This window comes from Chrysochloris asiatica, unplaced genomic scaffold, assembly GCF_000296735.1.
Source record: "Chrysochloris asiatica unplaced genomic scaffold, ChrAsi1.0 scaffold00262, whole genome shotgun sequence".
In the NCBI taxonomy this organism is placed as follows: Eukaryota; Metazoa; Chordata; class Mammalia; order Afrosoricida; family Chrysochloridae; genus Chrysochloris; species Chrysochloris asiatica.
The window spans coordinates 1,232,229-1,301,658 of NW_006408780.1; the positions used below are offsets into that span (position 1 = coordinate 1,232,229).

The window sequence follows — 69,430 nt, forward strand, 5'->3', positions numbered from 1 at the left end:
AAATGAGGATCCTCTCTGATCTCTGGGACCCATCTCCGCCCCAAACCTGGTTCAGAGTGTGTGAAGATCTGTGTTGCCTTGCCACCGCTAGGTGTGAGCACTGCAATGCCTGGGGGTGACACATCCCTGTTCTTTGGAGAAGGACTCTGTGCTCCCGCCCCTGATGGTGGCTGGTTCTCAGAGCAGCGGGGACCAAGGAGCACTGCCCTGGAGCTCAGAAAGGGCCCCATGGGGCTGTGAGTGCCCTGGTGCTGTCTACTGGAGGTGAAAACAACAGTTTTGGAGGGAGAGGTTGGACCGGGAACAGGGCCAGGCTGACATGGTGCTTGAATAGACAGCCCAGCCTCCAGCTGCCCTTATGCTCTGCATGGGAGGCCCCTAGTGGGCCTCCTGTTGCAGCCGGTTCCATTTCTAGAACATTCCAGAAGGTGCTTGGTAAGCATCAGTGCAGAGCTTGTTAGTTGTTTTATTGTTTATTCGTTTATTTTAATGTTTATTGTGAATTATGTGATAGTTTACATGGGAAGACATTAGCTTTACATTGATCCCGCCGTATATTGTTTCATTGCCATGGTTACAATCCCCTCCATGCATCATCCACCAACCAAAGGGTATACTCCGCAAGCCTGCTCCCTGTCGTCCACACACCACCCCTCTCTCTCTCCAGGTCCAAAGTCTCCAGCCGCTCCATCTCCCCATGTCATTGTTAGCTGTTTTAGATGCCATTGAGTCACTTCCCACTCATAGTGACCCTGTGTACAGTACAGTGAAACCCTGCCTGGTCCTACACCATCCTCACAGCTGCTACAATGCTTGAGCCCATTGCTGCTGCCACGGTACCAATCCATCTCATTGGGAGTCTCCCTCTTTTTTGCTGACTCTCCACTTTACCAAGCATGATGTCCTTCTCCAGGAACTGACCCCTCCTGATCATATGTTCAAATGATCATATGATCATATGACAGACAAAGTCTGGCCATCTTTGCCTCAACAAACATTTGTTTGTTGTTTTGGCAGTCCATGGTACCTTTAATATTCTTCTCCAACACTATAACTCAAATATATTGATTGATCTATTGGTCTTCTTTATTCACTGTGTAACTTTCACATGCCTATGATGCTATCGAAAATATCATGGCTTGGGTCAGGCGCAACTTAGTCCTCAAACTGACATCTTTGCTCTTCAACCCTTTAAAGAGGTCTCGTGCAGCAGATTTGCCTAATGCAATACATCATTTGATTTCTTGACTGCTGCTTCCATGTGTGTTGTTGGTGGATTGCTAAAAGTGGGAACCAACAAGACTGCACCTAACAACATCAGACCTGCCCCTGGCTTTCAGCTCTGTATGCTGTGAGTGCAGACTGCCCTTCCTTGTATTGAAGATGGCAGGAGTGACTGGTAAACTCAGAATTTAGCTGGGACTGTTCAACAACTGATAGCGTAGTGGTTACGAGTCTGGCTGCCAACCTCAACGTCAGCAGTTTGAAACTACCAGCGGCTCTGCGGGAGAAAGATGAGGCATTCTGCTCCTGTAGAGATTTGCAGCCTTGGAAACCCTGTGCAGGGTCACTATGAGTCGGAACCGACTCCACGGTCCTTAACAACAACAACAGGTTCCTCAAGAGCATAACTAAGTGTTCGGGAACACTCATTCTTTGCCATAGCTTGTTGAAAGTCTTTGCATCATCAGTAAAGCACAGGTAAACATCTTTCTGGTATTCTCCGCTTTTAGCCAATATTCATCTTTTTTTGTTTGTTTTTTTGCCAATATTCATTTTATGCCAGCATGATACGTTGTTGTTAGGTGCCATTGAGTTGGTACTGACTCATAGGACCTTATGATATACCTCTTTGCAATCCTCTTCTGAATCCAGCTTGAACCTCTGGCAGTTCCGTATCAATGTACTGTTGCAGACATTTTGAATTATCTTTAGGAAAATTTTATTTGCATGTGACATTAATGATTTCCGCATTCTGTTGGGTTATCTCTCTTTGGAATGGGCACAAATATAGCATAATGTCCTTCTCTCGGGACTGATTCCTCCTGATAGTATGTCCAAAGTATGAGGGACGAAATATGGCCATCCTTGCCTCCAAAGAGCATTCTGGCTTTATCTATTTCAACACAGACCTGTTTGTTCTTCTGGCAGTACATGGTACTTTCAGTATTCTTCTCCAACACCAAAACTCAAAATGCATCAGTTTGTCTAGGGTCTTCTTCCTGCAGGACAACAAAAAAGAATGCAGCGCATCTGGGCCCACCGCGCCTGCGCCTTGGCTTTCGAGGCCACCCCCGGTGTTGGGCGGGACTTGCAGTCCTCAAGAGTGAGAGAATCCGGCCCTCCCGGCCGCTCGGTGCACACCGGGAGCTGTAGTCCGTGGGAAGGAGCGGTCCCGGGCGTCCCGGGCGCCAGGTGCATGCCGGGAGCTGTAGTCCGCGGGCGCGGGCCCGCCCGTCACCTGGCTGGCGGCGAGCTCCCGATGTGCCCAATGGGAGCAGTGGCCGGCCGCCCCGCCCCGCGCCCGCCGGACGTCGGTGTTGGGACATGGCTGCCGCCGGTGCCGGGTCCTTGAGCTGAGCGTCCGCCGTCGGGAACTAACCGCCGCCGCCTGCCATCCACGTGGGCCAAGGCTTGCCCGCTCGCCGGGCGCCGAGGCGCCGCCGGCACGGCGAGGAGCCGCGGTTGCGGAGAGGAGGCCGCAAGCCGGCAGCGGACGCGGCGCCGGGACGCATGGCGTCCATCTTACTGAGGAGCTGCCGCGGCTGGGGGCCCGCCCGCCTCCCGTCGCCTTGTGCCGCCGCGCCCAGGGGTAAGCGGACGTGCACGCTGCTAAGGGTGCGGCGCCTGGGCCTGTTGGGCATCGAACCTGAGTCCCCGGGCGAGTCGGGGCCCGGTGCCACGGGCGAAACGGGTCAGCGGCCTGTGCTCGGAAGCCGGGTCCCTGGGTGTCGGGGTCACACCGGGGAAGGAACCTCAGATGGCCCCGCTACTGCCGGGAGGAGCCATCCGCCAGTCCCCGCCGCAGCACCGGGCCCACCGCTTCCCAGGCGCAGCAGCTAAGCGCAGGGGCCGGACATGCTGCCAGGGCAACGCCAGGCGACCTGGGTCGACCCGGGCTCCCAGTGCCCGATGGCTGCAGGGAAGTCCCTGCTGAGCCTGGCGACCCCTGAGTCCTGGTGCTAGTCAGCACTGCCGCTTGGCTAGGGGTGGTGTTGCCGTCACTGTCTCCATTCAAGCTGTGTGTGACCTTAATGTTTCGGGTCGCCGCTAGGCTTAGGAAAGTTTTGGAAAGATCCGGCACGCTGATTCCATTCTCTTTGCCAAGTCTCGATGGAACCTGTCACAACGTGCCCTTTGACCGTGTTCAGGGATCCTAAGGTGGAACTGTCCCGGTGGCATGGCAGCAGATCTGTGAGGTTGCAGGAGGGCCTCAAGACCCTATAGTACCCGTGCATCATTGTGGAGTTAGGGGGCACCCACCTGGGCTTCCAGATACTGTGGGCAGGAGATGAGCCAGGTGTAGATCTTGTGTGTTTCTGACTCTAGAAACTGCAGGAAAGCTGAGCGTGTATATGCACGTCCTTGAGTGTCTAACTATCGAAGCTTTGAGAATCCTGACTTTCAGAAGCTATGAGACTGCAGGGCAGTAGGATATGAGCTGGACTTGATGGTCAGTGGACAGTGGTGTGGATGGCAACTTGGCAACTAGGATTGTACTGTAGCAGAGGGGCCCCAGGCTAGCTGTGCGTGACCTCTAACAAGTGCCTAAATAATCTGGATCACCCCTAACTAACTCATAGGCTCTTAGGGATTAACACACAAGGATCTGTGTCTCTCTGTGTGTGAATTATTTCTTTGAGAAGCATCAATATGAGGCGGAGGTAAAGATGTCCCAAATGTCTAACTTTTCCAAATTGCTGTACCACTCTATCATCTCTACTATCAATTCCTTCTCCCCTCAGGACTCTCCCTGCCATCTTTGGGTTCTGTAAATCCCTGCAATATCTCATAGAACCCACACACTGTCAGAGAAATGGATCACACAGTTGTTAGGTACCGTGGATGCTGGCAAGCCTCAAATCTGTGGGTCAGGCATCAGTCTGGAGAGTTCTTTTGACTTCTCCTGGTCGCAGGGGCTGATGAACTGAAATCAGCCGGTCATGCTGCTGGCTCACCAGGCTTGGGAAGTTGGCAAATCAGGTCAGACAATAGGCAGTTGGCTCAAGTTCCAAGAATTTTGGAGGTCAGGTGATGACAAGCCAGAGGCAGGATCCAGAGCAAGAGAGAAAACTTTGCCAGAGCATTCCTGTATTTTGGAATAAACCACACCCTCAAGGAAACTAAGGGTGGTGATTTGAGTTACACCCTCTGTTAAGGCTGTGACTCAAGCTACATCCCACCCTAATCCTGACTCATTAATATAACGGACAATTCATTCCCAAATGGGTCCATAATCACCAGCATAGAGGCAATTCACAAAATGGAAGACAATTATATTTTTATATAACTGCCTTATTACGTAATTACATGTAACTACTAAACCACTGAAAATCATGGCCCAGTCCAGTTAGCCAGCATGGGTTCCATGTGGCATTTGCATTAGCCACAAGCGGTTCAGTCCTTTTGGTGAGCCACATGCACCTCCCTGGCATTATCCCACTTGATCATTGTGTGGGAGTCATAAAGACTGGCCAGAAGGCCCATGTCGAGTCCTTCACGGTACGGCTCTCTTTAAATTAATAACGTTTCTGGGTTTGTTTCCACATTTGCCTATTTATTAAGAGTGAGATGAGGATCAGGATCATATTTGTCCTATAAAGTTGAGAGCCTGAAGTAAGATCATATAAAAGAGGTGTTTTCCAGTTTGTAAAGCCACTTTAAGAAACCCCATTCTTGTCACTTTCGACCCCAATGGCAGGTTGGTAGTTGAGAGCTTTGGAGCTGTGGGCAGCGATAGTTGGAGTGAACAGCCTGGATCTAGATCTACTACAGCTTCCAACCTTTCTATCTGCTCTTAGAGTGTGCGCTCACTGTTTTCCTGAAACGTTACTGATGGTAATATAAATGCTCTTGCCTTTCCCATTTCCATAGCATATTATGCTTTAAGAATTGTCTGGTTTGTGTGTGTGTGTGTGTGAGAGAGAGAGAGAGAGAGAGAGTGTTTTCTTCATTCTTTTACTTTTACTATGATTTGAGACAGCTAAGTTTACTGAGCAAATTGGTTTTTCCATTCCACAATCTTAACACATTTTGCTACATTGCTTATAGACTCACAACATAACAACCCTCATCCCACCTCCTCCCTGTTTACCGCTCTATTCATCATTCCTTCCTATCTCTTCCTGCCCTCTGAACTTTATCCCTGAGCAAACGCTGTACTTTGAGTCTTGTATGGTCGATTGCTCTAAGGAGTGTGTACCTGCCTGGTGTGATTGTTCACCTTATAAGCCTGTCTGTTGTTGGGCTGAAAGTTGAGCCAAGTGGGTAAGTTGTCTTCTAGACTTGGACTGACTGAGGGCCACAGTCATGGAGTTCCACCAGTCTCTATCTCTCAGACCAGGAACTACTGTTACATCGCATGGACTATCTGAGGGAGCAAGAGTTGGTCATATAGCCAGTTTGCAGTAGAACCAAAAGAAAGTTCAGAACCAACCTTTGGCCAGCTTCTCCTGGTGATGGGCTTTGGAGAGATTCCTGACAGCTCGGAAATGAGCACCCACACCCCAGTCGAGTGCTTATAGGTCCTTTCCTGGAGCAGGGAGCTTTGGTGGTCATCAGATAATGTAGGACCCCCTTGTTTCTGTTGTTAAGTGGTTCCAACTCATAGTGACCCTGTATAGGGTTTCTCAAGCTTTAAATCTTTGCGGGAGATGAAAGCCTCTTCTTTGGTAGGCTCAAACCTTGGACCTTGTGGTTCACAGTCCAGTGCTTACCACATGAACCCACTGTGCCCCCCGAGACCCCCGTATTGTTGTTGCTAAGTGCTTTCCAGTCGGTTCCAACTCATAATGACCCTGTATAGGGTGTCCAAGGCTTTCAATCTTTTGGGGAGTATAAAACTTTCTCTCTCTCCCACGGAGCAGCTGGCAGGCTTGAACCGCGAGCTATGTGGTTCGCATTCCAGTGCTGAAGGCCCACATGACCATGGCTTATTAATTAATTGAGTCATCCAATATTTACTGGGCTGACACCCTCCCTCCTTTGTTGCTGTTGTTGGCTGTTGTTCAGACTCCCAGGGACTCCAGGTACAACATTAGACCCTTGTTATTCATAGGGTTTCCCTGGCTGCTTTGCAGGCCTTCTTTCTTCTTCTTAGTCTGGGAATTCTGCTGAAGAGTGTTCAGGGTCGTCTTAGGAAATGGATTCTGAGTTCTGTCCCTGGTGGTCAGCAGGTCCTTGTGAGACACACAGACTGGCTACTTGGCAAGGTCTTCCCAGGTGCCAGCCCTGTGTGTCCTATCTGCCCCTCTCCCAGCTGTATGATTTGATTTAGACAGGAAACCCTCCGGCTCTGTTACTTGCTTGTTGTAAAGTGGGGACATGGTTACTGCCTGGAAGTTGTTGAGTGGAGGGGTGGTGTATTAGCACGTGTAAAGTGCTTAGGGGATCCGTGGGTGGTTAAAGTGCTCGGGGCTGCCAACCAAGAGGTTGGCAGTTCCAATCCACCAGCCACGCTCCCGTGAAAATGACCACCTTGGAAACCTTCTGGGTCAGTTCTCCAGGGTCGTTAGAACTCAGAATCTACACCTGGCTCATCATCTTTTTGAAAAAGCAACTTTATTTGGAAGCAATCAGATTTGCAGAGAAAACATGAGATGCTAGTGAAAGACTTGCCCTAAGCCCCACACCTGCCCTGTTGTGAACCTGGTATGGCTCTGTGGCTTAATGCGCTGGACTGCAAAGTCACTTTGAACCGTGAAATTGGCAGTTCAAGCTCACCAACTGCTCCTTAGAAACCCTGTCCAGGGTTGCTATGAGTTGGAACTGACTTGATGGTACTGAACAACGTGAATGTGGCTCTTTTGTCACACAGAGGAGCGAGTGTGACACATTATCACTAACTTCCTAGTGTCTTCTCCGGAAGGAGCCCTGGTCACATAGTGGGTCATACCTAGGACTGCTAACCACAAGGTCAGCAGTTCAAATCCACCAGCTGTCCTGCGGGAAAAAGATGAGGCTTTCTGCTCCCATAAAGATTTACAGCCTTGGGCGCTCTGGATTGATTGGACATCCAGCACTGTCCTTAGGCTCCTCTGTGCTGTGACCATTTCTCAGATTGTCCTTGTTTTCAGTGACTTTGACGAATTGTACTGGTCAGGTGTTAGAGGAATGCCCCTCCTTGGGATTGTCTGACATTTATCTCACAGGTGGACTGGGCTTGTAGGCTTGGGGGACTACTGCTGTTGACGTGAACCTTGGTCACCTGCTGGGGTGCTGTTGTTGGGTCTGTCCTGCCTGTACCTTTGGAAGGGCGTCATCATGTGTGGGCCACACTGAGGGAGTTGGCCAAGGGTGTTTATAGACGTGGGCTGAGAGAAGAGGAGAGAGGCTCACCGGGGAGCAAGGTGGGGGGCAGGTGAGAGAGAGAGCTGAAGGAGGAGGGGCCGCCTGAGGCAGCAGAAACCCAAGGGAGTGTGACTGACACACACACACCCCTACCCACCCACCCCTGTGCCAGGGAGTGCCAGGGAGTGGCCCTTGGCATTGCAGTCACTGCTGGAGGCGGGCAGGAAAGCCAGCAGGGGGCATTGGGAGACTCCTGGGCAGCCTCTGGGCCTAGAGCCTCTGGGAGTGGTTTTGGGGAGAGCTTGGTGACAGCAAGGGAATGAGTGGCTGTCTCTCAGAGAGGCCACTACTGGGGGGCAGGGGCAGTTCTCAGAGAGGAGGGGGCCTCACTACTGTGGGGGCAGGGTCTGTTCTCAGACAGGAGGGATACTCACTACTAGGGGCAGGGTCTATCCTCAGAGAGGAGGGGGTGTTCTCACTACTAGGGAGGGGTCTGTCCTCAGAGAGGCGGGGCCTCACTACTGGAGGGTGGGGTCTGCCATCAGGAGGGGTGCACATTACAGGGGACTAGTCTATCCTCCCAGAGCAGGGGGCCTCCCGCCTGGCTGTGGTCAGAAGCTGGTCGGAGGTGCTTTTCATGTTCACATTTGCAGGATGGGAGCTGTGCTGCCTGTCTGCCTGAGGTGGGGAGCCGCCTCTGGGAAGTGTAGGGGCTGGCCCTGAAGGAGCACACAGGGGTGCTCGGGTGGTGGCCTGGGACCCGTCCACATTGCTTCTGTGGAGCAGGGGAGTCTTAGAGGGAAAGACTGGGGATGCCCTGTTCAGTGACCCTATACAGGACTTCTAAGGTGTGGTTGATGGGTTTGAACTACCATTCTTGCAGTTAGCAGGCCAGTGCTTATCCTATAGCCCCGGGACAGAACTCCGAATAAATCATACACATTTATAGTCTCCTTTGTATTTTGGAACTTCAGTGTAAAACATAAGTAACATTTGCTCCATACAATGTAACATTTTTTATCATGAATGAGGGAGACCTGAGTATGGGTAACCCATCTCCATTTAAACCTAGCCCAGGATTAGCAGTCTGAGTTTCTAATGTCACCTTGGATGGGAGTGCCCCTCACCCCGTGTTGGCTGCTCCTATGTTGAATGACACGAAGAAGCAAGGGGTCCCACTGTTAACAGCTGCCTTCCTGCTCTGAGGCATGAAACCTAACACCTGCCCCTTGCCCCTCCTACTTTTTTCCCTTGCTGGTCCCCAGAGTGTCCTGTCCGCAATCCAAACTAGCACAAGCCTGGTGTCGCCTCAGGTGCCTGTCCTTTCTGTCTGTCTGGAACATCTACTTTGGATCTTCTGGCCTTAAATGTTGATTATTTGGATGAATTCTGACCTTACACTGACAGTAACCTACATCTAGAGTGAATTAGGGGAAGCATCAGAAATAGCCGTTTGAACTGCAAGGTTGGCAGTTCAAGCTCACCAGCTGTTCCTCGGAAACCCTATACAGGGTCGCTATGGGTTGGAACTGACTCGATGGCACTTAACCACAGCAGCCTGTCTACTTGTGTGTCCGAGAGCATGGGTCTTCTTGGCTTGCTCGTTTTCTAACTCTTACAGTCCCTGCCCCCCATCACTTGTGAAGGGCAGGTGATGTGGTCATCTTTTGTGGGGACTTCTCCTGTTGCATGGAGATCTCATGGGGTCCCCAGCCCCTGTCTGCCACAGCCAGCCTGAAGTGCACCTTGGGAGAGTGGTCCCACCCTGTGAGCACCCTCTTCCTTAGCTTACTTGCCGAAGTGTGGCGCCTCCCTCTGAAGAGTTGACTCTCAGGGTGCACAGAATCAGGGGATACTCCAGGCCCCCCTTTTTCCCAAGACTCTTCATTTCATAGTTGGGACAGACCCTCACTTAGCCTTCCACAGCACTTAGAACAAGCTTCCAGAAACTCACAAGAGCGAACAGTCTCCCTTAGACTTTCAAAGCTGTGTCTGGTTTGCTATTTGCTCACTCACCTTTTCTCTGTGCTTGTCATAGGCAGTCTGGGGAACCGTGCGTGTCTCAGCTGTACCAACACTGTGGGACTGATAAACCGTGTGTAAGTAAACAATGTCACTTGTTACTTGTTTGTGTGAAATGCTTGAGTCAGGCGTTCCTCTGGATTTCGAGGGGAAAAATTTCCTACGTTCCTGACCTTTTTCTCAAGGAGTTCTGGTAGGATGATGACACCACAGCTGTAGGTGGTAGGAATCTGGGAACATGGTTCAGTCCATAACAGGGAACACATTACATATGCATAACTTCCCACCGCCTTCTAGTGCTGGTATTTTACCTGTGTGTAAAATGTGTGTACTGTGTGTACAGTCACGTGAATGCCAATAAATTGTACTTTCCTCTTAGGACTCTAGATTCATGGAAGGAGAGGGACTGAGTATTGGCGGCCAGCAGGCAGGCTTGCAGAATGTGCCCTTTGGTTGTTTAAATTATTACATATTGCTGAGTGTTTTTGTGGACATCTCCCCACCCCCCATCTCCCTAAAAAAAAAGGAAAACCAGAGGGAATGGAAGCAAATACTGTTGAATGATGCATGGAGGAGATTGTAATCATTGCAATGAATCGATGGTGTAAAGCCGATGTTCCCCCATATAAACTATCACTCAGTTCACACACACACAAAAGTAAATAATAAAAGGAAAAAGAATTTAAAAAATTGTACTTCCCTCTTAAATGTCTTTTGAAGGCCCTGGTGGCATAGCAGGTTTAGCATTTAGCTGCTAACCACAGGCCAGTGTTTCAAACCCACTAGCTGCTCCGCTGGAGAAAGACGAGGCCATCTGTTCCCATAAAGATCTGCAGTCTTAGAAACCCTCAGGGGCGGGTCCACTCTGTCTTTCTGGGATGCTGTGAGTCGGAATCCACTCAATGGCAGTGCATTTGGTCCTTTCCCCCACTTTCCTGTCCTTCTTATCCTAAGTCACGTGTGTCAGAGACTTGTTGGAAGATAAATAAATGCTTGGCATCCTGGTGCCTGGTTAGACGTGTTAGCTTCTTGGTTCTGGCTATTGTGACCATTGCACTTCTGTGACTGTTTTATATTTAATACTCTGCCTGGGCGGCTGTACCTTGTTGTCACTCCTTCTCCAGGCCTCCACACTGTTGTCACTTCCAGTGTCCCTTCACTCACGCACAGAAGACTTGTGTAGTGCGGTCTGCCTGTGGACGGCAAGACAGCTTTCCCCACCCCGCCCCCCACCCCTCAAGTTCCTGTCCGAACGTCCTTCTCCCCAAGTGTGTGTATTGGGGGAAGACCGTACGATGTACTTCACGGCTGGTTTAGAGCGTGCACCTGTGAGCCCCCTCCTGATGCCCATGGTCTGTCAAGGTGACAGCTAATTGACAGGGAATGAGGCTGTGAGGGGCGCACACTGCTCCCCCTGCAAATCTGGAGCGAAGGCGTCCATGCTGGCCTGGACCTCCACTTCCCCCAAGCTGGCCATCTGCTGCTGCCCCTCCTCACTTGTGTATTGTGGCACCTGACCCTCTCTCTGGGACACCGAGTCTGTGGTCACCTCCCCTCAACACTCTCCTAACAGCCTGTCAGGTTCAGATCATCTGGCACAGAGCTCGACTCTGCCCCCGCCAAGTCTCCCCAAATGTCCTACCCGGGTGAGCGATAACCTGCCAGTCAGCCACCCCAGAGAGAGATGCAGGGATACGTGGGTTTCCTGATTCATTTTTATTGTCTTAAGTTGGCTGTGAAACTTTCTGGGGGGTGCTTCCTGCAGTATTTAAATGCTGAAAATAAAAATGTGGTTGTAGTTTGCAAAACTGGCATGATGGCATCTCACCTCACAAGGGGAAGGAGAGAGAATCCCCATTGGCATCAGCCTAAGGCTGATTCCTCTGAGGTGAGTGCCAGACACGTCAAGTCTGACCCCAGCCGTCCCTTCCCGGCACTCTCTGTTCTCTGTTGGGTTTGATAATTCAGTGCAGTGGCCACAGAACTCAGACGACTCACAATTATGGGTTCCAGTTCAGGATCCAGAATGAGTCAGGATACAGTTCTGGATCAGGACAGCCTTTCTCAGCTGCTGTCTTCAGCTCCTGTCCCCGTGGCCCGGCCTCTGCCCTGCCTGGGCAAGTGCTGTAAAGCTCTGTAGCTCTGCCAGCTCGGCCAGCAGCACTGACTCTGTGGGTCAGCAGGTCCTGGGTCACTGCCTGGCTCTGTGGGCCTGCCTGGCTCTGTCTTGTCCCTGTCTCTTTCTGTTGAACTCTTCCTGTTGGTGATGAGGGCCCCTCTCTCCTGGGATTGGTTCCCTTTAAGCCTAGTGGGATGGCAAAATGCCTCGTTAGTGGTCCATGTATTACTTGCATGACTCTCCCCCCAAACCCGTGCACCTTATTTGCATTTTTAGCAGACTGTCCTGTTCCCTTGGTGGGCCATAAGCACCTTATTTTCATAGTTCCAGCCAACTTGTATGGGAGTCACAAAGGCCATGGCTAGAAGGGCAAAGTGAAGTCATTGTCTGTTCATAGGCAGGAGGTAGTTCCAGAAGGGAGGCACTATCACAGGGAGATGACCTGGGTTCCTGGACTCATCCCTGCTCCCCTGGGCTCCTCAGGGCTCAGTGCCTCGTGCTGCGAGATGGGCCCTGCTGTTGGCTCATGGCAGAGACGAGAGGCTTTGCATCTTGGAGAAGCAGGCAGAATGGAGCTGGGATGCACAGCCCCAGCCGACAGGTGCTGAATTCATGGCACCTTTCTTGCCCTGAGCCTCCGTGGGATGCATGTGTGGGGGGGGCTTGTCCTTGCCCCCAAGGTGCATGTTTTGGACCTGGGTGGTTGGTTTTAATTCAAAGGAAACAACGGCTTTGGAGGGTGACCTGCTGGGAAAGACCCAGTGGAGATGTTTGATCAGAAGCTGATGGGAAGGGCAGTGGTGACCACAGGATGCCACAACTCCCCCGGGAGCGCGGCTGAGCTCTCACCTGTGAGAACACACCTCCCAGCGCTCAGCCACTGTGACCTGCGGGGTGCACTGAGGCCTGGCACGCAGTCTCGGTCTGTCACTCAGGCTGACCGGCAGTGTGTCGGTTGAGAGATAATGGCTGGATTCTCACTGCTTTTTCCTTGTTTTCCTTTTAAAGGCATGTGACGTGTGGGTGCTGCCCTGTCCACCCTGTGTACGTCTCTCTCAAGGGCGATCATTTCAGCCGCTGGACTCTGAGGCCAGAGTGCACACGCACAGGGCCAGGGGCGCCATGGACCCCCATTTCAGTGGGTTTGGTTGTCATGAGACCCTGGTCTCTTCCTGTACGCTGCTGGCACTCGTCACAGCCCTTGTGGGATGACTCCCTGGTCGAGAAGTCCCTCAAATCCTTGAAGGACAAGAACAAGAAGTTGGAGGAAGGCGGCCCAGTGTACAGTCCCCCTGTGGAGGTGGCCGTGAAGAAGTCCATTGGGCAGAGGGTGCTGGACGAGCTAAAGCACTACTACCACGGCTTCCGCCTGCTCTGGATCGACACCAAGATCGCTGCACGCATGCTGTGGCGGATCCTAAACGGTCACACCCTGACGCGCCGGGAGAGGAGGCAGGTAAGGGAGACGCACCTGAGCTGGTGCTGACTTCCCTCTTCGGGAAGCTTCTCCAATACCTCCACCCCTCCCGTGTAGCAGAGCGCTTTAGTACACACATGCTTGCTTTCTCTCAGCTTTGATGTCATGCTACTGTCTCCTGGCTCAGTTTGATTACATTTCTCTTGCAGGTACAAATGCCTGTTTTGATGGATTGTTTTTCAGTTCTCTGTCTTTTGGGCTGTGAAAGCAAGTTTCAGGAATGTGTTTTTAGTGAATGTGTTTTTAGTGAATGTTTGGGATTTGTTCTTTCAACTCTGAACTTTCACATCTAGCTTCGTTTCTAGAACAGGATGTCAGCTCTAGAACTTGACTCCCTGCTAGCTCTAAACGCGAAACAGCTTTGGCATCTGTTGTCATTGCTAGAACTTGATTGGCCATCAGCTCTAGAACCTGATCACCTGGTAGCTCTAGAAGATGATTCTCCATCGGCTCTAGAAACTGCCTTCGGCTCCTCTCTAGAAGTGGCTCTTGGGCACTTAGAGGCTTTTGCTCAGACAGTGGTTGCACCAGCTTTCTCAGTCTTCTGTGTCTTTTAAACCATTTTTCCTGTTTTCCATCCCTCTGTCTCAGGGCTGCTACCGAGATATTTTCCTTCTAGTTCATTCTCTCTTCAGCTGAAGAAATCTGTTTAATTCATTCTTTGGGATTTTACTCTCAGTTACTGTGGTTTTTATATGTAAGTTTGATTAATATCACAAATTGTTTAAATATTTGACAGTTGTTTTCCAATAAGTTCCCTTTATAATCCTTTGCTTTTTGTATATATAATTTTTAATTTTAAAAAATGCTAATGAAAATCTATATTCAGGGTTTTTATCAACCACCGTGGCCTTTTTTGATAGGGCTTTGTTCTTTGGGTTTTAGGCTCCACCTTGATGTCTTCAGCCATTTAAACTATGCTCATTAAATTCAGCATTTCTCTTTCCTGACGTTCTCGGTGCTGAATCCTGATCCTGATTAGGTTGACTTTTGTTACTGGTGAGTGAGGTGTGCACTGGAGTTATGGACTGGGAGTTGATCCTCAGAGAGATTTTTGTCTGTGGAGACCCTGTGTGGGCTGGGTGGTAAGCTGAGTTCTGTGGTGTTTCTGGGGGAAGGTACAGCCTGTGTGGGCTTATGCCCAAGCTTTGTGTGAATGCAGCCCACCCTACCCACCCAAGAGCACCGTTGCCTCTGTTTGAGCCCCTGAGCCTTTCTTTACTTTCTTGTGAGCTCTGTGATTTATTTATTACTTTTAAATAACCTTTTATCTTGGGATAACTTCAGGTTTATAGGAAAGTTGCAAGCCTAGTGTAGCACCCCTGTAGTCCCGCCCCCAGGAAGCCACCAACCCTGGCCCGGTGCACATAACTGAGCCCAGATTTTATTTGGATTTCCGTTTTTTGCCCTTTCTCTGGCCCAGGTCACCACGTCGTCACCTTTCCTGTCTTCCCGGGTCTGTCGTGACCATGACAGCTTTGAGGAGGATGGCCGCGAAAGCCTCAGACACGGGATCAGGGTGGTTCTGCCAGGCCCCTCTCTGTGGAGTGACCAACTGTTACTCTGTGTGGAGAGACATCTCGTCCCCCAGCTCTACACCCGCCATGGTTCTCCAGCGGCCTCTGCCTTGCACTCACACTCACGCACTCTGCCTTCTTGATGTCTCCTCACGTGCTCTGGACCCTCTCGCCCTGATTGCCTCCCGAAGCCCCCTCACTCTGAACAAGCCCCTGAGACCCTGATGCTTCTCTTGCTCCCTCCTCACCCAAAACAAACTCCTTACCCTCTGACTGCTCCCCCTCATACTGAACCAGTGCCTGCTCCCCTTCACTGACTAAGCCTGGGGTCCCTGGTGCACCAGCCTCTCTTCCATCCATTCTCCCAAACTCACTGCCCCAGGTTCCTATCTAATCGTCCAAATTGCTGTTGTCAAGTTGATCCCGGAGAGTGCAGTGCTCAAGGCAGCCATTCTGGGCTAGGTCTGCTGAATATTTGGTTTTAAGAAGACTTCAGGGGATACTGTTGGGTTCCGATTTAAAGATGATCTCAGGGCAGTTGTTTTGGAGTTTCACTTTATGGCTCCAGACAGTCTAGAGTCCGTGAGCATTTTGTAATTCTGTCCTGCATTTTCCCTCTCTTGATAAGGATTCTTGCTTCTATAATCTTTGATCAAAATGTTGAGTAATACACATGTACTCATAAACATTTAGAAAGTGGTTTCTTCTCTTGCCTGGGGTGTTTTTCAGAAAGTGTTGTTTTAGGAGAACAGCTAAGTCACGTTTGAATATTTGAAATGGGTGTTCAGGTGATGGATGCTCTTGTTAAAGTGTCGTCTAGTTGGTTCCAACTCACAGCGACCCTGTATAGGGTTTCTGAGGAGTTGGTGGGTTTGACCGCTAATCTTGTGGTTCGCAGTCCGGTGCTTATCCTACAGCGCCACCCCAGGAATTCCTGGTGATGGATAAAGACAGCTTTTACCTACTGGGCACAGAGACCCTGGGTTTCAGGAGACACAGTGCAGTGAGCGTGTCTGCGTTTGTTTCCAGTGTGAATGCTTGGCAGGTGCAGTGTGGTGTGCCCTCCTAGTGTCTGGTTAGATGCTGCAGGTTACATGCGGGCAGTGTGGTTTTTTGGTAGGTGTGTAGCTTCTCCGCCTCTGGCAGAGACGCTCCATAGTGTGGCGTTAGCATCTGGAGTGTTCCATGCCTTTAAACTCTCTGGGTCCTGACAGCATCCAGGGCCACCAAAACAAAGGCACAAAAATGCCCCTTCCGAACTTGCGGTTGACACACTCATAGCAACTTCTCGAAGTTGGCTGTCCGACTTGCCACAAGGAGCAAATGGGAACTTGATTCAGACTGCCTTGGGAAGTCCCTTGCTATGGATAGCGGTAGCTGCCTTCTGGTTTCTTACTTGTCCTCCAGGACCGTTGAACACGGGGGTGGTAGTGGTGGATTTTTCCAAGGAACTCGTTTATTTATTGTTTCATCTTTTTCCCTTTTTTAAAAAAAACCTTTTATTGTGGTTTGGGTGAAAGTTGACAAAATAAATTGGTTGTGCATTCAACAATTCATATGTATTTTCATTCCTGACATTGAATGCAGTCCTCACAATGTAACTGCTTTCTCCCCACTTCCTCCTTGTGTTTCCTGAAACTTCCACCTATCCTTCTTCCCTGTCCCTTTCTGCCGCCGTCTCAGCTTCACCGCTGACAATGCCGCCCTTTTGATCTCATGTGGCTGGTAGTTGGAGCGGGCACCGCCCTGGTGTGATTGTTAACCTTACAGGCCTGTCATTTAGGCTGAAAGTTGAGCCAGTTGGGGGAGTTTTATTTAGACAGGAATACAGTGACACTTTGAAAAGGAAAGTGCTGAATTAGATTGAATTTCAGCAGCACCGTGCTTGTATTTGTTAGACTTGGATTTCATTGCAAATTGTAGCTTACGTATAGTGACAAGACACTACTTTTATCACACAGAGCTTCCTTCTGCTTCTCCCTTTCCGTCTTGCTGTGAGAAGTCTGTGTTTTTTGTTTTGGTTGTGGCTGTTGTAAACAGCAGCTTGATTGAGATCCAGGCATAGAGCATGCAGTTTGTTCATTCAGCTGCTTAAAGTGCACAATTCAGCGGTGGTTAGTGTATTCGGAGTTGTACAACTGCGACCAGAGTCGACTTTAGAACACTTCCATCACTCCAACAAGAAATCCATGCCCTTTAAGTATTCTTTCTGCTCCATCCCGCTCCCCAGCCCCAGTCCTAGTGAGGGGTCGGTCTGTGCTTTTGCTGTTTCATTGAAGAGGATGAGACTATAAGGGGGACATTGTGAGTAAGTTGAAGCAGCTGAGTGAGTGCCCGAGCTGGGGTCCCCACCTAGACAATGGATGAAGAAAAGAATTGGGGTGGAGTTGGACCTTCATTTTTTTCTGACTGTAGGGAGTCCTGGTATGGCACTGTGGGTTAACGCATCAGACTGCAAAGCTGTTTGAACTGCAAGGTCGGCAGTTCAAGCTCACCAGCTCTTCCTCAGAAACTCTGTATAGGGTCGTTATGGGTTGGAACCAACTCGGCGGCACTTAATAGCAACAGGGACTCCTAGGTCATTTGGATGTGAAGAAAATGTTATGAGTCCTGGCGGTTATAGAAAAAGTGGTCCTTAAAAATGATCATAATTCCAGGGGCAAAGAGAACGCACACAAGACAGCGCGAAGCAAGTGCATCAGATCTGTAGGAGACTTTTGAAATGTTCTGAATTTAAGCTTTTGTAACTTTTGAATGCTTGCTGTCTTGGCGACCCCCTTGGGTGTGCACATGCTCCATGGGGTTTTAAAGGCTGTGACCTTTCAGAAGGACAATGCCAGGCCTGTCTGCTGAGGTGCCTTTGGGTGGGTTTAAGCTGCCAGCCTTTTTTTGACTAGCCAAGAAGTGCTGTGCCGTTGGAAATCTTGCTAATCATGCTCACAGGAGAAAGACAAAAACGCTTCTGAGGATAAATGTGGAATGGAGGCACTTTGGAAACCATTGCTCACTCTGACCTGGTTCTTGTGGACCTGAAGGCTTCAGTGGGAGGGAAGTTTCGGTGCCACCATGAACACCCAGCCTAAGACAGAGGTGCCCGCATTTCTAACCCAGAGAAGTTCTAAAGTGTCAACAGAAAGATAGGGGCAAGAGGGATCAACTAGGAGTTCATCAGACTGCTAGCTGCATTGTGGAACTCAGCAGTCAGCTCTGCGGGAGAAGGTGAGGCTGTTTGCTCCTATGGAGCTTTCGTCTCGGAAGCCTTGTGGAGGGCTGCTGTGAGTTGGAATGGACTCAATGGCAGTGGGTTCATTGGATGGCCCTGACCCGCGTCTGTGACTTCGGGAAAAGGTGCAGCAAGCAGCAGCCTTAGCTCTGGCCGGGTTGGACTGTCCAGGGGTTCTGATTTGCATCAGGTGCAAACCGTTTTTTGCCTAGGCAATACCATGTGAATTGTCTGCCCCCAGGGACCGCAGTCTTGCACAGCAGGTGAGGCCGAGGTGAGAAGCTTTACTCTCTTCCCATCCTCACTATGCTCAGCATTCAAGCAGGCTCATGGCGCTCGCCCCATTCCAGAACCTTCCCTCTGCTTCTCTCTCTGCCTCCCCTAGATGCAAGGCTCTTGAACAGAGAACTGTGTGCTTGTTTAAGGCACCCCATGTAGCCACTCTTTTAGAATGAGACAGCTGCTAACAGCCCTTTTATGCCAGATATGTTGTTAGGGTTTACTTATCTAGGACTGGTCGTAAATAATGCCCTCTGCTAACCCAGCTACACCACGGGACCTTCTGTAAAGTTTTGCAGCCTTGGAAAGGCTACGGGTCAGTTCTACTCTGTCCTATAGGTTGACCGTGAGTCAGAACCAACTCAATGGAAGTAGGTTTGGGTGCAGATTGTCAGGTTGGATAAAAAAGCAGGCACCAGCTATATGCTGCATATAAGAAGCACACTTATAAGACACAAGTATCTTTAAACAGAAAGACACAAAGAGGGTTCAAGTGTCAGGATGGACAGAGACATGCCAGCCTGACCCCTCGTCAGAAGAAAGCTGCAGCAGCTACCTTGGTATGAGACAAAATGGAGTTCAGAACAAAAGATTGAACCAGGGAGAAGGAGGATCATCTTATAGTGATCAGGGCGTCAACTCATCAGGAAGGTATAATAACCCTAAGCCTCTGCCCACCTACTGCCCAAATGCAAAAGACAGCAGATTTCACAGGGTTCCATTTATAGGAAATGTTCAGAAAAGGCACGTTTCCAGAAACGGAAATGAAATCAGTGTTTTCCTAAGGCTGGGGGTGGCAATGGAGACCGATAGCAGTTGGACACGTTGGAACTTTCTGGTGTGATGAAGATGTTCTGAAACTGGAGATTAGTATGATGGTTTCATGGTCTGGAAATTTACTTACAACCATTGAGCTTTGTACACTCACACTGGGCGAATGTTAGGGCATGTAAGTTACACCTCAAAGGCCACTGAAAAATAACAGGGGTGTTTCAAAGGTGCACCACAGCCAACTGGAAAGGTCTCCCCTGCTACTTCTGGCACCATTTGAGCATAAAGCCAGCAGTGAATTAGAAACCATTGGAAAGCTTTAGGAATCCCCGAGCCCAGTTTGACAATAAATAGAAGAGTCAGTGCACGAGGACGCAGGGAAGCATGCCTCCTCCAACTGCTCGAGTTGGAAGCCACTACTCTGTGACCATTAAAGACCAGTGTGGATAGGAATCATTATGAAAGCTGAAGCTATGTGAAAAGTATGTTAAAAGAAAGGTGTGTGCGTGGTCTTGAAGTCAGGGCAGTGGTGGCTCAGGGGTCAAATTCTCACTTGGCGTGAGGGAGACCTAGATTTGATTCTTAGCCAGTTCCCCTCATCTGCAGTCCCTACCCATCTGTCAGTGGTGATGGTGGTGATGTGCCACAGAGTCAGTGCTGACCCATAGTGACACTGTACAGGGTTTCCGAGGCTGTAAATCTTTACGGGAGCAGAAAGCCTCATCTTTCTTCCGCAGAAGAGCTGGTAGTTTCGAACTGTTGACCTTAAGGTTCTCAGCCTGATCTGTCAGTGGGGGCTTGTGTATTACTACGATGCTGAACAGGTTGTAGACTAAGAGACTAGGAAGAAAGTTCTGGTGGTCTGCTTCTGAAAAATCAACCAACGAAGACCCTGCGAATCAACAGTGGTCCCATCTTTGCGTGGGGTTATGGAGTGGACTCCACAGGAGCTAACAGCGCAAGAGCCTGAAAGGTCTTGTTGTGAGTAATACCACTGGAAGTCCTGATCCATTAGAGAGAAAGCTGAACTACCTTAGTGGCTGCAGACCACGGAACTTTGAATATTTCAAGTTTTGCATTTCTCTGATGGCATCAGTGTGGCTCTTCAGGATAAGCACTGGACCATAAGGTTGATTTGAACCACAAGGTGGGTGGTTCAAACCCACCAGCTGCTCCTTAGAAACCTATACAGGGCCCTTATGAGCGGGAACCAACTCAATGACACCTAACAACAATGGTGTGAATTTATTGCTGTTGTTGAAATACTGTGGACTTTCTGAAAAAGGATTGCTTTGCATTATAGACTCAGATCTGACCTTTTTCAGAAGTGTGTGGTCAGTGTTTTTTTCTCCAGGTTCATGTTGGGGGGGGGTACCCTCGCCATCACACTGAGCAGTCAGGACCCCCATACTGTCAGCTGCCAGGGCCGATATCTGTTTCTGCTGTTGTGGGACAGGCCCACGTCTGCCTCAGGTGATTTCCACCAAGCATGGTCCCAGGAGGCCCCTGATAAATCCCTCGGGGCGAGTGACTCATGAGAGTGGGTCAGGAAAGCGTGTCCCCCATGGACAGGAGATGTCCTGCCCGCCTTCCTGAACACTCTCAGGCGGTCCCAGTGGTGGTCGAACTTATACTTGGCATAGCACACTCCTTACTCTTCTCCCATCTTTCCCAGTTTCTCCGGATTTGTGCTGACCTCTTCCGCCTGGTCCCATTCCTTGTCTTCGTGGTGGTGCCTTTCATGGAGTTCCTGCTTCCTGTGGCTGTGAAGCTGTTTCCCAACATGCTGCCGTCCACGTTTGAGACCCAGTCTGTCAAGGTGACCGGAATGTGGATGGAACAAGCTCCCTCCAAATACATTAGTTATTACTTACGATAGCCAACTTGTTTGTTGATTGGGTTTCAGGTGTTAGATGTTTTTCCTCATAATCCAGTCCTTCTGTTTTGCTGGCATTATTTCATGCTATTCAGGTTCCAATTGGGTTTTAAAATGTGGTATCTATGGTGGTGGTTGGAGTCCTGGTGTGGCACTGCGGGTTAATGTGCTGGACTGCAAGGCCGGTTTGAACCTCAAAGTCAGCAGTTGAAGCTCACCAGCCACTCCTTGGAAAGCCTATATAGGGTCACTATGAGTTGGAACCGACTCGACAGCACTTAACAACGTGGTGGTGGTGACGTGCTATGGAGTTGGTTCCGACCCTGTATAGGGTTTCCGAGGCTATAAATCTTTACGGGAGCAGAAAGCCTCATCTTTCTCCCGTGAAACAGCTGGTAGTTTCGAACTGCTGACCTTGAGGTTAGCAGCCCTACTCTAACCACTATAGACCACTATTTTTCAAAGCACAGGTTGAGACCCCCTATGTTGTTATTGTTATTAAGGGCTGTGGAGTCAGTTCCGCCTCACAGTGACCCTGTGTAGGCTTTTTGAGGCTTTAAGTCTTTGTGGGAGAAGAAAACTCATCTTTCTCCCATGGAACGGTTGGTGGACCTGAACTGCTGACCTGGTGGTCCATAGCCCATTGCTTTTTCTTTGGAGCCACTGCGCTTCCTTATGAACCCCTGTTGTTGTTAGGGGCCCTCGAGTCGGTACCGACTCATAGCAACCGTATGCACAGCAGAACAAAACACTGCCCAGTCCTGGGCCAACCTTACTGCTGTAGCCACACTTGAGCCCATTGATGCTGCCACATTGTCAGTCCATCTCGCTGGGGGTCTTCCTCTTTTTCTCTGACCCTCCACCCTACCAAACATGATATCCTTCTCCAGCTATATAATCAGCCCCCAGCCTCCTCAGCCTGTTTTTGTCTGTAAAGTCTAAGGGACATCACCACACCCTTGGGTGCTACAACAGCTGAATTGAGGAGCTGTGAGGGACTATCTTTGGCTGTAGATCTTAAGACCTTTACTTTCTGTCCCTTATGGACAAAAGCTTGTTGATTCTATAGCCTCAAAGGTTTTAGCAAACTTTTCTTTTTGTTTTGTTTTGAAATAATTTATTTTATTATTGTTGAAAATATACGCAGCAGAACATGCACCAGCTCCACAATTTTTCAGTCCCATTAAGTGACATCGATTCGATTCTTTGTGTTGTGTGACTATTTCCACCTCCTTTCCCACGTTGTTTCTTCCCACTCAGAATGACACTCATGGCCCCTCACACCAAGCCACTTTCCTCACCTTTGCAATTGTCACCGGTTGTCCATCCCATAGAGATAGTTCTTAAAAGAGCACAGTGCTTAAAAGAGGGAACAAATCTTTACATCAAAGATCATTCCCACCCCCTCCATACACAGAGTAGATAGGGATGGGCAATTTGGACATTGGCTACCCAAAATGGGGGGCAGGGGGAGGCTACAAAGGCAAGAAGTGACTGGCTTACAAGCTTTCAAGAGGGAACCTAGATTCAGAGGGCGTGAAGGAAGGTAGAATCTCCACTGAGTAATATCAAATCTGTCTAGGTGGGGCTGATGAAAGGAAATGCAGACGGGTCTCTCGTGATACAATAGTGAATAATTGTTTTCAGGACTGATTGTGAGGCTTGGAAATGTAAAGGTAGACGTTTTGTAGCAAGGAGGGGAGTGATTAACTTTTCAGTTTAGGAGCAGAGGTCCCTGGGACCGTCAAGGGAGAAAAGCGGAGAGCGGGACCCTACCCAGAGAAGCAGTGATGCCTGAGATGGAGGCAGAGACGAAGACATGGAGAGATGGAGCAGCTGGAGATTTTAGACCCAGAGAGGGAGAGGGGCTGTGTGCTGATGACCGGCAGGGGCAGGCTTGTAGTGTATACCCTTTGGTTGGTTGATGATACATGGAGGGGATTGTAACCATGGCAATGTAAAGCTAATGTTCTCCCATGTAAACTATCACATAATTCACAATAAAACATTAAAATAAAATAAAAAAGAGTGCAATGCACAAGGCAGACAGTTTTTAAAAAACTATTTAAACTAAACTACTGTTTAGTTTTAAGACATCCCGGGACATTTTTGGTCTAAAGTTCAAAAATGATCTCAGGACAATAGTTTGGGTAATTCATCCAGCCTCCACGGCTCCCAGAAAGTGTGGCTTCCATAAGAATTTGCTATTCTGGTCTGTGTTTTCAGGATTCTTCTATGGAATCCTTGATCAAAACGTTCAGTAACGGTAGCCAGGCCCTGTCCACTTCTGGTTTCATGGCCGAGGAGGCATTTGCTGCCAACGTTTCTGAAACCCTGAGTAGCGGGGAAAATGTCAGGGAGCACTGCCAGATGGGAGTGGGTGCTGGGCTGAGAAGTAAAGCGCATCTCCTCCTGTTGACCACTCTCACCTGTGCTGCCTGTTGACACCTGATAGCTCAGCACGGTGGCTCCCTGGTGGTGGGAACAGGGGAGCAGCCGGCAGGCAGGCCAGTGCCTCGAGGGAGTCCAGCGTCCATCTTGTTGACCTTGCAGGAGGAGAAGATGAAGAAGGAGCTTCGGGTCAAGCTGGAGCTGGCCAAGTTCCTCCAGGACACAATTGAGGAGATCGCCCTGAAGAACAAAGCAGCCAAAGGGAGCGCCACCAAAGACTTCTCGGCATTCTTCCAGAAGGTACCGGCAATGCTCCTTCACCCTTGCGGCCTCAGCCCCCAGCCCCCGGGGCTAGGAGCCAACCCTCCTCCGAGCGCCAGTACGCTTTGTCTGGGGAGAACGCATCTGTCCTGTTTTCTTGTGTTTAACAGAATGGGACTCCCAGGCAAATGTTTACTAATCCTGTAGGCCGGTAGCTAGGAGACCTGACCTGCTGATGGGTGTCAGCTTTGGGGATCCTTTTCCTCGCGTGCTCCCAGCAGAGCCGACCCTGTGCTCGTGAGCCCCTGAGCCACGTGGCATTGCCAGTTATACTTGGGAGTGGGGCATGGTAGCTGGGTGGTAACATTCCACCACCTCTATCTGAGGCCAGTCAGGGAGGTCCCTGTAGTGTCCGTTGGCAGCCCCACGAAGCTTGTTCCACACCGAGGTGCAGCCAGGGCCAGGCAGGAGGGGACAGATGACTGGTATTCTTTGGGCTGTGAGCAGAAGAGGAGGAGCTGTTTGGGGACTTGTGGAGCTTTCTGGAGTCAGTCAGAAAAGTGTGTCTAGAGTTCAGGAAAAGGTTAAGCAGGGGCTGGCAAATTGCCCAGACTCCCCCATGGGTCTGTGTCATGGTTGCTGCTTCCATCAAGGAGGCGCCAGGAGTGTCACTTCTCCTGCCTGGCTCTTCAAGGACACTGTTAGATTCCTGTCTGGGGGTGATGTGCCCGCTGAGGGGACAGCCGCACTTAAGCAGCAGGTGGGAGGGTGTTCAGCTGTGCAACGGTCCCCCTGGAGGTGGGGTGAGAGTGAAGGACCCAGGTTCCGAAGGGTGATTTGGGGAGCAGGGTAACACCACACGTCAGAATGTGCTGGGCTAAGGGACAGTGAGAGGTGGGGCTATGAGAGAATCCAGTCCATGGGGGTAGGAGAAATAGAGACCAAGGTGGGGGCTGCTGAGCCCAGGGAGGAGGTGGGAGGCCCCCATGCCGCGCCTCTGGATTGAGCCCCTCAGTGATGTGCTAAGTCAGTGGGGTCTTCGTTGGCCCCTTAGCAAAGCCTGATCAGTGTACTGCTTACTGGGTGAGGGGGGAGACAGTCTCTTGTCTAAAGAGCCTTGAGACAGCTGAGCCGTGCGGCCCTTCCCTCTTCTCAGAGGACAAAACCGTGGACACCAGAATACTGGAAGGAAGGACGGGTATCCCATGCCCAGGCTGAGCACGTGCGTGCATGCGTGTACGTGTGCGTGCATGCACACACCAGAGTCCACACAGTCCCTCACAGACAGCCCACCTGCGTCCTTTGCCCACAGTGGCAGAATTCCATGGTTGGTCTCTGAAATGGGAGGCGGCTCCCCAATAGGAGTGGACCCAAAGGACAAATCTTAGCAGGCTTGGGAGGTTCACGACGAGGCTGTCAGGGCCAGGATGGCAGTCGGGTGGGTTGCTTCAAGCGGAGTGCACTTGTTCACTTCAGGCTTTGCCTTGAGGGCATGGAAAAGGGTACTGGGGAAGACACACTCCCGTCCCTCAGCCCCTCCTCTCCTCCCCCACACCCCAACACACACACACCCCCAACCCAGTCGGTGAGCTTCAGATTTTCTTGCAGATCCGAGAGACTGGAGAGAGACCCAGCAATGAGGAAATCTTGCGTTTCTCTAAATTATTTGAAGATGAACTGACCCTGGACAACCTCACGCGGCCACAGCTGGTGGCGCTGTGCAAACTGCTGGAATTGCAGTCCATCGGCACCAACAACTTCCTGCGCTTCCAGCTTACCATGAGACTGCGCTCCATCAAGGCTGACGACAAGGTAGGGACCCTCCTCGCCTTCCATGTGTTCCGTTTTCTCATTCGAAAGCATCACGTCCTCCTTGTAGAAAATCTGGGAAAGAATGAAAAAAAATTACTGGCATCCCAGGATCCTGACCGTCAGCCATGTACGTTTCCGCCCACTCTGCTTCATACGTGTGTGGTGATGTGTGCGCGTGTGGGAGAGTGAGTGTGCTTCTCTGCATGTGCATGGGTTTGAGTGTGTATTTGTGGCTATGTGACTGAGCATTTGTGTGCTTGAGTGTGTGTGTGTTGAAATTCGTGTTGGAATCATATAGTCTGTGCGATGCTTTCACTCCACGGGACATTATGCAAAATCATTCCTGTCACTAAATAGTCACTGGAACCCTAAATGGCTGCCTGACGCGCCATATTCCATTTAACCAATACTTTAGCTCAGCTTATGCTGTCGTCTCTCATACTTTGGACATATTGTCAGGAGGGACCAGTCGCTAAAGAAGGCTATCATGTTTGGTAAGGTGGAGGATCAGAGAGAAAGAGGAAGACCCCAACAAGATGGATTAACCAAGTGGCAGCATTGATGGACTCAAGTGTGGCAACAGTCGTGAGGTTGGCCCAGGATCGGGCAGTGTTTGGTTCTGCTGTGCATAAGGTCGCTGTGGGTCGGTACCGACTCGATGGCACCTGACAACAACATCGCTGCCTTCAATATCTTTGAACATGAATTTTCACCCCAGATAGATGATAATGTCCTTAAAAAGGAGGACATTGGGAGTCCTGGGTAAGAGAGACTAGGAAGTCAACCGTGGCTCGGTACTAATCCCAAGCCACTCCTGAAGTGCACTGGCCTTGCCATGTTCCTCACCCCGGCTCGGCCTGGCTGTTACAGAGCATCTGCTTCTCGAACTGCTCTGGCCCGTGTGCTCGTTTCCCAGGCCGTGTCAGAAATGAAAGCTCTGCTCCCAGCTCCCAGTGGCCCCAGGCTCTCCATGGATTGGGGCTGCATCACACCAGTCTCTGCCTCTGTCATCACTTGGCCGTCTTCCCTGTGTGTGTCTCTGTCCATGTCTCTTCTCAGGACAGCAGTCATAAAGAGACCGGGGCTCACCCCCCCTCTGTGTGACCTCATGTTCACTACATTTGCAGAGACCCTGTTTGCAAAGAAGGTTTCAGTCTGAGGCTCTGGGAAGAACACAAGCGGGGATCCTTCAACCCGTTACATTTCAACATGAATTAATGAGAAGTTCAGTTTTTTCTTTTTACCAAAGTTTGTTTGAGGCATATTTTCAGCCCAGTGATTTTTGTTTTCTTGCTTTTTCACCTTTGATTGTGGCTGGGTGAAAGCTTACAGAGCAGTGAGTTCACATTTTTTTACTTGCCATCTATTGCAGTTCCCACAGTGTAACGACAGTACTCTTCCTGCTCCCTCTCTCTGGTCCCTGTTTCCATTTGTCCTTCTTTCCTATCCCTTCCTGCTTCTCAGCTTTGTCCCTGGGCAGGTGCTGCCTCTTTGGTCTCTGTGGCTGATTAAGGAGTGAGTACCTCCCTGGTGACATTGTCCCGCATTTCTGATGGCACCGTTTAAATCTAGGAGCCTGGAAGTGAGGCGTAGTCTTTGTAACAGCCACGTTCTCTCCTCACCCAGCTTGACTGACCCTGCCTCCTGTCCAGCAACCATCAGGCCGCTTCTTGAGATGTAGGTTCAACCAGTGTCGTGACAGGAAGTGACCTCCAGTCAGTGGGGTCAGTGTACCCAATGGGTCTACAATTCTCATCCCTTGGAATCAGTTCCTGGTCCACACTGATTCTCAGGGTACCTGCTTTTTATCACAGGAGATGCCAACTACCAGCTTTACAAAGAGTCAGTGTCATTGAACAACCCATCATTGGAACCACGAACTCCCTGGAGTGGTGTACCAGGAGCCTTGGTGCCCAGTCCCAGAAGGGCTGGTCTTGAGAAAGACCACTACATGCTGATTACATTCATGGAAAGGGCCAGCTAACTCAGGAGAGGTGGAGGCTAAGGACGCCTGCAGTGCGCCTGGGAGCGACTGCAGTGGACGGTGATAAAACACAAGCTGACTGGACTGCCAGCGTGCTGCGTCTGCCTCATGGAATGCTTGGGGCCATCTGTGGTGTACCAGTCACCACCAGCTGCGCTCAAATTGACTCCTGATGCCAGTGACCCCTGATGCCAGTGTGTGTTGGAGTCAAACTGGGCTCCACAGGCTTTTCAGTTTGTGATGTTTTAGAAGTAGACCATCTGGCTCTTCTTTCAAAGCGCCTCTGGGTTTACTTGCTCTGCCTTCCTCTCGGTGAGCAGCTCCACTGATAGTGACTTGAGGTGGCTCTGTGGACAAGTGCACCCCGCTCCTCCAGCACGCCTAACTGAAGGTGCTCAGCTTTCTTACATCGTGGACTGGGAAACACACTGCACCGTCTCACTCCAATCTCCTGGCTTTGTTGCTGCTGCTCGTGGTCTCTGTGTTACAGCTGTCTGTCTATCCCCTGGGTCTGCAGGCTTCCCTTCACAAAGGACACATGCCACACCCATCTCCCACCCCTTTCCATCTCTGATGGCTCACTGTAGGCCTAGTGGGAGAGCAGACCTGACCAATCCCCTCATAAGGGATCCTTGTCAATTTCTTCATAGTTTCAATGTTTACCAAATCTTCATGCATTTTCCTTTTCTTAATTTGATGTGAAGGTGTGTTATATTTCTTTGTTGTTGTTGTCAGGTGCCATCAAGTCGGAACCGACTCATAGCGACCCCATGCACAGCAGAACGAAACACTGTCCGATCCTGGGCCAACCTCAGCTTTCTTTGAGGTTACCAAATTTATCAGTTTCTTCCCCAAATATTAAAACAGTCTGTTTTATCTTGAAATCTGCTTGACTTCCTCGACATTTGGTATTCTGTAACTATAGTTTCCCACTTTGTGCTCTGTAGTTGTCTTTATTATAGAGTGATATCTCTGATTCCCTAACTTAAGTCTTGTAGTTGTGTTTTACTCTAGATACTTCTACATCTGCATTGAATTCTGGGTGGTGCAGGCATGTATGCCAGTGTACAATCGTTGTCCGCTGTTGTTGCTTCTCAATCCAAAGGATTTCCTTTAGTATTTTTTTTGTAAAGTTCACTTGTTTTTTACAAATTCCTTTAATTTCTGTTTATGTGGAAAAGTTCTAATTTCACTCTCAGGATAGTTTTGCTGGGTAGATGACCCTTAGTTGGCAGTTGTTTTCTTTTAGAGTTTTGTATATGTCTCCCCGTTGCCTTCTCGCCTGCATGGTTTCTGCTGAGAAGTCAGAACTTAATCTTATTGGTTTTCCTTTGTAGGTAACTCTTCATTTTCCCCAAGCTGCTTTCAGGATTTTCTCCTTGTCGTTTTTGCTTTGGAAGAGTTTGATTCTATGATATGTCTTGATGATTTTCTTTTGGGAATCTATCCTGCCTGGGGTTTGTTCAGTTTCTTGAATGCTTATCTTTCATGTTAGGAAAATTTTCTTCCAGCAGTGCTTCAGCTATCTTTTCTGTGGTTTTCTTTGTCTCTTCCTATTGTGGAATTTCGATCTCCCATGGAACAACTTACGTTGTTTGTCCCACGTGAGTCTTAGGCTTTCCTGAGATTTTTTTTCATTCTTTTTTCTGATTCTTCTTCTAGTTTACTAATATTGAGAGATTTCTCTTCCAGCTTGCTAATTCTGGCTTCATGTATTCAGTTCTGCGCCTTTGCCCTTTCAGTGTGTTGTCCATTTCTGAGAGCTTAGTCTTGATTGCCTGGATTTCTGTTTGCAGTTTTTGTATTGTCTCCAATGCTGTATCTATTTTGTTTGATTGTTACTGTAGCACTTTTCGGATTTCTTCCTTGTTTTCTTCAAGCTTTCTGTGAAACATTTGTATGTATCTCAATATTATTCTTTTGAATTGAATTCTTTTTCAGGTAGTTCCAATGCCTCTTCTTCCTCAAAAGCATTTTCTAGCCCTGCCTCTTGGTCATTTGAGCTACTCTGTCTTGTTTTTCATTGAACAGAAATTTGTTGCTTTCTAGACATTGTGATTTGGTACTTGTATTAAGTTGAAGAATGTGTGTTGGTGTATTTTTAGGTACTCACTAATTGCCTCCTGTTGGGTGTGATCAGATGAGCTTCTCTGTTCCCTGTACAGTGCAGAGTGGATTTGAAGACAGTTGGTGGGACTGTAGAGGCTCAGTGTAGCTTGGCTGTTTGGTCCCTTTTGCTCTCTCGGTTGTCTCCATTGCCACAGGTAGGTTTCTGCAGGATGAATACATTTTCTCACCTCTATAGCGTTCACAAACTCTCAAGATGGCTACAGCACATCCTGTTGGCTGCTGCTGTTCCTCACTCACCTCCTCTTTTGCCCTGTCTGTTCAACTTGCTCTCTGAGTAAGCACTCAATCTACTTTTCTATCCCTTCCTCTGAAGCTCAGAGTTCCAGGACTGCCTGCTGTGTCTGTCTCGTCAGGTTTTCTGTGTCCTCGCTGCTGAGAGCCTGCACAGCCTTCCTGCCTAGTCCGCCATCTTTCTCATTCGTCATAAAGGTTCCATACACCTTATTTACACGCTTCCACTCAGTTATTTGGTGGGTGTCACAAGACCATGGCTAGAAAGGCCAGATACAAGTGGTCCATTTCACTGCAGCACATAAACCCAGTGGGTCCATGCTCCCCTCACCCCTGGTGGTTCATGTGGGGATCCCACGTGCCTTGTCTCCTGACAACCTCTCTAACTTGGAAGAGACAGTCGTGAGTACAAGCTGCTAGAGGTTGAGTCCTGACCTGGCTGTTTGCTTACCTTGTGACCTTGCACAAATTATATAGCCTGTTACCACCTCAAATTCTCATCTATAAAATGGGGTCACAGCCAGAGAGGTCCTTCTCAGTCTTCCTCCTGCTGAGTCCCTGGACCTGGCCTGCGAGACCCACAGAACGAAGGAGGCTGACTTAAGAAGCAACAGTGTCCAGATTCTGGAGCTTTCTTTTTGCTTCGTTGATCTACTTGGAGTGGAAGAAACCAGCCACTCAGAAACTCTAATGAGTGCAGATAAAACAGCCCCAACAAAAGCCAGGGGACCAGAAAAAGGTGTCTGCTGCAGCCACACTGAGGAGCCCGACTCCCATGTCAGCAGGCCGTGACATGGGACACTATGTACTTAGCTGGGGCTTGCATCTGGGCCAGGTGACCACTGCCTCACACACGTTGTCACTGGAGACCATGTGGGGAGCTCAACAGTGACTGGACATTGTGCTGAGCAAAATAAGTCCCTTGCAAAAGGACAGAATAGTGTATGACCTCACTTATATAAAAAGACAAGAAAAGGTAATTGTATAGCGACCGTTTATTAGTGGTTACCAGGTGGAGGAAGTGAGGCAAGGGGGATAGCGATGATGGGAAAATCGTATTAATTAACGGTAGGGTTGCACAGGTGGTTATTGTAAGTGCTGTCGAGATGTAAAACGTTGAATTAGCAAAAGTTGTGTAGTAGATGTTCGTCAGTAGGCCAATAGTTCCATGGTGGTAGATCCATACCGTTGAACATGACTGTGCTTCATGAAAAGCAACAAACTTGATAAAACTTGCCATCCCGCAGACTACGACTCAGAAACCCCACGGATGTGGTGGTGGAATGCTGTGCAGTCGCTTTCGACTCATAGTGACCGTGACTAGGGTTTCCGAGGCTGTAAATCTTTACGGGAGCAGAAAGCCTCAATCTTTCTCTCGCGGAACAGCTGGTCGTTTTCAAACTGCTAACCTTGAGGTTAGCAGCCCGACTTGTAACCAGTACACTACCAGAGCTCCTTAGAAACCCCATGTGCATCAGTGAAACTACTCCATAAGGTTGTTGTTGTTGACAGTACTTGTAGTCACAGCAAAATGTACGGCAGTTCAACCATTTCTCTGTGCACAACTCCTGACGGTGATGACGTTCTTCAGGTTGTACCACCACCCTCACCCTCCTTTTCTGCATTTCCTCCACTCCCTGGACATATACTCACTGCCCCCTAAGAAGAAGCTGATCTAACCATCCTAATTGCTCTGTTCACGTTGATCTCATAAAGATAGGTCTGAAAAGACGGACATTTTTATCAGTTAACCTAAACTAAAGTGCTTAGCTTCAAGAAGACTTCAGGGGATGGGTTTGGTTTACGGTGTAAAGATTATCTCAGGGCAATGAATAAGGAAGAGCAGAGGAGAACGGATGCATGTGAGTTCTGGTGTTGGTGAAGAGTACTGAAAGCACCATGGACTGCCTGCCAGAAGAGCCAACAAATGTGTGTTGGAAAAAGTAGAGCCAGATTGCTCCTTAGCAGCCATAATGGCGAGACTTCATCTCTGACACTTTGCATATGACATCAGAAGGGACCAGTCCCTGGAGAAGGACATCATACTTGGTAAAGCAGACGGTCATCAAAAAAGAGGAAGACCCTCAAGAGGATGGATTGACACAGTGGCAGCAACAGTGGGTTCAGACATAGCAGTTATGGACATGGTGGCTGGTGCAAGAGTGGGCAGACAGATTCTCCTCTTGTTCCTGACTCCTCTGTCCTCTGTTGTTCCAGGGGATGGACAGACACCAATTGGTGTGCCTTGGATGAATGCTTGTAAGCTTTTCAGAGCCCGGGCACTGGGCTTTGAATTAAGGTGGTAGAATTGAAGCCCTATAACATGTTATTAGGCCAATTAACTGGGATGGCCCATGAAAACATGACCCTAAACCCCTGACCCAAGAAATGAAATCCCTCAAGGTGTTTGTATGTAAGCAGCTTTAGCAGCTGCTTTTTTTTTTTTTTTTCCATTGTTACCGTAAAAAAAGTGGTTTCAGACTTTTGCCATTTCAGCTTTTTACACCTGTACAACTGATTTAGCAGCATGTATAGTAATCACTGTGCAACTGTACCCCTAATCAATGTGCCTTTTCCCATCATCATCAGCCCCCTCCTGCCCCTAGTAACCACAGTTCAACTTTGGTCTGTATACATTTGCCTTTTCCTATCTTTTTTTGTAGGTGAGGTAATGCAGTATGTGTCCTTTTGTGATGGCCTTATTTCACTGAAGCATCATGTCTTCAAGCTCTGGCCATATAGTAACGTGTATCAAGACTTCATTTCTCCTATTTACTCAGTAGTCCTCGATTCTGGCTCATCGTGACCATATAGGATAGAGTAGAGCTGCCCCTTGGGGTTTCCAAGCCTGTTAGCTTCACAGAAGCAGAGCAGCTGGCAAGTTTGAACCACTGACCTTTTGGTTAGCAACCGAATGCCTTAGCTAGGGCACCACCAGGGCTCCTCCCATTGTGTGTGTGTGTCACAGCAACTTGTGTTTCTCCATCATCTGTTGACGTGCATTTAGGCCGCGGTTGGGAAGAGTGCTGCTGTGTACGTTGGTGTCTGCTTTCTCGGGTACACACCAAGGACTGGGTTTGCAGGGTCACATGATAGTTCTAATCTTAGTTTTTTGTGGAACTGCCACCGCTTTCTACAAGGTGGTACCATTTTGCATTCCCACAGCGGTAGATAGGGTTCCAGTTTGCCCACATCACTGCTGTCCAGAGGGTTTTCAGGAGCTGGTTTCTCACGTGTAGCTTGTCAGACCTCGCCTCTGAGCTCCTGTAAGTGAACTTGAACCTCCAACCTCTAGCAGCCAAGTGCGTAACTGTTAGCGCCACTCAGGGACTCCACTCTGTTGATTCACACTGGATAAATCTCCAGGGAATTACATTGCGGGAGAAAAGTTGACCCCAAAAGATTATGCACTATATGACTGCATGCATATAGCCATCTCCCATTGCTGTTGGATCGATTCCAGCTCAGGCAGTCTGAGTAGCACTGCTCAAGAGGGCTCTGAGGCTTCCATCTTCAGGGAGCAAACAGCTGCATCTTTCTCCCTTGGAGGAACTCAGCTGTACCACCAGCACTTTAACCCTCTGCACTACCAGGGCTCCTTTATGTTCATATAAAAACCCCACCGGCACTGCGTTGGGATTTACGCACCCCCACCTCTGTGCACCCCCCTCCCCTTCGTATGCCCCTCTTGCCTCTGCGCCCCTCACCTTTCTGTGCCCCCCCACCTCTGTGCATGCTCTGTGCCCCCTCATCTCTGTGCACCCTCCTCACCTCTGTGCCCATCTCCTGCATCCCCTCACCTCTGTGCGCACTCCTCTCCTTGCTGTCCCCCTCACCTCTGTGTGCTCACTTCACCCCTGTGCCTTGTTTCTTGAGTTCCTGATTGCTTTGCCCAGGCTGGGCTGAGGAGGCCAGGAAAACACTTTAGTGTGTGAGGTCCCCTCCCCCTCTTTCCTCCTATGAACTCTGAGACTTGGTGGTAGGTGGGACCCAGGGCTGTTTTGACAGGAACGTGTGTGTCCTGAGCTGGGCCTGGCTGAGTGGGTATACACGTCCCTTTGAGCCTAAGCCTCTGCCACCTCCTCCACACAGCTCAGTTCACAGGCTCCCACAGCCCTCTGTTGGCCGTCCCTCGGCAGAGGTGAGCTAGCGAAGCCCTTTCTAATGAGCTGTTTGTCCTGCTCTTGTGACCTGTGAATCCCGTAGACCTCTTGTGACTTTCTAAGAGGATAATTAGGTGGTTCTCTCTTACAGCTGATCTCGGAGGAAGGGGTGGACAGCCTCAATGTCAAGGAGTTGCAGGCGGCGTGTCGGGCGAGAGGCATGCGGGCCCTTGGCGTCACCGAGGACCGACTCAAGGGTCAGCTAAAGCAGGTGTGTGACCCCAGGCTCCCCTCACAATTCAGCAACACCTGGGGATCTAGGGACCTAAAGCACTGAGAACGGAGAGTCCTTTCAATGTTTGGCCACGGGGCCTGTGATTTGGAGCCCAGCGGCAGCTCATCTGGAAGAGCAGGATGTTTCTGGAGAAGAGTCAGTTCACAACCTTAGCGGTTGTGCCCCACATACTCACCTGCCCTCTAGGGACCTAGTGAGGGTTGGTGCCGGTGTTCTTTCTCGTCTGCCCTTTAACTGAATTTTAAGGCCTTCATGTGTCACCCTGACCTTGATTTCTTTTTTCTGAGACAGTTGTCATTGTTAGCTGCTGTTAGCTAATTGTGACTCACGGCCATCCCATCTGTACAGAGCAGAACTGCTCCATGAGGTTGTCAAAGCTGTGACCTCTCAGTAGTAGATTTCCAGGCCTCTCTTCCAAGGCATCTCTGAGTAGACTCGAACTTCCAGACGTTGGGCTAATAGTTAAGCGTCTAAACATTTGTGTTGCTCAAGACCACTGCTCTCCTGATTGTTTTGTAGGCAGGTGAGGAGGAGGGGCATCTTGCCTAGTAATTGAGGCCAGGATTGCAAAAAAAAAACACAAACAAAAAAACCCCCAAACCCCAGCAGCCCATTGCCATGAGGTCAGCTGAATCCTTGTGGCCCTGTGGGACAGAGTAGGACTCTGTAAGCTGTTCTCTTGATGGAATTAGTGACCATATCTTTCCTTCAGAGCAGCTCATGGGTTCACACTGCTGACCTTTTTGGCTCGTGGACCAGTGCTTAGTCCACTGTACCACTAGGGCTCCTTGAGGCCAGGAAAGGTTTGGTAAATCATCTAGGCTTATCTCTTCCCTTCTGAGCCTACTCTTCTCCCACCATCAGCCTTCTCCCCTGGCCCCCATTCAACCAAAGCAGTGGGCAGGGTGGTGGCCAGCAGAGGCCAGGGTGGCTCTTCCATGAGTCTCTGCCCTGTGTCTTGAACCCCAGTGGCTGGACCTGCACCTGAACCAGGAGATCCCCACGTCACTGCTGATCCTGTCACGGGCCATGTACCTCCCAGACACCCTCTCACCTGCCGACCAGCTCAAATCTACGCTGCAGACCCTGCCGGAGATTGTGGTACGTGGATGGTGGCAGGGGGCCCCGAAACACTGAGCTCCTCAGCCCTGGCCTTCCACTTCTCTGCAGCCACTGAACTCCTCCCCACCTCCCACCTTTCCCTGGCTTCCCCTGCTTCCGCCTCGCCCTCCTGTGTAGTGCAGCCAGCGAGCTCCAGCTGAGGGAGTCCAATGTCAGCCCGCTGCTTTTGGGCACGTAGTCCTTACCGTAGTCCTTACACTGACTGCCTGGAGCCTCATCGCTGGGCTTCCTTTGGGTGTCAGGAAGTTGTTTCCAAACTCGGCAGTAGGTGACCGACTGCCTTCCCAGTCGCCACAGTTCTGGGGGGGTGGTACTGTGACGCCCTAGCGTGGCAGCTCAGTTGGGCCTGGGTCGGGTCCTTGTGGCTATTGCATGTGTGGGGGCCTCCGCCTTGGGAGATGGTGACTTGAGCCCCCCTCCTCGTAGGCGAAGGAGGCTCAGGTGAAGGCGGCTGAGGTGGAGGGCGAGAAGGTGGACAACAAGGCGAAGCTGGAGGCCACGCTGCAGGAGGAGGAGGCCATCCAGCGTGAGCAGAAGGAGAAGGAGTTGCAGAAGTTCACTGAGGTGGCGGTGAGTGTTGGCAGGGCTGCCAGCAGGGATACTCGGCCCTGTTGGCCCTGAACGGTGAGGCCACCATGCTCTGGGCACAAGCCAGTGGGTCACGTGCTGCTGCTCTGTTTGTGTGGGGACTGCCGTTTCGGGGTCCCGTAGGAAGGGCTCCCAGAGGTACTCAGTGCGAGTGTAGGCTGGCCTTGGCCTAGGCGGGGCTTGGGCTCTGTGCTGCAATGAGGTGTCGCAGGACGCCCCTCCCTGGCATCCCTCCGGTTGTGCAGAGGCGGTGCCCTGGACTGCTCTCACCGACGGCAGCCTGGCTGTATCTAAGATCGAGTGAGGATGTGTTTGCTTTTACATTTTTCAAGACGGAGGTCTCTGAGAATTTCAAGATCCCAGGAAAGATCTAGAAACCCTCGCAGGGACAGTTGGTGATGAAATAGGGAACCTGGCCCAGTGTGTCTCCCTTGTTGCCAGTGCCTGTCAGTGCAGAGGGGCCAACTCCGGCACAAGCTGGGGTCACTGGGGGTTCCCTACTTGTTCTCAGCAAAAACACCTACATCTGGTTTAGGAGTCTCTGTGTATCTGTTACAATTAGGTTTATCTTACGTGTGAATGTAAGGGGACTGCACATCGTGCTGCCTTGCAGGGACGGGAGTGTGCACTGTGGTGCATTGGAAAGGGGGTATGTGCGCTGTGCTGTGTTGTAGGGGTGGGGTTACGCACTGTGCCGCGTTGCAGGGTGGGGGTGCGCTGTGCTGTGTTGTAAGGGTGGGGTTACGCGCTGTGCCGTGTTGCAGGGTGGGGTGGTGACCACTATTGCATTGCAGAAGGAAGTGGAGCCTGAGGTGGTGGCGGATGTGCCCCCTGGGAGGCCTGTGGTGGAGCCCCGGCCTGAAGTGCCTGAGGTGATCTTACCTGATGAGGTGCTAAAGGACACTGCCCCCGTCCTGGAAGGCGTGAAGGTAATAGCTGTGTGCCCCCCACACACACTACACGGTCTGAGGGAAGGGGAGGGCAGGGAACCAGGGAACCAACCAGTAGGAGTGTGACACACTGCGAGCGTCCCACAGTGCAGGGCGTGGGTGTGGGGCAGGGACAGGCTGACTAGGGTGGTGTTGCCGTGGGGAGTGGCTTGGACGGGAGTCATAGGACTGGCATAAGCGGACCGTGCTCGGGTGCTCTGAAGTGGAGGCGACAGGATCTCAGGGAGGTCAGATGTGAGTAAAGAGTTGGTTAGGGCTGGAGCGACTGGAAGGAGAAGCTGCCCAAACTGCTGGCTGGGCTTGTGTGCCCACAACACTCTGGTGGCCCCACCCTGCCTCCCCTTGCTCTGGATGACGGGCACGGATGGGCCCCTTGTCAGCTGGGCTGGGGCGGGGGTGCCAGGAAGAGAAGAGGAGGGGATAAGGCACTGTGGATCCCAGAGGTGCTGTGGGTGGGGAGGGCAGGGGACATGGTGGAACAAGGGCCTCCCAGAGCCAGCGAACCTCCTCTTGGAGCACAATGAGATATGTGTGTCCTGGTGGGCAGAGTGGGTTTCCTGGGCCTGGCTTGTCTAGTGGAGACCACCTCACTGGTGGCCCCAGGCTCACAGGAGTCACTCCTGAGACTGGACCCAGGAGACAGGCCTTACACAAACATGATGTCACATTTTATGGCCACCACACAGCTTCAGTGACACGATCCCTGGGCCTGAGCCACGGAACATTGGGTGCCCAAGACACTCTGAAGGAAGAGGGGGCAGGGACCTGCTCTGTCGTTAGTAGGGACTTGGGATAAAGCTGAAGGAACCCTGGTGAGATCGTGAATGACTGTAACCTTGGTACCCGCCGGGCCGCTCTGCCCTGTCCTGCCAGGTTGTTGGGAGTTGGATTTGGCATGACAGTGTGCATTGGATTTGGGGCGGTAAAACTAGGAGTTAGGGCAGTGCGGGGCTGCAGCCCAGGTAGAGCCTCGGGGCTAGGATGTGGTCATGGTGGAGCAGGTGTTGGCCAGCTAAAAAGGAGGGACCCTTGATAGGTTGGGACAGGACAAGGTGACTGTGGACACAAGCGGCGCCCATTCCCAGTAGCTTAAAATGGCTCCGTGAAGGGAAAACGTGAGAGCTCTCTGGAGGGTGTTAAAAGACTACCTTCCGGACTAAGATCGCCAGAGACTTCGTAAGAAGTACAAGCCTTTAAAAAATTGCAACCATGAAAAAACCAGGGACCTTGTTCCTATCTGCCAAGGCAAATGTGTACTTGGTCCATGTTGGGCAGCTGTCAGGAGTGGGAGGCATGTGGAAAGCCCCGTATCAGGGCAGGAGATCGTCCCCCAGAGACCCCAGGCCACAGGCTTCTGTGATGAAGTCTACTGTGAAGTCAGACGTGTAAGGAGGACGCAATTGCAGTACGACAATGGGGATGTTTTTCATCTCATTCTACGGAGCGAGTCTGGTCCAAACCACACATTGATGCATTGTGATGAGAGAAGAGAACTGCAGCCCACGTCCCTCCCAGACACAGATGGGATGGTTCTCAGGTCTCAGATGCAACAACAGATGAGAAGAGCAAGCGTGCTCTGGTCCCAGGACTACAAGCTGTATAAAGTCAAAAAATCCATCTATTCCGTAATGATCAAAGAACAGGATAAAGAGCATCCGCAGGAATCTGCCGAGTCAATTCCAACTCCCAGCAATCCTGTAGGACAGAGCAGAACCAGCTCAGAAGGTTTCTGAGGCTGGATCTTTACGGTGCAAACAGCCAAGTCTTGTATCCTGCATGGTGGCTGGTGCATTTGAACCATTGACTTTTCAGTTAGCTGTTGAGCAATTAACAGTTGCGCCACCAGGGCACCTTTTACAAAGTGACATAATTCTTAATGGTGATATGCACTCATGAGGGTGCCTGGCCACTTCTAGTAAACAGTGCACTGGAGGTTGTTGTAAGGTAGGGAAAAAAACAGACAGAGATTGGGAAGGGGAGCAGAAAAGTGTCTATTTGCAAATGACATGATCATATAAAATTCTTTTGTCCTCATTCGTATTTCTGTGTGCTAGTCATGGGCAGAAGGGACCAGTCCCTGGAGAAGGGCATCATGCTGGGTAAAGTGGAGGGTCAGCGAAAATGAGGAAGGCCCTCAGTGAGCTAGATCGACACAGTGGCTGCCACCATGGGCTCAGACATCACAACTGTGAGGCTGACCCAGGACTGTTCAGTTGGACACACGATTGCTATGGATGGAACTAATTCAACAACACCAACAACAGCAAGAATGAGCAGTCAGATGGAAATTGAAAAAATATAGATATACATACATATGTGTGTGTGTGTATAGATAATATTGGCAGCAGTACGAAAAAATACTTTGGAATACATTTTTTAAAAAGATATGCAGGGTTTGTATACTGAATACTATAAAGGTAAATTTACAAAGACCTACACAGGTAGTGATTTGTGGAGGATAATAACACATCGTTGTTAAGATGTCAGTTTCTTCCTCAAGTAATCTGGAGACTCAGGACTATCCCAATGAAAATCCTTACCAGGCTTTTTGTTGAAGATGATGAGCTGAATGTAAAATTCACTTGGAAAGGCGGGGGACCCACACTTGATCCAGAACAGCTGCAAACAAGAGCAAGACCAACAGCCGCATTGCCATAGCCACCTGACTTTAGGATTGAAAGCTGACGTGATGCTGGCGTGAAGACAGGTAAATAGATCAGTGGCACGGAAGAGAGCGTGTGTGTTGACACGGACGAGTGATTTTCTACAAAAGTGCCAAGTTCAGCAGGGAGAGGGCAATTTGTTGGAAAGCCACATGCAAAAACACAAAGCTGAATTCTTCCTTAACACAACGCATTCACAAGTTCACTCCAAATGGATCACAGCCGTGTAAGTATAAGAAAGTAATGCCATCAAAACTCCTAGAGAAAAGTTAATAAATACACCAAACCATTGCTGTTGAGTTGATTTTGAGTTCTAGAGACTCTAAAGGACAGAGTTGAACTGCCCCATAGAATCTCCAAGGCTGTCATCTTTATGGAAGCAGACTGCCGCAGCTGTCTCCCACAGAGCAGTGGGTGGATTTGAACTGCCAGGCAGCCATGTGCTTCAGCACTACCCCACCAGAGCTCCTAGGAGAAACTGCTTCTGCTGCTGTATGCCATCAAGTTAGTTCCCATTCATAGCAACCCTGTGTAGGGTTCCAAGGCTGTGAATCTTTACTGGAACAGAAAGCCTCATCTTTCTCCCGAGAAGCAGCTTGTAGATTAGAACTGCTGACCTTGGGTTAGTTACCCAACATATAACTCGCCAGGGCTCCATAGGAGAAAAACCTAGTGACCTTGAATTTGTCCTACATTTCTTAACTAGGACATAAAGAGCATGTTGTTAAGTACTGTTGAGCTGTTTTCTGACTCACAGCGACCCTGTTGGGGTTTCAGAGGAGTAACTAACTGGCAGGTTTGAACTGCTGACCTTGTGGTTCGCAGTCCCGTGCTTATCCTAAAAATCAAAATATCTGACTTCATCAAAATTAGGAACTTCGGCTTCAAAAAAATGCTTGTGGAAACAAAAAGGCAAATGATGGGCAGGGAGAAAAAAGTTCACAAAACAGAATAAGCTATCTGATGTATTCATAGACTGTACAAAGAGCTCTTACAGCTCAACATATTGAAAGGCAAATCATTCGCTTTTTTAAAAAGAGGGTCCCCAGATAGCCAGTGGGCCTGTGTATGGTGAACAGTATCACCACTCACTAGGGAAGCACACCACCCACTGGGAGGGGGCCTGACATCTAAGACAACGTTCCAAGTGCCCGTGTAGACTCAGGTAGACTAGGGCCCTCATGCATGCTGGTGGGAATGCCATATAAGCCAATTTGGGAAAGTGTAATAATTACCTAAAACGTTCAACGTTGGCATACCACGTGACCCAGTCACCTATTCCTGGTAGTTCCCTACGGCTTGCCGATGAATGTTCCTGGCTCTTTTATTTATAATCATTGAAAACTGGCGATGAGGTAAGTATGTCAAAAGTAACAGATAAGCAAAGCCTGGCAGAGCCTTACAACGGAATACTACTCAATAATGACTAAGGAACACTCCCCGGCTGGCTGCTGTACGGGTCCATTTATCTAAAACTCTAGAAAACTGAGTGACGGGGCAGGTGAGTGGCTGCTTGACTGAGGGCAGGAGGGAGAAATCACAGTGCGGGCACAAGGAAATCTTGGGGGGTGATTGAGGCTCACTGCTGGACTGGGATGGCTTCACGCATCCGTACGTAAGCCTAAGCAGGTCAGCACAGTTCCGTGCGAGAGGCCTGGGGACTTGAGGTGTGTACCCTGAACTGGACTCTGGGCCACATGTGTCCCTTGTGCATCTGACGTTCCTGTTACTGACACGTCAGCAGTGAGCACCTGTGTAAAGTGCCGTGTTGACTGCCGTGCTCTCTGTGACTCTGAATGGAGAGCTCAGCTGGAAACACTGTCAGGTGCCTGTCTTCACTGAGGGTCTCCTTTGCTGACGTCTCAGGGGGAGGAGATCACGAAGGAAGAAATCGACATCCTCAGCGACGCCTGCTCGAAGCTGCAGGAGCAGAAGAAGTCCCTGACCAAGGAGAAGGAGGAGCTGGAGGTGCTGAAGGAGGACGTGCAGGACTACAGCCAGGTGAGGGGCCAGGAAGTGGGATGGTGTGCTGACCTCAGGCCTGCGTCCGCTTTGTTTCTAAATGGGGGGTGCACACAGTAAAAACACTCAGCTGCCCACCCACAGGATGGAAGTGGAGTCCACCCAGCTCTGCTCCTCAGAAGAAAGGACTGGCGATCTGTTTCTGAAAAATCAGCTCTCACACACACGGGGGCGCTGTGGGTTTGGTATCAAATGAGTGTCTGGCCACTTCAGAGTGTAGATGGCATTTTCACTCATGATTACCCGGGAGACTTCACTCGTAAGTCATAGTTCTCTTTGTCTCTCTTTTTAAATTAAAATTAAAAAATGTTTCTGACATTTCTAAATATTGCTTTTAGAACTGACTTAAAGAGTTCTTTGTTCACACTCAGCAGGGGAAGTTGGCTAAGTTTGCAATTGGTAAAAATACGGCATCCTTTTCTGGGTACCCCCCTAGTTGAGTCCTTGCCCTGCCCTTTCTGTCCTCCCCTGCTCTGCCCCTTGATGTTTGCTGCTGGGTAGAACTCATGAGGGATGCAAGAAGACACCTGGACTTACTGATTCTTTCATTCGTTCGTGCATTTCTTACCCCTTTATTGTGATTTGTGTGAAAGTTTACAGAGCAAATTGGTTTTCCATTCAGCAGCTCATGGATATTTTGTTTCTTGACATTGATTACAATCTCCACAGAATGTAGCAGCAGTCCTCTCCCTTCCTCCCGTGTTTTCCTGTTTCCATTCATTCTTTTCCTTTCCTTTCCTTTCCTGCTTTCTGAGTTTATCCCCAGGCCAATGCTGCCCTTTGGGCCCCTGTGCGTTAGTGTTACTGATCCCCTGTGCTCTTGTCTGTTGTTTTTCTGAATGTGAGCCATGGGGGTGCTTCTGGAAGCTTCTCATTTCTTACATATTTTTATTTTTAAAATTTATTTTGTTGTTGTTGAGAATCTACACAACAGGACATACATCAGTCCCACTGTTTGTAACGATTCAGTGGCACTGGTTGCATTCTTGGGTTTTGCCAGTGTCCTCACCCTCCTGAGTTGTTCACCTCCATTCCCATAAGCTCACTGCCCCTAAGGTTCCCATATATGTGAGCATAATGCTTAGGCCATACTCGTTTATTCTCTGACAAATAGGAAGAAACTTGAGTTTCAAAACAGATTTCGTTTCCTTGACTAAGAAAACAATGTTGGAGTCTACAAAAATAAAAACAAATTTGAATGATAAATACACACAAACGGCAACTTTCCGTGGTAGGACTCAGTGGATTTCCTGTTTCTTACAGAACTTGGAACTTTCCATGTGCATGATGCCAGTTTGGATTAAGTTAATTCGTCCTGCAAGAAACTTTTTTTTTTTTTTTAAAGAAAAATCACTGGTTTACTGTATTTTGCATATTGAATAATACAAGACTTTAACAAATTAAACATACATCATGTAGAACCCCTGGTGGCACTGCAGGACAAGCACTGGACTGCTACCCCCAAGGTTGGCAGTTCAAACTCTCCAGCATCTCTGAAGGCAAACCAATGAGGCTGTCTGCTCCTGTAAAGATTTGCAGCCTCTGAAACCCTGTGTGGCAATGGGTGGGTATACATCATATCACATGGGAGGGAAAATGCTAGAAAGATACAACGTGCTGGTTCATTAAGAAGAACCAGACCATGTGCTCCAATGTACATTACATTCTTGTTGTTAATGCCATCGAGTCAGCCCCGACTCACAACAACTCTGTATAGGGTTTCCGAGGAACAGCTGGTGAGTTTGAACCGCCGACCTTGTGGTCCAGTGCTTATCCTATGGTGCCACACCAGGATTCTACTACATTCTTAGAGGACCCTTAAGCTTTGTCTGTGGGCCCTTTTTTTTTAAGTTCTCTAAAATTCTCTGCCCTGCATGCACCATGTTGTAGTATTTAAACACCTGTTGTTTTATCATCTTGGGTTCTTCTTTTTATGTTTGGTGGGTTTTTTTGTTTTGTTTTTTCTTTTTTTAAGTGGTGGTGGTTTTTCTTTTTTAAGACAACCTTCTTCAAAACATAAAATAATCTTGTTAGGATTTGCAAGAGATCAAGAAAGAACTCTCAAAGACGGGCGAAGAGAAGTTAGTGGAGGAATCTAAAGCCAGCAAGAGACTGACCAAGCGGGTTCAGCAGATGATCGGGCAGATCGATGAGATGATCACTCAGCTGGAGACGGAGCAGGAGGCCGGCAAGCTACCATCCAGCCAGGCCTCGCCCACGGGGTGAGTTCAGGACCTGGGGGCCAAGCCGGGGAACTTCTGACTGGGAAAGCCACGCCATAGCTGATACTGATAGGGGGCCTGCTGACTCCAGAGTTCACATCTTAACTTCTGTGCTGAGCTGCACTGTGGACCCAGCGTGGTTCTAGTGGAACCAGGCTTTACCTGTGACTGGCACCACCAGCCACACCTTGATGACCACCTTACCGAAGTACAGTTGACGTTAGAACCACATGGCCCACCTTACCGAAGTACAGTTGACGTTAGAACCACATGGCCCACACGTATGTGGGCTTTTTCTCCTGTTGCTATTGCAGTGAACTCAAGTGGCGAATGTTAAAAATGCTGCCCGACACCAGTCCTCTGGGCCTCTGCTCTAGAGAGATGGGCTGCTCCCACAGAGATGCATGATGAGGACGTGCGGCCTTTTAAACAGCCACGACTCCTGTGCTCCCCTCAGTAGCAACAGGAGAAAAAGTCCACGTGTGAGGGGCTTGGGAGGCTCAAACCCCTGTGATTCCAAAAGTAATCTCTTCTCTACGTGTCCCTATCCCCCAACACCACTGTCCCAGCTGCCACCAGCTCTCGCCTGGGGGAGCCTCAGTTCTGGCCCCTCTGGGCTCCCTTCATCTCTCTCCAAGCTGCAGCCAGATGAAGCTTTCCTGAATGTGTACGGGGGTGCCTGGCTCCCCTGTCAGCCCTGGCATCTGCCCCTGTCATGCTCCAGCCCAGGCCGCATGGGACACACCTCTTTCCTCTCCCTGAAGCTCCACACCCACATGGGTAGGGAGTGTGTCTCCTTTGGGTCCCAGGCAGCCGGCATTTCCTAAGGCTGCATTCAGCATTTGCAGCCACAGTAGCTGGCCTGCGGAGAATACTTCCGGGGCCCGGCGCTGGGCCCTCCACTCCTCGCCTCCCATGGCCTTCCAGACCCCTGAGGCAGGTGTCGGGCAGGCCAGCTCCACAGCCCCCTCCTGACCACTTACCTCCCTGACCCTGCTCGTCCTCCAGGTCCCTGCTCATGGATGCCTTCCTCCACCCCCAGACGAGGTCAGTGTCCCATTTGGCTTAGCCTGCCGCGCTCTTGCGTGTCCGCCCCCCCATTCCCTGTCCCCTGTCATTCCAAATCCATGGTGCCGGAGGGCACGGGCCTGGCACTCAACGCCTCTGTGGGACCCCAGCCCTCTGGCTTCAACCAGTGGCGAGGCCAGGCGAGTGGAGGCTGGTCCCTCAGATGGAAAGCATCCAGCCAAGCAGAAAAGGTGGTCTCTAATCTGTCTGGCCGTGGGAGAGTCCTGAGGAGGCCGCCAGGGTCTGTTCCACTGCCTGACCCCGGCCCCATGGCAGGCTCTGCTTCCCCCAACCCCTAGGGAGGACTTCATCAGTGTCACCGAGCTCATCAGTGCCATGAAACAAGTGAAGCACATTCCTGAGAGCAAGCTGCTAAGCCTGGCCTCCGCACTGGATGAGAACAAAGACGGCAGGATCGACATCAACGACCTCACCAAGGTGGGTGGCCGGGCCACTCGGCGCAGACCACAGAGGGCAGGAGTGTGGATGGGCTGGTGGGGCAAGCTCACTTGGCACCTGGCTCTTCTTTCCTGAGCCGGGTTCTGAGTGCCCTTCCGCGTGGGTTCCAGGGAGCAAGATGTCCGAGCTGGACGCTAGCCCACCTGGGGGACTGCGTGCAACACATTAGTGAGCCACCTGCTTTCTGACAGGACACCTGGCTGTTCCCATTCCCAGCAAGGCTCCGGGGCCACAGAAACCACGGTGCAGGGAGGCTCTCACCCCTGAGGGAGGCACCCTTGGGTTCCACACAGGTTCCCTGCTGCCCGCGCAAGCTCAGTCAGCCAGCGCCTCTGTGGGGGAGGCAGAGGCAGAGCGCCTGTGTGCACCTGGCAGAGAGGCCGGAGCCTCCCTGAGCGGCCTGTGTCTCTGCCTGTGAATGCAGATGCTCGAGCTGATTGACAAGGAGGACGTCCACATCTCCACCAGCCAGGTGGCTGAGATCATGACGATGCTGGAGAAGGAGGAGAAGGTGGAAGAGAAGGAGAAGGCCAAGGAGAAGGCTGAGAAGGGAGCCGCCGAGGTGAAGAACTAGGCACTGGGGTGGGGCTCCCACCCAGCCTGTGCCTCCACCACCCTCCCCTCCTCTCGGCACCACGCCACACCGTCGGCCCACAGCCCATAGTGATGATGGCGTGAGGTGGTTGCTTAGTGACAAATCTAGTGTTTTTCTGGAATAAATCAGAAACTTCCATAATCAGGTAAATTTTAATTTTCCATCATTCCATGAAGATCCCATCAGTCTGGACCCTGCACCCCTCCTGGGATCTCCTGCAGGGAAGCGGCCCTGCCCTGGAGCCCAGGTGGGCAACCTGCCGGTGTCACAGCCATACCCAGACTCCCAGCTCTGAGGCATGCAGGGGCAGGAGAGCTGCCCAAGGGATGCATTTGAGTAGAAACTCTATCAAAATAGCCCTGCTCAGCTCTGAAGAAGCCACTTGGATGAGTCTGTGGACTTTTGATTCCTAAATGTCTGTGTAAATACGACTTGGTCATGTGGATTTTCAGTCAGACCTGTGTAAGGAACACGAGACGTGATGGTAACAGTTGCACTCCCGGGGTCTCCGTCATGTGTACCCCCTCTTCACCTTTGGTTTCCACCTAATGCTTCAGCCAGTTCATTCACTGTCTGCTGAACTTGGGAGGCTTCCTAATGTCATTCTGCTCCCACTCACTGATGAAGCACTTGAGAATTGAGCGTTTCCAGTGTGAGTAATTGATTGTGTGCTGGTTTTAAGAAGTCTTCTATTGTAGATCGTCTGTTTTCACTGTGACCCTGGGTGGTTGATTTCTCAGGAAGGGGTGGACAGACGCTCTGAGGGGCCCTGAGTGGGTGCACCCCTTGAGATCTTTTGAGTTCCACTCCCCAGCACAGTGGTGTGTCTTGAAACACCCACTTTTGGCCTCTGTGGTTTCTTAGGTAACATTTAGACACCGTAGGCCCCAAGGAGGGTGTACAGGATGGCAGGTCGTCATTCCCTCCCGGCTTTCCAGATTGCTTTAGAACCAGCAGCTACTGGACCTACAGCCCTGGTGACCACCTGGCGTGAGACCACTGAGTCACCGGTAGAGAGAGGTAGCACCCTGGGGTGACACAGTGTCTCCGCGCTGTCCCTCGTGCCAGCTGCCTCCCCCACAGTGACTGCTGCAGTGTGGAGAGGCCCCCCACGCCTCCCACAACTTCACGGCAGACCAGTGCTGACATAGGAGTGTGACAAGCATAGGAATGGAGGCCATGGGGGTCAGATCGGCCAGGAAGTGGGGAGAGGGGCCTGGAAGGCAGAGCCTGGAAATGACTTGAACCCTTTTTTTCACGTGGCCGGTAAAGAAGAGGCTTTACAAAATAGGAACAGGATGGTTCACGTAAACCCATGTAAAGGATTCCTTGGATCCTAAAGGTTTTTATACGTCAATGATTTGAAAGTTTCGACGGGTCCTTAGTATTTATATTATTTTAAACTCACTTTTAGTAGCCTGGTTTTCCGCTGTAAAAGTGTACTTACCTTTTGAAAATAAGCTTTGCAGTTGCCAAATGTGCCCGACAAGACAAAAGCAACTTTTCTTTCAAACCGTGTGTCTTTGTGTGGGACCTGCTTTGGCGATCCGGTGTGCCATGTCCTCCTCGTCAGTTTGGCCAGGCATACCACCTCTGCCGTTCCATCCATCTCCTGTCTACCCTGGCTGCACACGGGACTGGGTGCCGTGCATTTTTCTCTGCTCCAGACTTCCCCACACACCTGCCACCATCTTTCCCCATGGACCAGAGAATGGAGGAGGGGTGTCATGTGATGAGATGATGCTCTCAAGCTTAGTTAAGAGAAAGGCTCTATTCTACGTGGAAACGTTGCTCAGTTTTAATAACCATGTGAGTGGTCTGAGACGAGCACTCTCCCCTTGTCATTCTGTGTTTTCACTGGACCAGATGTTATTGATTAGCCGACCTGAGTTCACAGGTGCTGGTGTGTGTACAACAGTGGGCCTGGGAATGAGCGTAACGAAGGTGGCCTCCGTGTGGTGTCCAGGTGGCTGGGCTTCCTCTGCCTTTTTAGCCGGAAGCCGAAATGGAACTTTTAAAAACACGTTTCTCTTCCACTCCACCTCAATGACCCCCCTTTTTTTTTAAGTAGGGAATCAGAAAACTGACGTGGGGCTTTGAGCATCATTATGGAAGCCAGATTCCATACTTTTATAAACGAAGGGCCCCTTGGTAATTTTTGGAAAACAACCTCGCCACCAGAGGTTCTCCAAGTGCAGCCCTGTGGGGAGACTCGGGAAATGCCAGGTTCTCTGCCCACCCAGGCCCGAGGCTGGGCATCACCACCTTTTTAGTAAGAGTGTTTTTATTAAAATATCTAATGAATGTAACAGCTCAAAGTATCTCTCTGGGATGTGACACAGAAGAAGTCAGGGCATGAAATGTCCAAGTTGTCATGGTGTTGGCTCAGTGGTGATGGGAAGTCAACTCTAGAAGGAGCCTGGCTGCCTTGGACTGCCCGGCACGCTCCGTTAACCTTCCAGCTCCTTCTGTGGGCTCCTGGCTCGTGTGACCTGTCCCCTCTTGTTCTGTACTCCACCCTGCTGCCTGCCCCTGTGTGTGGTGACGATGGAATAAAGTGATACCTGGATTAACCTGCCTGCCGCGTCGGGATGGGGTTTCTTGTCTGGGCTCACGAGCCACTGTTGCCTGTCTTGGGCCTCCCCTACCTGAGTACTCTGGTGCTGGCGCAGAGGCTCCTGGGACCCAGGCTCGGGCACACAGATTGCCTGCTGCCTTGCCTGAGACCACGGGCCTGTTGGGTGTGGTACCAAGTTAAGGCCCTGGCCAAGTAGTGACCCTCCTGAGGTACAGATTAGCCCTTTCTTCTAAAGTCCTGTGGGTTCTTGGCAGTGGGGGGAGGGGAAGAGCAACAGGGCCAGGTCAAGGGGCAACTTGGGAAAGGTGGGACACTCCCCAGAAAGCCGAAGAGTCATGCTGGGTGGTATACAGCCTGGAGGTGGGCTGGACACGGCCCAGGGAGCCCCATTCATGGGCTTGCTTCTACCCACTGTGTCCTAGAGGGGCAGATAGTGGGACCCAGCCCACAGCTTTGAATGCCAAGAGGTGGGGCGCTCAGTCTGGCTAGGAAAGGTGAACAAGGAGACCCTTGAGGGGCTGCCAGAGAGAAGGTCTCCCTGTAGCAGAATGGGAACCCTGGACTCATCCTCAGCCCTCTCCAGCCGCCTTTGAGGGCAGAGCCCAGGATTACCATCCTCTGTCTTGGGGGGTCTCACCCCTGTGAGTCACTGTTACCACCAGCACAGGGCTCTTCGCCCCCTGCCGAGGTTCCACCCTATTGTGACCTCTGCCCGGCATTGCCCTCTCCCCCTGCTAGGTCCCACCACTGGGGACCATCACTGCTGTCCACCAGGCCTGCCACACTCCATGAGCACACCCTACCTTCCCCATCTTCCTTTCCCAGGGCCCCCTTGCTGCCACCCTGCCTGCAGTTCTCCATCTTGCAGCAAATCCCAAGCGCCGGGTGGGGTGCAAGGGATGCTACGAGCAGCTGGCCCTCCCCCCACGGTCCTGCTTCTGCAGGTGAGCGAGGGCAGAGAACTACCTTGGCACATGCCCTTGGCTCCTCCACTTGGTCCCTGCCCCTGTCTGCTCTGTCCAGACTTCTGCCACCATTTCAGCCTCTGGACTGCGGAATGCTGTGGACAGAGCTTCCTGGAAGCTGTTTTCTAATTTGTCTTCCTGAAAACACCCCACCAAGGTGCAGAGCTGAAGAACAGACAGAAGTGGCTGTTAACAAGGACATCAAAGCCCACAAGCCAGGGAGACTATGAGAACAGACTGTTTCCCTGTTTCTTCCTATGAAAATACCGAAGGGAAAGAGAAGAGTGAAGCTAGTAGCTTCCTGCCTTCTTAGAAAGAAATCTAGACTGATGGACGCAGACATGCTGGAAAGTGCATACTCCACACTGCAGGCCCCCAATGCTGCCTCAAGCAGTCAGCCTCCTCCCAGGAGGGCAGACTTAACCCATAGGACACTGACCAGCAGCCCTGCAGAAAGCCAATGGCGGCCTGAGATTGCAGGAAACTCAAGAAATGCTGACAGACCTATCAGAGGTCCCAGCTGGATTCAAACGACGTAGACTGAGGGATAGCATTGCTCAGATTGATCTTTACTGAGCGCAGAAAATACCAGAAATAGGTTTACCTGTGGTTTATTGACTACTTTGTGGCTCATGACAAGCTATGAACAGCATTGTGGGAAATGAGTATTCCAGGACACTTAATTGTGCCCATGAGGAACCTGTACATGTACCACAAGGCAGTTGTTCAGAGCTAAGGAATACTGAATGGTTTCAAATTAGGGAAGGTGTGCACCAAGGTTGAATTCTTTCACTATACTTATTCAATCTGCTGAGCAAATGATACAAGAAGCTGAATTATATGAAGAAGAACATGGCATCAGGACTGGAGGAAGACTCATTAACAACCTGTGATATGCAGATGATACAACCTTGGTTGCACCTCAATGTAAAGAAAACAAAAGTCCTCACCACCGGACCAATAAATAGCATCAAGATAAATGGAGAAAAGATTGAATTTTCCAAGACTTCATTTTGCTGGAATCTACCATCAACACATGGAAGCATCAGTCAAGAAATCTAACAATGTATTGCATTAGGTAAATCTGCTGCTTCGGATTTCTTTAAATTGTTCAAAAACAACGTTGTCAGTTTGAGGAGGAAGCTGTGTTTGACCCAAGCCATGGTATTTTCAATGCACGGGAAAGCTGGACAGTGAATAAGGAAGACTGCAGAAGAATTGATGCATTTGAGTTACAGTGTTGGAGGAGACTATTAGACCATGAACGGCACAAGAACAAATAAATCTGTTGCAAGAGGTAAAGTCAAAATGCTCCTTAGAAGCCAGGATGACCAGACTTCATCTTTCATACTTTGGACATATTATTAGGAGGGACCAGTCCATGGAAAAGGGCATCATGCTTGGTAAAGTGAAGGGTCAGTGAAAAAGAGGAAGACGCCCAACAAGATGGATTGGCACAGTGGCAGCATCAGTGGGCTCAAGCATAACTGTGAGGTCTGCACAGGACCGGGTAGTGTTTCGTTCTGTTGTGCATAAAGCTGCTATGAGTCGGTAGCGACTCAGCACCTACTAACAACAACAAAGAGACATGGGTGTTGCAGATGGCTAACATGCTGAGCTGTTCACAGAACTGTTTTGAGTCCACCCAGTGATGGATGCCTCAGAAGATCTGCCAAAAACTCAGCCACTGAGCACAGTTCTACTCTGACACACACGGGGGAGCCATGACGCTAGTTTTGGTTTCAAGAGCAATGGCCCGCTGAGTGGCGGACAGATTGTTTCCCGGTAAGGTAAAACGGCGCGTAGTGGTTACGAATCAGGCTGCTAATCTCATGGTAAGCAGTTCGAAACGACCAGCTGTTCTGCGGGAGAAAGATGAGGCTTTCTGCTCCTGGTTAAAGATTTACAGCCTCGGAAACACTATGGAGGGTCGTTATGAGTCGCAACTGACTCCACGGCACTGAACAACAACAAGGTAAGGGCACTTGGGGAAATCGATAATGAACCAGGTATTGTGTGAAAGTGGGCCTGACTCGCTGTGTGGGAATGTGTCTTTGTTCTTCAGAGATGCCCGCTAAAACCCTTATGTCCAGATGGTTCCAGAACATACTCCCATATCTCCTCACCCTCCAGTAATGGGATAAAATGATGGTGACTAAAGGTGGAGGTTGGGGTCCGTCAGCCCCTGACTCCTCCCTCCACCCCTTTTAGAGGTTTAAATGTTTCACAATAAAAGGCTGGGTGCAAATTCCGAAAACCACACTAGGTCCAGGGGCCAGAAACGAACATCAGGAAAAGGAAGCCCCCAGGAGGGAAAGGCATTTTGGGGAAGCCAGTCCAGTCCAGGTGGAGTCTGAGAACGGGGGTCCAGTGCTTAGTAAGCACCGTGCCAGCTCAGGGCTAGGTCAGACTCCACCAGCTAAGGGCTAGGATCTTAGATGGAGAGATGCGGAGTGCAGTGCGGCCACAGGAGAATTCGGGCAGTAAAGATGGCAACAGGGCTCAGCAAGTGAGAGGCGGGGCGGGTCCCCGAAGGAATAGCCTAAGCCGGAGCCAATCAGGTGATGGACAGAGTCGGGGGCGGTGCCACCTGCCCCAGGGCCCGCCCCGCTCTGGCTTTGCGGGCGCACAGCCCTGCTGGATCCGAGCCCGTTCTGGCAGCGTCCCGCGTGGGTGGGGAACAGCCCCAGGACCTGGCCCCTGCGGTCCCCAGGCTCACCCGGGCAGAGGGGCCGAACGAGGAGGCGCTCGGTGGCTATACCCCCCAATCCCTGCGCTCCGAACCCGCATTCCGCCCGACGTCGGGAATGTGGGCCAAGGTCTGGGCGCAGGATGATAGTCACGGTGCATGTTCACAGCACGGGAGGGCGGCCACAAGTGGGCGGAGGGACCTGACTCAGCGGGCAGGAGGCGATTGTCTGCGTGGACTGGGCATTTGGTGGAATCTGTTATCCTGGACTGAAACCCACCGCTGGCCCTCCCCACCTGGAAAGGAAGTGGGAATAGCAAGAGAGCTTCTTGGCTCATCCCCCCCTTTGGGGTTCCGCCCCCACCTTGCTCCCTCATAGGGAGGGGGTGCACCTGTGGCTAGTTGTTAGAACCTCAGCATCTAGCCCACAAGAATCAGGAGCAGCCCAGACATCTGTGTGTGTGGCGAGGGGTGGGGTAGAGTAAGAGATGCTAGTCGACCACAGATAACCTCCAGCTCCACAGGGGACCTGAGACAACCCTCCAAGGGCACCCCTGGAAACCTACCACTCTCCAGCCCCAGTGGAGTGACAAGGCCCCAAGAGCCAGCTGGAGAGCCACAGGGCCCAGATTATCAGCATCCACCAGGGGGCGCTGTATGTCCACAGCTCTTCCTCCTGGAACTCCTGAGGCTGGGATACCTTGGGGTCCCAGTTCTCTAGAGCCCTTGGTGTGTCTGCCTTGGCAGGACTCTACTGTGGGGTCCCATAGATGCAGGTAACAAAGACCACCGGAGACTTCCAGTGCCACATGCAACTGGTCATACAGGACCTCCCTTCCTTTAGGATACATCCACTTATGTTGGGGTACCCCTAAGGCATGACCCAAGCAGTTGGTCCCTCTTGAGCCCTTGGGGAGAACAGTACCTTCCTCTGGGACCCAATGGTTACTGTTCCCTCCACTCTGGTGGCCCTCCCCAGAGTGAACGAAGGAACCCACCCAGATTCTCAGGACACCCAGATGCCTGATGACAGGAAACAAGAAACCGGAGCTGAGGTTTGAACCAGTCGTCTCTTTATTTTTTGGAAACTCTGCCTGCCAGGTTAACAAAAGCAATCTGACAACTTTGGCCCTGAGATCTGAATCTGAGACTGCCTGAATCGCTTGCCCTGCGGCAGCCAGCTCAAGAACACAGGGACAGCCACCCAGATGTGGACACCCATTAACAGTACAAAAAGTAGCAAAACAGAATTTTGTGGATCTCTCTCCCAAGTTTTGAAAAGGTAGCAGCCCAGGCTATAAACATCTAAAGCATTGCGTAAGAAGTGTTAAGTCTACAGCAAATATATCTTGTAAAAACTCAATAAATTATATATATAAGCTTGTAACATCTAATAACATCTGAACCTGCGTACAGGGCCAGCCCCCTTGCTGGAAACTGCCCACACCCAGAACAAGCGGCAAGCAGAACCTGTATGAAAATCCCAACTCATCTGGAAGTCCAAAAAAATTAATCTAAGAAAAACTCCTGCAGAAATCTAAGTCCCCTGGCAAAGAAAATAAAATATCCTCCCTGGAATTACTTCAAAGGAAATGATATTTGAGGGGGCCAACTCTAGCCTGGAGGGGGGGGGGGGCAGGCTGTTTGCAGGGACCCTGCGCCCACTGCCGCGTGTACATTCTTACGATCCCTGTAAATGCGGCATAAATTCTCTCCGTTAATAACTTAAATTTTAAAACTCTGCCGTTTGGCTCGCTAAACATTACAAACATGGCATGGAGAAGGATTCGAGGGTTGATAAATAGCTGTACAAATATACAGTCCAGGTACAATTTTTAAAACAAAACTGTGATAGCAGGTAATTGCCTTATTCTTAGAATGTCTGCATCCCCCATGGGGGCCTCACCCACTGGGGCACCCCCTCCTGCATCCCCAGGGTCCTGGGCCTCAGTTGTACCACCAGCCTTTTTTTCTTCCATATAGATATTTATATATATATTTGTATGTATATATCTCATATACACGGCATTTATTTATATAAATGTACACGCGCTTCTGGAATAAACCTTCGGGTAGAAGTAAAGGCTTTCCTGCTTTCAGGTACCCGTAATTTCAGTCTCTAGGGGACAGGGTGAAGAAAGTAGGGAGGCCTGGAGACTGGGGGGCCTACTCACCGACACTCACCCCCAGCCCACCCCAGGTTCAAAGTGCCACTTGGCAGGAGGCCCATCTCATGGGAGGGGCTCACTCCAGGCTCAGCTTTAGGCAGGGGAGGCGCTGAGGCAGGCCCACCCTGGATGCCCACCCAAGCCCGGCCTGCCCCGTCACATGCCCAGGGGGTGGTTGTGGGAACAGAGAGCAGTCTGGTCCCATTGCCCACCCGCCCCAAGTGGCTCTACAGGGAGCCTCCATACATTCTACATTGAATCCATCCACAATGAAGGTCTCCCGGATGTTTCAGGCATAGGTGGCACTGGGCAGGAAGGTCTCGAATAGCAGCGTGGGGACCCCGAAGGGAACTCCACACCTGAGGGCCGCAAGATTCTCTCTCTCACACAGACACACACACGCATACTCCCACATACGCACAAAGGTTCTGTCTGTCTGTCTATCCATCCGTACTGGTGCCCAAGCCCGGGCCTGGGCCAGTGGGCCCCAGTAATGGACTGCACATGGCAGTGGCTGAAGGGGGCTGGGTCTCACATTGGTGGGGGGGTTGGCCAGATGGCCCTTCACGTCCGAGGGGCCCCGCTGCTGGGGGGCGCGGGCAGCAGTAGGTCATGGGCAAACACGGAGTCATCACCCGAGGAGCCGGAGCTGGGCGTGTCCTGGCCACCAGGTGAGTACTGTTCGAAGGGTACTGACAGGTCCAGGTATTCCTGTAGGCAGGGAGCCGTCAGAGCTGCTGCCCCATGACCCCCTTCCCACCACCTGCCCTAGCTCAGGTCTGCGCCACCCCTCAATGTGGCTTCTCCAGGCTTGGTACTCACATCAGTGGACGTCACAGTGAGAACCCGGTCCAGGTCCTCCACCAGCTGCTTGAAGGTGGGCCGCTGCGAGGGCACAGCGTGCCAACACTCACGCATGATCATATACCTGGCAGGGACAGCGTGCTCAGTCACCCCATGCTCACCCAGCCTGCAGGCCTTCACCCCCAAGCTCACTGAGCTCAGCCGCACCCTCACCCTGCCCTGCTCTGCCAGCCAGTGGGGCCCGTGGAGAGGGGTGAGCTCACAGGTCATGTGTGCAGTTGGCTGGCTTGTCCATGCGGTGACCTTCCTTTAGCAACTTGAAGAGCTCCTCCACCGGAATGCCAGGGTACGGCGAGCCCCCCAGCGTGAAGATCTCCCAGAGCAGGACACCAAAGGACCAGCTGCCAGAGTGGGGCCAACGTGCCATCAGACGGCTAAAGCGGGAAGGGTACTGCCCGGACCCCCAGCTCCTCTCCCCAGAACAATATGCCCCCACACAGCTCCCCCTCCCCCCGGGGCCTGGAAGAGACACGCACACATCACTTTGATGGGTGTAGACTCGATCAAATAAGGCCTCTGGTGCCATCCACTTCACGGGCAGCCGGCCCTGGAGGGGAGACAGAGAGTATGTTTAGCTTCCTTCCAGGTGGCCTCCTGACCAAGGGCCTTGTCTGCCCACCTCCCCACTGCCAGTTGGCTGTTCCCCTCTCCCTCCCTGGACTAGGCTCACATTGGTGGTCTTCTTGTAGTAGTCCAGGTTGTGCACATCCCGGGCCAGACCAAAGTCAGCGATCTTCATCACGTTGTCCTCTGTCACTAAGACATTTCGGGCTGCCAGATCCCTGTGGATACACTGGGACAAGAACCAGGGGCTAAAGCCGGCCCCTCTCATCCCCATCTGCTTTCTCCAAGACCACCTCCATGGTCCCCACCCCACAACCCCATCCTGGGGTCCTTGCCTCCTCCTGCTCACCTTCTGGGAGGCTAGGTATTCCATGCCACGAGCCACCTGGTAGGCACAGGACACCAGGTCCTTGAAGGTCAGCTGCTCCTCGGGCAGCTTGCAGGTATCGAAGGAGTAGTCCATGCCCGGGGGCCGCCGCGCCCGCAGATACTCCCGCAGATTGCCTTTGGCTGCATATTCCACCAGCACGTACAAGGGCCCTGCAAGTCCCACCCATCAGAGGAGAGCAGGGTCCAGAAAGGGAGAGCCCCTGGTCACCTGCTTTTAGGGACCCGGTTTCCCCGAAAGCCTGGTACCTACCGCCCTGTGTGCAGGCCCCCAGTAAGTTGATGATGTTTTTATGTTTGCCAATCATCTTCATCATTTCCATCTCTGACACAAGATCCGAGAGGTCCTTGTCTGTGGCATCGTCTACTCGAGGAAGAAGGGAGTTCAGTGCCTGCTGCCTCCTCCGGCCCCCAGCTCTGACACAGTCTACCCACCCCCCATCTCCCACAGCCTTCCCTTCTCACCTTTCAGCATCTTCACAGCCACGGTGACAGGTTTGGCAGTACGCTCTTTGTCAATGCCGATGGCCTCCGCCATGACCACTTGGCCAAAACAGCCCTCCCCCAAGGGCTTGCCCAAGGTCAGCCTGGTGGAAGGAGCAGGAGGCAGGATGAACCCTTCCATTTTCCCCTAGCCCTGCCACCTCTGGGAAGCCCTCCACATTCAGCCTCCAGACAGGGCCCCTACGTCACGGATACCTTCTGCTGGCCTGGCCTCCTCCATGCATCTATGTCCTCTGTGTCCTGACTTCCAGTTGACTCTGTCACCACACCACAAGACCCTCCACACCACAAGACCCCACCCCATAAATGCCCGTGTCCCTCACCCCTTGCTCAAGTCGGGTCCTGTAGCCTCATTCCCCTACACACCCTTCCCCCATCACTGTCTGCCCAGATTTCCCCACCACAAATGACTCGCACTGACCGGGCCCGGGACAGTTCCCACTTGGGATCAGCAGGCAGCTCAAGTTCAGAGACATTGGCCAGCGCAGGGCCCTCGCCTGAGGACAACCGAGCAATGCGCACCAGTGGCGTGTTGGAGTTCATGGACGAATTGGACTCCAAGGACACCTGCTTGGGTGGAAAGGGCCAGGTTGGTGCCAAGGGGCACAGAACAGGGGAGGTACGGGCAGGGCAGGGGACGTAGGGGCAGGGCAGGCAGGGGCACGTTCAGGCCCCTGGGAGTATGACATGAACACCTTTTCAAAAGTATTTGTGTCGCAAAAACACCAGGCCCCCCGTGGTGAGTTTGGAGGCAACAGAAAAGGAAGGGTTATAGCCCAGCGTCCTGGGGCAACCCCACACCAGCTCAGAGAGACCAGACAGAGCATTTCTGCTGTGAAGGGCTGAGGGGTGGACCCTGGGCTGGCTCAGAACCTGGTATCTACTTTCTGTTACCTGTCGCTTGAGTGGGAAGCGGGAGATCTTGTGCACGGTGGGCGAGCCCAGGCCCTTCTTGGTCGGGCTGCGTAGCCGATACAGTGTCACAGTCACCACCACCAGGACGAAGGAGAGGAAGCCCAACCCGTAGCTGAGGATGCCTGTGTACACGCTGTCTGCTTCATCAGCCTCTACCAGCCCCTCCTCAGCTGCAAAGACACGGGCATTGGGGCCCACAGTGCAGCGGAGCGCCGGCACCAGCAGGGGCGAGGAAGGGGAACTCGGCCCCTCTCGGGGACCAGGGCTGCTGGGGGACAAGGGACCGAGGCCTCAATGCCTCCACTCGGTATATAGTTCTACACTTGGAAGCACCTATGAGCAGGGAGGAGGCAGACCCAAAGGAGAAGGAGCCCAGCAGAGTCAGCAGCACCCACCGCCACCCAGGCACCTGAGAGATGCCAAAGCCACCGATGCAGGGCTACTAGGGGACAATGGGGGGCTCAAAGGGATGCCCCTCTGAAACCACGACAGGACCGGGTACAGGACCAGGCATGTGGGTTCCAAGGAGAGGACGGCTCAAAGCCGCTGGAGTCCCCAGCCTGTGCTCGGCGGCTGTGGCATGCTCCCAGGCAGCGCCTAGCGCCCAAGAGGACAGGAGCAGAGCGAGCAGCGTTGAGAAGCCAGTACCTGGCAGCACCACCAGCCACGCAGAGTGATGAGAAAACCCGATAGAATTGCCCGCCAGACACGTGTACTCCCCCGCATCCTCAAAGGTGACATTGCGTAAGGACAGAACCTCTAGCTCCTTGTCGGTGGTGTTAACGCCCGCCGTCTACAAAGAGAGAAGAGAGTGCGATAGACGAGCACCAGCAACCCCACAGGCTCAGCAGCCATGTCCACGCGGCGACGATCCAGCCAGGCTGCAAGGAAAACGCCGCACGCCGCTGCCACCACCGCCGCCACCACCACCACCACCACCACCACCGCTGACGATGCCGACGCTACAGCAGCGCCTCCTCGGGCGCCGCGGGAGCCCGAAGCCAAGGCCCTCCACCGGCGAGTCCTCTGTCCCAAGTGAGCATCAGGCGTGCGGCCAGCAGCGCGCCCGCACGGGTGCACCATGCGGCATTAGGGGTTAGCACGGTGACTAGGGCAGAAATGCAGGTGGGCGGCCAGACAGAAGGGTAGACAGACAGACAGACAGACAGGAAGTGAGCGGGCAGCACAGCCAGTGGCTGGAGGGGGAGGGGAGCTGACAGCCAATGCTCGCAAAACAGCGTGGAGGGCAGCCCCTGCTGGCATTGGGCTTCCTGGGGGCATATAGGGGTGTGGAGGGTTGGCGCAGGTCATCATGGTTCAGACACACTGGAAGCAAAAAGGAGCCGGCAAGTTCAGGAGGCGGCCAGTGGCACGGGGTGGGGAGCGAGCAGGACGAGCGTGGGCATGCGGGCAGATGGGCGAGTGTGCGGGCAGGCGCATGGCCAGGGCATTGGAGCCAGAGCTCGGCGTGCCAGGCAGGCGTGGGACAGAGTCGTTACCTGCTGGGGGCCCGTGAACACGCAGCCAAAAGGCCTTCTCGGCCACGCCTATGAAATTGGTGGCTCGACAGAGGTACTCGCCTCCGTCCCGCTCGGACACATTGGCCAGGCGGAGGCGCGCGTCGGCCTCCGTACTCTCACTGATCCAGGACTGCGGGGACAAGAGACCCGGCTCAGGCGTGCCCCGCGGCTGCCCGCGCCAACCCTGGCTGGGCTGCGGTGGCCTCGGCCAGGTGTGAGTGCAGTGAGGCACCAGTCTGGCTCATCACTTAAAGGACGGCCAGTTCCCAAGACTCTGTGGGCTTCTAAGGAGGGAGGAGGTGGGAGACCCCCAAGGAACAGATGTGGGGGCCAGGATGGGACCTCGAAGAGGGTCTCACAAAACCAAAAGAAAAACCCAGACCCACTACCAACAGCAACAGAATTTCCGAAACTGTCAATCATTCCGGGAGCAGACAGCCTCCTCTTTCTCCCATGGAGTGAGCGGCTGGTAGGTTTGAACTGCTGACCTTGCAGTTAGTAACCCAACATTACACCACCAGGGCTCCTTTGGGGTCTCATAGGAAGCACCTTTTCTGCACCTATGCCCTGTAACAAAGCCCAGCTCTGGATGGGGGGCGCCCAACGAGGTTATCTGGCCCCTTCTTGCTGTGTTTACTTCTGGTGTCTCAGCTAGGCCTGCTGCAATGCTATCCAGACCAAAATCATATGTGTTCTCTCTCTCTCACACGCACACACACACACATATGGCACCACCTCTGACATTACACCCCACCCCCATCCCACCCCCGGCTGGCCGCTCCCTCTCAGCCTCAAAGCAACTGTCCCACCCCCACTGCCAGTTTTGTCTCTAACAGATGTTTCTCTTTGGACTCGGAGTGTCGTAACCGTCCCCATGCGGCGGCCCCCACCCTGGGCAGCTGTGGGAACAACACTGTCCCAGCCCAAGGGAGGCTCATACACAGCACACACTCCAAATCTGGGAGTAACCACCTCATCCGTCACCCTTAGGCTGGTGTCCCCTCAGTTACAGCCAGGCTATAGATAAAAGGCCCTGGGAATGGTCATCCTTGACCATCAGGCTGCTACTGTGCAAAGGGGCCCAGACCAGAGGCCTGGGAGAGCAATTTAGGGTGCCTCCAGGTTGTAGGCCTTCAACAAATCAGAGAAACTGAGGTGGCAGTGCACGGTCTTCCCCCAGCAGTGGCCTCCTTGCACCCCAAGCCCAGACCCAGCCTTGCCCAGCACTCCTGTGTTCCGCCCTTTCATCCCAGCGGGTCCCCACCTTGAGCACGGTGACGTAGGGTGTACCATCAGGACCCACTTTGCTGCCGTTCACCTCCACATGTTTAAGCCATTGGATGTGGGGCTGTGCATCACTGTACACCTTGCAGTGGAACTCCACGTCGCTGCCCAGCACCGCCGTCTGGTTGGCGGGCAGACCCGCCTGCAGGATGGGCCGGTGGGGGGATCGCTCTGTGGAGGAAGACAAGGTTCAGGGGCTGCCCAGCCTACCCCTGCAGTCCAGTAGCCCACGGACCCAGGCCTCACTCACCCAGCACGTCCAGTGTGTACGTTTGCTGGATGCTGCCGAACTTGTTCTCCACGATGCACGTGTAGTTGCCGCGGTCAGAGGGCACCACGCTCTCCATAACCAGGCTCCACTGCTGGTGCCGCAGCTGTGGGACGACGTGTTAGGTAGGTGTGAGCCCAAGCCCCAAGCACCCCGGGTGGGCGCTTGGTCCACCGCCCAGCTCACCTTGATGCCCCCGATACGATGCTCCCCCCGAAACTCCTTGCCATTCTTGAGCCACAAGATGGAGGGGGTGGGGTTGCCAGCGGCCGGGCAGCGGAAGCGGACAGTGTTGGCGGCCGGCACAGCCAAGAGCTTCTTGTCCATGCGCTCAGGCCGCGTCCAGTAAGGGGCCCCTAAAGGCAGAGGGAAACATGAAGGCCATGACCTCACCACTTTCAAAAAGCTGCCCACCCCTCTGGCCTCAGTTTCCCCTCTGGTGTGGGGAGAATGGTAGGTTTTCAAGGACTCATGCTGGGACCAAATCTCCCACCCAGGGTTTTCTTGAAACCGGTCCCTCTGGGATAGGTGGCCCCTCCCTTCCAGCCTCTTCCCATGGGGAGAGTCCAAGGTACCCACCCCAGCCTGGGTGCCTTTAGGAAACAGGGTGTCTCCCACCAAGGCAGACCCATATTAGGGGAGTAGGGGTCACATCAGCTCTGCCATCAACATGCTGTGTGGCCTCCTCCGAACTCAGCTGAGAACAGGCCAGGCCCAAAAAGGGACCAGGCCGACACAGGCCACACCGTCCAGCTAGGTGGATGAGTCAGGGCAGGCCCTGGGAGCAGTTTCTGGGGAAGCTGGGTCAGACCCAGCCACCCACCAGGGCAGCCGACGGTGGCATGGCCCATCAGATTTCCGCCAAGACCCTCAGCCCCTACTACTTGCCGCACACCAAGGGACTCAGTGGCCCTCAGTGGGGGGGAGGGTATACAGTAATGATGGCCCACCCCCTCCATTCCCAGTGTTCAGGGTTAGTGCTCCCCCACCCCCATGGTCCAACAGGTTTTTCTCCTTCCTTTGGGCTAGGTGGGAGCTACCTTCATGTTGGGACTTGTGAGGAGGGCGGGTGGGCAGGCGTCCCCCCACACCCTAAGAGGAGATAGGCCCCTGAAGGGAGGACTCTTTCTACTGTGACCATCCACACAGCCGCTGAGTAAAGGATGAAGAACCCACGGGGTGAGGAGTCTAGTCACATGTTAAAAAGGGGTACACTCTAGCTTTAAGTTCCCTGCTCTCCGGCTTCTTTCTCCTGCTGAGAGACTGCCAAGGGGAACCAAGTGAGGGCCTGGAAGCTCATTCCCAGCGACGACCAGGAGACCTCAATGACTCAAAGCTACCCACTGTCGGACAGAGACTTCTGGAAGGTGCCATGCCAGAGATTCTCAACCCCTGAGCCCACACAGGGTGGAAATGCCAAACACCCACTTCAAACAGGTGGGCCAGGCCCAGTGTGGTTAGGGAAGGGGGCAGCTTTTAGCTGCTGAGCCGGAAACCTGGCTCTGAACTTCCTGGCAGCCAAAGAGAAAAGGGAAACAAGGAAGTCCAACAGCTCCTTGGGGACGCAGGACCTTTCCCAACATTGGTCCTGGAGGGAGCCCTTCTTCTGGTAGCTTCTACAGAACTGCTTCACCCCAGCCCCCCAGGGACCCCCAGGAGCTTCCAGCCCCCTGAACTTCTGCCCTCCTGATCTCTGGCTAGTTCTCCATGTTCACTGAACCCCAGAGGGCTTGGTCCATATGCCAGAAACCCCCGAGTAATAGCAGGGTCTCCTCTAGGCACACGTCCATGGCAAAACTACACACCGGCATCCATGAGCACCTCAAGTGTAGCTCCTCCGGACCAAATGCCCCAGTGTTCTATCTGTCTCCACCACATCAGCACCAGGGGCAGTGCCTCCCTACACCGCTCCCAATACCAAGCACAGTGCCCACTTGCTCTCACACCGACAGCCCCGTCAGGGAATGATGCTGATGCCACCCTCACCACGAGGCCACCATCAGCATCCACACCCTGTTCTACTCATATCTGTGACGGTCCCAGCTCACCCAGGTCAACATCAATGTCTTCCCAGTGTCCCAGCCTCTGTCTCCCCATCTGCAGTATGGGTCACCTTTCCACTCCTGACCTGACCACCTGAGGAAGGTGGCCCCCCAGTCCTGTTCAGAGCCCGCCCGCCTGGAACCTGTCTCACCTGTGTCCTCAGCCTCGTCCTCACCGTCTTCATCATCTCCTGAGGACGGAGCATCTGCCAAGCAAGAGGGTGGGCATGTGGGCAGTGACCCTGGCATCCACAGCTCTCGTCTGCTACTTCTTAGCTTTGAGTTCACTGTCTCTTCCCTCCCAGAGTCTGGGTCTCTGCTCCCTCCCCTGGGAACCCTTCATTCAAACAGCTCCTCCTGGGGGTGGGCCCACCACCTCTCGGTTTCAGCACCCAAACAGCATCAGGGCCAGTGTGTCCCAGGCACTGCCTGCAGACCCCCGACGCCCAGCCTTCTGCAGGTGCTCACCTGTCACCCGTACACTGAAGCGGCAGAGGACATGCTGGGTGAGCCGGTGCCGACAGCTGTAGGCGCCGGCATCCTCGTGGGAGATGTTGAGCACCTGCAGTCTTTGAGGTCCCACTAGGATCCGGTCTGACGGCACCAGGCCTGAGCTGTCCTTCACCCAGATGGTGGGTCCTGGAGTACTACCCATGGGTGGATGGCAGCTCAGTTCCATGGTGTCCCCACTACCAAAGACCAGCTGTTCCTGCTGGCCAGGCTCTGGTCCTGGGACCTCTGCAGGGGAGATGGGGGACCGTGAGGACACAGAAAACTCCACAGGCTCCTAATTTTACACAAGTTAGCTGCTGCCAGATCTGGATTGCTGAAGGTCCCTCCAGAGACAATGAATGGCTCAAGATAGGGGCCAGCAAATTGTCTTCCCAAAGACCCAGGTGACCAGAATTTCCCACTTGGCCACATGGTCTGTCAGAGCTATTCAACTTTGTAACACGGAATCAACCATAAATTAATAATAATAATAATAATAAAGTTGCCAGCCTACAAGAATTAAAAGTAAATAGAATTAAATACTGTTAACTGATGGTCCCGGGAGGGGATTGCAATCATTATAATGAAATGAAGTGTAAGATTTGTTGGATGTACAACTGAGGATTTGTTCTGCAAACCTTTCCTCTATTCATCATAAAAAGTTGTAAAAAATAAAGAAGCCATCCAGTCAATCCTGGCTCATGACGACCCCAATGTGGGTCAGAGTGGAACTATGCTCCATGGGGGTTTTCTTATTTTAAAAACAGTGTTTGCAGTGAAGGTACACACAGCAGTGTAAAGTCCTGTTGAATGACTTCACTGTTCAACGCTCAGTGTTTGGTGATGTTGTTTACCTTCTTTATAATATGGGAAAAGCATTCCTGTCCTGACTGTTCTCTTTCCATTCCTCTCACTTCCCTGCTTCCTTACATCCTTCTCAGCTTTAAAGTAATTATTGACCAGTTAGGGATCCCTGGTGACACAGTGGGTAAAGTGCTTGCTTGTTAACGCACCAGCTGTTCCTAGAAGGATGTGGCCGTCGGCTCCCACACAGGTTTACAGCCTTGGGAACCCTGTGGGGCAGTTTTCCTCGGTCCTATGAGTCAGAACTGAAGGCAGTTGCGTGGTTTTGTTTTTTTTTGGTTATTGTTGTTATTAACCATTTGAGATGTCCTACAGATAATTTTTTTACAGGAACACCATACACAAGGATGATAGTCTTTCTCTTCTGAACCTATCTATTATCTAGATAAACGGTGGTCTCCGGGGCTAGTTTCAGTATAAAGTTTAGAGAATCTCTCCAGACAGTAGTCTCCAGGGAATCCTCTAGTCCCAACTGGTCCAGTAAGTCTGGTTTGTTAAGAATTTGAGTTCTGTTCCACATTCTTCTCCCATTCTATCAGGATATCCATTTGTCGTGTCCTGATTGGAATGGTTGATACTGGGACCGAACCACCATCTAGTCTGGTCTGGGTAGATGACGTGATAGTTTGTGTAGAGTATCAGTTTGGTAGACTAGTTTCTTCTTTGGGTCTTTGGTTTTCTTCTTTATCTTTTGCTCCAGAAGAATAGACGCCAAAAGTTATATCTTTTCATAGGATTTTCAATGGCTGACTTTTTGGAAGTAGTTTGCCAGGACTTTCTTCCAAGGCACATCAGAATGGACTCAAACCATCAAGCTTTCCGTCACCAGTCAAGTGCATGCACTGTTCTTGCCAGCCAGGGGTTCCGAAAGTAGCCCAAGACAAGTAAACAAAACGTACGGACATGAATATCTGAAGCGTTCCTAACTTTCACATGCCATAAACTAGTCTTTCCATTTTTTGTTTCCGACCATTTAAAAATGTGAAAACCATTTTGTTTAGTTCATGAGCTATACAGGAGTAAAGTGGACAGTGGGTGACGTTTGTAGACCCTTGAGAACTAAACGGGGCGGGGGTGTGTGTGTGTGTGTGTGTGTGTGCACAGAGGCCCAAGTCATGATGGGACAAGCCCAGCATCCTGTGAGGGAGTATTTACCAGAGGAGAGAGTTGCCTTCAGAGGTCCTCCCCCTCAGATTCTCAAATTAGTGTCAAAATCAGACTGAGGGAGAGCAGAGTCTAGCTCTTTAACAGTGTTGTTGTTAGCTGACTTCAAGTCCAGCTTCAAAGTCAGCAACAATGTTGCTGAACAGTTATAAGCGGAAGCAATTAATAACACCCTGCAGGGGTCCATTTACCTGAAGCTGGGTGTGAGCTGAAGGAGCTGAAAGTGATGCACTGACTGGGGGGTATGGCGGAACACTGGCTGAATGCCTCCCACACTGCACAGGGAACGCAGCACCTTGCATGCAAAACACACCTCAACAAATCAGCAGAAGTCCCACACTAAGAAAGAGACCAACAATCTAAGAAAACAAGATGCCACCCTGGGGCCAGCTGGTGGGTGGGTTCCTCTCATTTTACAGCAGAGAACACCAAGGCTAGGGGAAGAAAGCCACCCACTGAGAAGGGAGAATGTGGCCATAGAGCCCAACCCAGGAACCTGGGCAGCCTCACCCTGCAGGTCCCAGGAAGGTGGGCTGAGGGTCATCACCAAGAGTGGCTGCATGCAGGTGGCCCCTGGCTCAATCCTCAAGTGGTCAGCAGCTGCCCAGTCCCTGAAGGGCCACCAGGGCCTGGAGACTAAGGGACACAACTACCAGTGGGTTGACAGTCCCCCCAGGCCTCCCGGCCAGGGCCAAACAATGACCAACACAGGCAGAAAGCCTGGGCTCGGGGCCCGGGACAGGGGTGGGTGGTCCTGCCTGCAGGCGTCCATCCCCAAGCCCAGCTGGACCAGTTGCGACCATTACTTGTCATTCTGTCGACGCGTGGCCTAGATTCGAGGGTTCAGCTGCCCACTCTGGCCACCAGTCCCTGGCTCCCCGGCCTATTAGCCGGATTTTGCCATCCCACCTCCCCACCATCTATCAGGACCCTGCCAGACAGAGACTCCATGCTCATCTCAGAAATATCCATGGGAACCAGCGTCCCACAGGGACACACAGTTTAGGGTTGGATGCTGCAGTGACCTGGTAGTCGGAGGTTTGACAGCCAGCCCTGGTCACTGTGTCCAGTGAGGACCACCCAGCACCAGGCATTGCTGAAGGCCCCCCACAAGATCCAGAACAGGGCCTCAGCCTCAGGCCTCAGCCCAAGGTCAACAAGGCAGCCAGTTCCGGTTTGGTCTGGGTGGTAATGGTGGATCAAGCTGTCTGTACAAGTATTTGCTTCAACTTGGTCCAGCCAGGGCCTGGGGCCCAGGCTGTGGGACAGAGTGGTCCCCCAGGCCAGCAGTCTAGTCAGTGGTCCTACGGGGGAGAGGAGGGGCGAGGCAGAAGAAGAGCTCTCCACTCAGTCACGGATGCTGTACACCCACCTGCCCCAATAGGTACCATAGTGGCTAGGGATGCCCCCAGGGGACCCCTTATTAGTTGTCAAGTGCCACTGAGTTGGTTCTGACTCATAGCAACTGCATATAACCGTTCCTCAGAAACCCTATACAGGGCTCACTACGAGTGGGAACCAACCCGACGGCAGTTAACAATATAAGATTTCCGAGGAGCGGCTGGTGGGTTTGAACTGCCAATCTTGTGATTAGCAAGCAGTCCAGTGCTTATCCCTACAGTGCCACACCAGGCAGACAAAAAGTAGCATCCATTTTGTGCTATCCCACATGGCCCACCTTCGGCCAGCTCCAGGAATGCACAGGGGAATGTGGGGGAGGGGAGATCCAACAGGGGGATGGCTGAGGGCATGATGGTGTGGAGACTGGGCACCAAGTGGGTTAAGAGTCTGACTCTACCTGGGGGGGGGGGGTTCCCACAATGCCCCCAGCCTCAAGCCCCAGTTAAGCTGCCAGGTCCTGTGTGTCCCCCTCGCCCCTCAGTGGTCCCAGAAATGAGTCTTTCAGGGTCATGGGAGGCACTGGTGCTCACACACACATCGGAGGGCCAAGAGTCAAGTAAGCAGGGGATAAACAGTCTGTAACTGCTCCTTCCTGAGCCGCCAAGAGAGCAGTGTCCTGGAGGAGTCACGTAGGGTGGGGAGGCATGAGACGGAGATTAGAGGTCCCAGGCACACGGCTCCCATTCACAGTCTTCCTGACATCACCCTATCCCACTGGACTCAGGAAGCCTGCCCCCACTGATGAAGGTAGAGCATGTGAAAGTAGGGAGCCCCTGAAAAGTTTGCCTGGGGCAGATGACTCAAGCCTCGGCTAGGATCAGTCTGCTCAGGGGGCCAGTCCCCTGCCCCAGGAAGCTTCCTGCTGGCTCTAGAACACTACAGTTGTGTGCCCCCAATATATCAGGTGGCACGGGACAGGGTAGACGTTAATACTCAAACCCAGAAACAAGTTGCCATCGTTGTCAACTGTAACTCATGGTAACCCCATGTGTATCAGAGTAAAACCGTGCTTCACACGGTTTTCAATGGTTGATCTTTCGGAAATAAGATTGCCGGGCCGTTCTTTCGAGGTGCCTCTGGGTGGACTTGAACTGCCGAACTTTTGGTAAGCAGCCAAGCATGTTGACACCCAAGAACTTCATCAGATAACAAGGACCAAATTCAACTGAACTGTCAGGTTACTGATTCAAACAAGCCCACTGGACAGACAGTGTGGACTGGGAGCCACTGAACATGAGAGCTGTGGGGGTGTGAAACAAAAAGGCCCTGCTCTTCAACTGCACATGAAGCTGTAGTTGGTTGGTTAAGTCCTTGCTGTCAAACCATCTGAACAGAGAAGTGCCACAAATGTGGGCAACTCTGAACCCAAAGCTCATACCGGGGGATGCAGCAAAGTTTCATAACAATGGGAGGGGGGAGAAGGGTATCCGGAGGCTGGGAGGCTGGGCGGGCTAATGAGGGTTGACCAGGATTATCCAAGCTAATCCTGCCAACAACCCTGCAATTACCTTCCCTCTAGGACTGGGGAGGAAACTGAGACTCAGGGAGGGTACCCAGCATGGGGGTAGGGGGGTTGGGGCAAGGATTTGAGGGTGGTCAGCTGGTAGCTTCCAGCTCTTCCCAGTCCCTCAGAGCCAAGGCACCCCATCAGTCAACTAGGGGCTGGCTTCAACACCTATTCACTTGTAAATCACCATAGTTGGACGTGGACCTCCCCCAAATCCGGGCCTGGGGGTCACTCTAGTTTCACCTCCTGGGAGATCCCAGGCTCCAGAGGGCCCAGCAAGGAAAGGGGTGGGTAGGCGAGTCTGATACAGGCCGCGGGAGACTCAGCTCCGTCCCAGTGCTGTGGCTTCAGGCTCGGCTCACGTTAATGAACCACCCAGAGGCCCTCGGGGCTCAAAGTCCAGTCCCAGCTGTCCCTGCAGTGGGGGTTGGGGAAGGCTACAGGGAGTGCCTCCCTAGAAAAGGTTCTGCATCCCCCAGAGACTATTAGGGTTGGGGTGTGGTCTGACAGGAGGGGCAAAGAGCTCTTCCCATCAACCTGGGACAGGGGTACAAGGCCTGAAACTACTTGGGGGCTACCCAAAGGCCCCACACGAGGAGCACTGCCCCATGTCCAGCCAGGCTGATCTTGCGTATCCAGGGCCATCCTGCCTATCGGCCACCTTCCCTAACGCCCTTGACCCCAGCCAGCACTGGCTCCAAGATTTATGTGCCCAGGGAAAGCGCCAGCCGGGCTCTGTAAACTTCACGAGGTCTTTGTATTTTTTACTACCTGACCCATCTCGTTAAGGAACCGGATTAACTTTATTGACCTATCAACTCACTACCTGTTTCACCAGCTCCAGTGCGGGGGCCGGAGCCCTCACAACCGCAGCAAGGGGCGGGGGCAGCTTCTGTCCTCATCTTTTGGGGGGCAGCTACAGGCTCCTCAGGCTTTGCGATGCCCGGGACAGGGCCTCCAAGGAGCTATCCTTTCCCGGTGTGGGGGAGAAGGATGGAGGTAGGCCCCTGACCCACCACCTCCACCACAGGGGGTTACCAGTGAGGACTACAGCTCCTCCCTACCCGCCCCTAGGGAGTAGTAATATCTTCATCTGAATGCGAATGCTAATGCGGGGCTCCCCCCGCGCCCCTCCCGCGGCCGCCTATTCGGCGCCCCTGAAAGTAGGGGCCTTATGAACAGGCGCTAAAAGCGCGCGCTGACCTCCGGACGGCCTCTGTCACGTTGCTGAATGACACGCACATTCAAGCGTTGGGCCCACTTTCATTCATAAAAAAATGACATTGTTCCGAGAGGCTACAGCCGCCGCGGGAGAAGGGGGCGCGGGGGTGGGGGCGCCGAGGGGGCGGGCGGCCATCTGCCTCCTTCCTGCCCGCGGTCGGCCACCTCCCTGGCAAGCAGCGCCCGCGGCCACTCGGCTCACACCTCCCCGCGAGGCCGCGCCGCCATCAATACGCGGTTTGTGGCCGCGCTGGGGTACAAAGGAGCGGCTGTTCGGGCCCAGTCCGGGTGGGGCGAGGACGCACCGACGAGGGTCTGCCTGTGCGCTGCCCGCCCGCTTGGCT

General features: G+C 52.0%; 2 protein-coding genes across 5 annotated transcripts in view; one reads left to right on the forward strand and one right to left on the reverse strand.

The window, feature by feature from the left end:
* The first annotated feature begins 2,733 nt into the window (after positions 1-2,733).
* Positions 2,734-45,668, forward strand: LETM1 (leucine zipper-EF-hand containing transmembrane protein 1). The gene is made up of 14 exons (XM_006874104.1): positions 2,734-2,812; positions 9,548-9,608; positions 12,659-13,106; positions 20,593-20,736; positions 23,347-23,484; positions 25,054-25,257; positions 33,857-33,976; positions 34,970-35,101; positions 35,549-35,692; positions 36,505-36,639; positions 41,190-41,324; positions 43,380-43,567; positions 44,935-45,073; positions 45,519-45,668. The coding sequence occupies exons 1-14, from the start codon at positions 2,734-2,736 to the stop codon at positions 45,666-45,668; spliced, it is 2,217 nt and encodes a 738-aa protein (XP_006874166.1).
* Positions 45,669-54,594: 8,926 nt separating this feature from the next.
* Positions 54,595-69,430, reverse strand: part of FGFR3 (fibroblast growth factor receptor 3) — a 15,826-nt gene continuing 990 nt past the window's right edge. Inside the window, exons 2-17 of one of the 4 annotated variants that reach the window (XM_006874106.1) lie at positions 62,906-63,175; positions 62,581-62,643; positions 60,582-60,751; positions 60,378-60,501; positions 60,108-60,298; positions 57,972-58,116; positions 57,303-57,493; positions 56,830-56,975; positions 56,370-56,491; positions 56,158-56,268; positions 55,867-56,057; positions 55,624-55,746; positions 55,430-55,500; positions 55,157-55,294; positions 54,912-55,017; positions 54,595-54,800 (exon numbers count right to left, since the gene is read on the reverse strand). In XM_006874106.1, the coding sequence (XP_006874168.1) occupies positions 54,654-54,800; positions 54,912-55,017; positions 55,157-55,294; positions 55,430-55,500; positions 55,624-55,746; positions 55,867-56,057; positions 56,158-56,268; positions 56,370-56,491; positions 56,830-56,975; positions 57,303-57,493; positions 57,972-58,116; positions 60,108-60,298; positions 60,378-60,501; positions 60,582-60,751; positions 62,581-62,643; positions 62,906-63,175 (2,309 nt within the window). In that variant the 3' untranslated portion in view covers positions 54,595-54,653. Of the gene's footprint in view, positions 54,801-54,911; positions 55,018-55,156; positions 55,295-55,429; positions 55,501-55,623; positions 55,747-55,866; positions 56,058-56,157; positions 56,269-56,369; positions 56,492-56,829; positions 56,976-57,302; positions 57,494-57,971; positions 58,117-58,822; positions 58,974-60,107; positions 60,299-60,377; positions 60,502-60,581; positions 60,752-62,580; positions 62,644-62,905; positions 63,176-69,430 lie in introns of all 4 variants that reach the window. The other 3 variants (XM_006874105.1, XM_006874107.1, XM_006874108.1) reach the window with 3 other exon arrangements.

What these genes read in the sequence shown, in the direction of transcription:
- LETM1 (XM_006874104.1), top strand. Translation starts at nt 2,734, where the DNA reads ATGGCGTCCATCTTACTGAGGAGCTGCCGCGGCTGGGGGCCCGCCCGC. An exon ending in GTGGGACTGATAAACCGTGT is followed by an intron (nt 9,609 to 12,658) that starts GTAAGTAAACAA and finishes TTCCTTTTAAAG; the next exon opens with GCATGTGACGTGTGGGTGCT. An exon ending in ACATCAACGACCTCACCAAG is followed by an intron (nt 45,074 to 45,518) that starts GTGGGTGGCCGG and finishes CTGTGAATGCAG; the next exon opens with ATGCTCGAGCTGATTGACAA.